Source organism: Metopolophium dirhodum, chromosome 1 (assembly GCF_019925205.1).
Source record: "Metopolophium dirhodum isolate CAU chromosome 1, ASM1992520v1, whole genome shotgun sequence".
Lineage (NCBI taxonomy): Eukaryota > Metazoa > Arthropoda > Insecta > Hemiptera > Aphididae > Metopolophium > Metopolophium dirhodum.
The window spans coordinates 124,612,932-124,685,020 of NC_083560.1; the positions used below are offsets into that span (position 1 = coordinate 124,612,932).

At 28.5% G+C, this 72,089-nt stretch overlaps 3 protein-coding genes across 3 annotated transcripts; 2 read left to right on the top strand and 1 right to left on the bottom strand.

Moving 5' to 3' along the window:
* The first annotated feature begins 2,102 nt into the window (after window positions 1-2,102).
* LOC132936731 (uncharacterized) lies at window positions 2,103-11,300 on the top strand. The gene is made up of 3 exons (XM_061003485.1): window positions 2,103-2,834; window positions 8,262-8,393; window positions 10,883-11,300. Exons 1-3 carry the CDS (start codon window positions 2,538-2,540, stop codon window positions 10,967-10,969), a joined length of 516 nt encoding a protein of 171 aa, XP_060859468.1. The 5' UTR covers window positions 2,103-2,537; the 3' UTR covers window positions 10,970-11,300.
* A 7,611-nt stretch (window positions 11,301-18,911) lies between these two features.
* Window positions 18,912-22,383, bottom strand: LOC132953625 (zinc finger protein 493-like). Its single transcript, XM_061026001.1, has 3 exons — window positions 22,325-22,383; window positions 21,634-21,708; window positions 18,912-20,058 (listed from the first exon to the last, which is right to left on the bottom strand). The coding sequence occupies exons 1-3, from the start codon at window positions 22,381-22,383 to the stop codon at window positions 18,912-18,914; spliced, it is 1,281 nt and encodes a 426-aa protein (XP_060881984.1).
* A 17,404-nt stretch (window positions 22,384-39,787) lies between these two features.
* LOC132935165 (L-threonine ammonia-lyase) lies at window positions 39,788-52,790 on the top strand. The gene is made up of 9 exons (XM_061001633.1): window positions 39,788-40,151; window positions 43,309-43,431; window positions 43,525-43,595; window positions 44,646-44,933; window positions 45,298-45,460; window positions 47,483-47,638; window positions 49,907-50,043; window positions 51,329-51,554; window positions 52,511-52,790. Exons 1-9 carry the CDS (start codon window positions 40,116-40,118, stop codon window positions 52,625-52,627), a joined length of 1,317 nt encoding a protein of 438 aa, XP_060857616.1. The 5' UTR covers window positions 39,788-40,115; the 3' UTR covers window positions 52,628-52,790.
* The last annotated feature ends 19,299 nt before the right edge of the window (window positions 52,791-72,089 follow it).

The following is a 72,089-nucleotide window of genomic DNA, read 5'->3' on the forward strand; positions in this document are numbered from 1 at the left end:
GAGTTAAAAAAAATCATTGACTTGCCCAGCCTTGCAAAAAATTGACTCAACGTTTACAAAATGTCCTAATAATAATTACTATTATAAATAGTACAATAATTCAAAAAAATTGTCTAAAATTGCATAAAATTGAAAGGATGGTTTATTAAAGCTAATAAACATGGAATAATCAAGAATAAAATATTCAGATTTTTTTTAAGGAAAATTATTCTTTGTTTTAAAGGCGCATTAAATATTTTGCGAGCGTGGCGACGTCACCACGTCAACAATCGATTTCATTAGATGTTTTACATGGAAAATGCAAGATTAAAGTTTCATATTTAGGTTATTTGATGTATACAACGAATCATTTGTAGTTGTAAATCAATGTTTTCGGAGATTCAGGAAAAAAATACAATTTGTATTTATATTCCGTACGTCATAATAATAATGCTAATATTATAATATTATAACTTATAAGTAAGTTATAACGGTGGCAATCGTCGATTAAAAGATCACGAACAATTATGACTGTAAACTGCAGATTGTAATATTACATATCAAAAAAACCAAGGCATACGAGATTTTTGTATTTCCCCTGTCTGCCTGTCTAGGTAGAAATATTATTCAACATGTAACGGTATCGGTACGCGGTGACATGTAGGTATATTGGTATATACAGTATATCCGGGTGATCTGGTAATGGGTATATCCGAATTTGTTCCCGAGTTGTTCCGAAGGGTATATCCGAATATTTTGTTCCTAAATTATTTTCGGAGCAATTTATATTTTCCTTCCCATTCTACACAGACTATCATATCATATCATATCATATCATATCATATCTACACTATCATATGTTATGTAGGTGTGGTTAAAAATTGTGTTTTTCGTTTTAAAATATGTTAGGTATAATTTATTTTATTTTTTTATTATATATTTAATTAATTTTATATTGTTTTAAACATTTTATTTTATTTAGATAAAAATCTAACCGACGTTAATAATTATGAATTCTAATCTACTTATTTAATTGTTTTTTTATATTTTTTAATTTATCTTTTTATGTATATGTTTCTTTTATTTTATAATATTTTATGTATAGGTTCTGTTGTTTTTCCATACCTCATACTTTTACATAATATTATGTTTCAATTTGAATTACATTTAAAACATCGATAAATATTGAAAAATGTTGCAAAATAGAAACTACTGTAGAGTTTTGCTGTGAAATCATTTGTAGCAATTAGTTGCTTAAACTACTAGTATATATATCGCGTACATTGTTGACGGAAATGAGCTGTCTTTATCAATATAGTTTTCTAATATATTATAATAAAATAATCCTACAATCTCATAAATCATAATTAATTGGTTTTATTGACAGTAGACATCAAACTGTTAGAAATAGTAAACTTCTTCAGGCGACAATAAGGTTAAACCAAAATTTTTTTAATTTTCGTCCTATTTCGAAGTTATTTTTAAATATCTTGAAAAGTCATTATTGTATCGTCCTCCGCCAAATGATTGGGCCTAGTGAAACTGATAACCTTTTAATTGAGCTTATAGCTTACCTTATAGGCCGTACTTATAACCTCCTAATACGAAAAATATTTTTTCACTGTACACAAAAATTCCATATCCTAAAAATTTTAAACGAAAAATATGTTAACACCACTTCCAACGCACACTCTACCCATACGCTCATTGGCGGATTAGTGAATGCAGTATCTAACGAGTAACGGCTGTAAGGTAATCGTCCGTATCACACCTATTTCATAACGGATTTTTTTATTATCTAAATGACTATTTATTAGTTTATTACATTATATACACCCGTACATATTATTATAACCACGGTAAGTACCTAGGTACCTATGTAATATGCATATTAGATAATAATAACATTATTATTATTAGATCGCATTTCGCGTCATTCGAAAGTCTTAATCGACAACCTGCAATTCGGACGAGTGCCGCCTAGAATACCGGAGAACAATAATTCGGATGTCATTATTTTTAGGTGTGGGGACCAAATCGGATGCGGCCAATAATAATATTATATTATTATTATTATCATGTCGTTTATATATACGCGATGCAGTTTTGTCTTTGACGCGGTGAAATCGATCGTCAAACCGCCGACGACAGTTATTCAGTATACCGCAGTAATAACAGCCGTGGTAGTAGTAGTAGTACTATGGTAGTAGTAGTAGAAGCAGTACTGTTACACTCTACTTTCACTGGCGCAACACCAAAACGGGTATCACGACGATAGCTTTCGACCGACCGTCCGCGACTCGGGCCAGTGTGATAAACTCGCGAGCGGGCACGTCGCAAATACATATTTTTTTCCCTCGATATTCGCGCGGGCGTCGTTTTCCCATCGCGTCTTCGTCTTTGGAAAAATCGAATCGGAACACGTCCGCATAACATATAACTACCGCGGTCCATAACGTCAGAAACCGCGGTGACCGGAAGTCGCCGATTTCAATAATATTATTATTGTACGCAGCGCGAAAACCACCGACTGCAGCCAGATCTCCACCGCCGGTGTCATGAATACGACCACTGCGACCTTCGTCTGGATCGCCCTGTGTTGCTGCTCGTCGATCGCCATTCCGGTGCCCGACCGACGACTTCGGCAGACCGACCGCGTCGCCGCCGATCCTGCGGCGCCCGACCGCGTCGCTGCCGATGCGTCCGACCAACCGTTCGATCCGACGCTGGACGCCTTAGCGGACGCCAAGTACGACGAACCCACCGCCGACGACGAGAACAAAAACGGCGGCACCGAGGACAGGGAGAAGCGGCAGTTGTCCTTCGTCCAGGGCAAGCTGTTGAATTTTTTGAAAGTACGGCGCGCGCGTAATATTATTATTATTATTATTATTGTTATCGTCATCGAACGGCATGGGTGAATGGGTGATAATGGGTTCTTACGACTCGAGTTTTGATTGGACGCGCGTGATTTACCCGATCCCGATGTACCGATAATACGTATTTATATACTTAGGTATTTATGCCGTTACAAGCACACGTCATATGATTATTATAATTATCACAACTTAATAATTATTACGTGTTTCCGACCGCGCGAACCACTTCCCTCTCTATAATATAATCCTTTTTTTCCTATCGTATATCCTGTAGCTGGGCAGCGATTACGACTGTTGGGGGGGGGGGTATACATTCATTTAAGTTTGAATGGATTACATAGCACACATTTGTCTACGCAACCAATGCATATAAACGTGGAGAGGACACGGCTGTAGAAGGGAAGTGGTTCAAGTCCACAGCATCCGACTATGGACATATTATTTAATAACATAATAATGTAATAATCTACCTGGACTAACAACCATAGATTATACAGTGAACGTCACGTTTCTGTTTCGATTTCGACATTTTGACCCATTCCCGATAAATTTATTATGACGTACCTATTAAAGTAAAATTTAATGCTATATATTAAGTAGATTTCTAATAACTATTGTCACGATCTAATATCTAGTTATAGTATCAAAATCAAAATAGTGATGCGATTATATTCGAACCATCATCTACCTAAATAATACCGTGACTACGGTTTTTTGATACGTCATATCTGAAATGTACCTATAACGTACATATTATTATACGTATGGATTATAGTGCAACAGTTGATATTTTGCGACAGTTTCGAATATTTTAATCACATGCACGAAGACAATAATTGACAACTAAAGTTTTGTTACCACCATCAGCGTCATCACATCATATAATATTATACCTATAACGACTAACACATTAATACCTATATATAATATATATATATATATATATATATCGCATACTTAAACTATTTTCATAGTTTAATAGAAATACAGGGTTTATCATGAATGCAGATTCTGACTAAATTACGTACAGTATTGGCCGACATTTTTTTAGGACCGAAATTGTCTATATTATGTTGCTGTGTAATAATATATAGGTAAAAAGGATCAGTGTCCTTATTAATTCATATACTTTTACACTTAGACACTCATTATAATATTATATTGGTAAATATTGTAGTGTAGTTATTTTTTGAAATTTCTTAGCAGTGATCATAATGTATAATCACCGCATCGATAGTTAGTTGTTGATAACTATAGTAAAACTAAGTACTTCAGAAGTGTCTATATCAATTTGCATTCAGTTTAAAATCTATATTTTATAGGATTAGGTAACAATTAAATGTGTATTTTTTAAAGTGATTTGGCCGAAAACACACATTATTATTGTAAAACCAATATACATGGCTAGTGTTTCACGCAACATTTAAAAACAGGTCGAGTATAGATATATTTTACTTTCTATACGGCATTGAAACCTTCTATAATTACTTATATGTTATCAGCATTCGTCTGATTTTCGATATAACTATTGTATGATTTTTATCACACGTGTTTCAACATTTATGTAATATAATATGGCCGCTCGATAGACTGACAGACGATGAAAATGAATTAGGTAACCAAGTGAGGTGTATATTTTTAACTACTTTGCACACCTCCGTGGAAGCGTTTGAATCAATTTAACACATTTTTGTTTAATTTTTATCATGTTTATCATAATTTATAAGCCCTAGGCCATCATAGAAATGTATAATATAACTTACAAATGTATAATTATTTTTAACATTCTATTACCAATTTTATACTCATATATTCAAGCCTGGGCAAGTTAATGATAATTTTTAATTGAGTAAACTTAAGTTGACAGAAACCCTTTTAAAAAGTTTAAAGTTAATAGTTATCATAATTTTTTTTTAACTTAGTTAAGTGAAATTAAGTTATATGGAAACTTACAATTAACTTATTAACTTAAGTTATTCATTTTTTAATAAATAAATAGCCAGTAATATGGTTTAAAATAATAAAAAATAAATGTTTACGCAATACGTATCATCAATAATAATTGTATTATATTTATTATTTAATTATTTATAAATTAACTTAACTTGGATTTGATTAAAAGTAACACGTTATTTATTAAGTTGATATCAATAAAAATTAGTTGAATTAAAATTAAGCTAATTATTAATGAATATTAAGTAGTAAAAAGTTAAGTTCAAAAGTTAAAATTAACTTAACTTTAACGTTTTAACTCGCTTATGCCCAGGCTTGCATATATTATTATAAAATGCATTATAATATAACACAAATAATGTATGAATCGATATGCCACAGCTGATACTTAGGACTTAATTAAAAAAAAACGAATTAGGTAGGTACTTTATACTTTGTTAAAATATGTTTACTTAATACTAATTATCATAATATCCAGTGCCACCGATGAATGGCTTCTTCCATAATAAGTTTTACTTGTGTATATTTTATCCTTTTCACATTTAATTGTTCTTTACAAAATACATTGTAAATAATAACATCATTTATCAAGAGTTTTGGCAACCGCTGAAATAATATTCAGTTGATCAAGTACACTGATAAATTACCCGGTGTTGGTATGACAACATGATTTATATGACGTGTAATAATTGCATTGTCGCCTATTGGTTTTTAAAATAAACCTATAAACACATATTCACATAATATGACATACACCAATAACATATTATGTCTCCGGTAGATAATATACAAATTATTACTGTAATAGGCAAATCATATAGTTTTGTAGTTGCGTAACAAATGTTTACAATGGCATAAATAATAATAATAATAATAACAGTATAATATATGTCTGCGTATACCTAAGTGTATAATATCATAATTATTATGATTGTATTTGCAGAAGTGTCTATATCAACTTTCTCGCGCAGAAACTGGTAAACGCGTATTTCGCAATTATATAATAAAAACAATAATACCTACTTATTGCATTTGCAGAAAAATTTAAAATATTATAAAAACAACATAATATAATATGACAAAAGTACTTAATTTTATGCGGTAATCGTAGACGTGTAATACTGATATAAAATAATAAATTATCGAGTGATAAATAATGATGTCTTTAAATTGTAACAACGTCATAAGCATATTATAATAACGGAAATGAAAAATAAATTACAATAATTTGAGCTTACAATAATTATTATAGTGAATAATAAATCACTTATCGACAGGAAACGTGATATATTTTTTTCAACAATATATTATCATGCTCGATTAGAGAAGGCTGTGCAGAGCTCCAATGAAAGAGACAAATATAATGTTCGTTATTATTTCGTTACAAAAGTCAATTACCCTCATAGACTCATCACCACCCACATGGCGTTGTCACAATTCAAATAAGATATAGTAATAAGATTGTTTAATACAACGAATTATAAAATCCGAATTAGACTCAACTAAACAAGAAGGTTCGCTGTCCAACTAACAGAATAAATTATTTACACGTTCTGAATAACGAAGATATTAAGACAACTAAAAAATGTTAAATTGATAATAAATTATGGATACCTAACAGTTGGTAGGTAGCCAATCAATTATGCCGAAGTATGATTCGGTTTACGATAACGGAACAAAACTAAAAACGATCATTATATCAATCAGTATTTTGTTTAATAATGGATTAATAAATTGGTTATAGTAATATTGTTTTCACTATTATATTCATGTAACACGTTTCTCTAGTTATTTTTATGTTGTAATACGCAGCGAGTAGGTAAATAGTAAATACAATTTGTTATTATACAGATTCTTCCAATGAATAACACTACAACAGACATTGGTTGTTGTGCACAAAACTGGTTGCGAATTCACATATTTTTAATACATAATTCATAAATCTATTTTTAATAGTAGGTACCTAAATATTTATCTTTTACAGTAGAACACGAAAATGTTGCAATTAAATTATATAACGTATTTAGTAATTACTTCATTCAATGCAATAATTTTGGACTAACTTTTGTACATTTATGATCGTAGTGATTCGAACTATCAACTGAATATTTATATTTGCACTATATAATTGTTTCGTTATAATCTGTAGGTACTCTAGGTATTTAATTAAAAGTGTACAATCATAAATTAATATTAATTTTTAAAACTGAAAGATAACTTTACTGAGAGTGCTGTATAAAATAATACGTTAATCATATCATTATAATAGACAGTATCAAAATTATCACAGTTACTCATCTTCTAAACATTTTTCCCTCAGTATATCACCGTAAACACACACTGTAGTTATTACAAAAATAAAATTAGTGAACAAAAAATAAGATAAAAAATAAAAATATACACCGGTACCTATAATAATAATAATAATAATAATATTAACAATAATAAATAATATTACAATAATTATGATTAACGATTAAATTAAGCAATAAATAATATGTACCTGTGTAAGACTTTCAAAATGTAATTACCTACTTATCTGTATAATATGTACTAATGTACATAACATAATATACATAATATTACATAACTACATAAATATTTACCATACTAAGTATAATATTTATTGATATATTGAGTCGACGACTATCGAGAATTAATTACAATATTATCTTTAGAAGAAGTTTTACCCATATTATGCATATAATAAATTCCTCGTCAAATTTAATATATTTATGTACGTCACGTGTGTAAAACGAAGTAGGGAATGTTGTCGTTGTACTACGTTATTATTATGAAATCAAAGGCGTGATAGGTATACCAAACGGCAACCAATTATATATTTAACAATTAATGATTTCAAATATATTATATAATATAAAACTCGATTTCGAGTATTGTGTTAATCAGACTATTATTAGGTACCGATGATAACGTATACACTGTGCACGTTATAGCTATAATTGCCAAAAGAACGGCGCATAGTTTAGTGTGCTCGATTAATATAACATAATAAGCACATAATTAGCAATAATCGTCGACACTATTGTAAACCATTTGTGAAGGGCAGATTACTCAGATTATAAATGGAGGTAATAAAATGAAGGTCCCACAAATAAAAAAAAATAATCGTAATAATTATCAGATGATTGATAAATGTAATATAAAAATATGATATTATAATTAGTCTAATATTGCCATAACATAATTTTTGTATTATTATTATTTAGTGCTAGTTAGGGTTTTCATGACTTTTACGTATTTATTCCTTTTAGTTGGCGAATAGTAACACACATTAAATACCAAATCATTTATACGTACGATGTATAAATGTACGCATGTTTTGGAATTTTCAAACATTTTTTAGCTACAAATTCATTATTTTTGTTTTTTATGTTACTTATATCCTATTCCTCTATTCACGAGTTTTTCTATAATATTATGTTATAGCCGTTACCGGTGGTCGATGTGACTAAAGAAGATGAGAAATACGGCAACGACGGTGACAAGTTTAACAGGATCGGAAGAGGTTTTATCGGCGGCGTGGAATCCGTGTCCAATATGCTGACCTCGGCGCTTTCGGTAAATACGACTTGTGGCCTTGTACTCTTAAGAAAGATACGTTATCCGTTTAAAAGCGTTTAAATATATTGATTTAATTTAATGGGAAATGTTTGAGAAGAAAGATACACACGATAATATGTAAATATAAAAAACTTCAATATGCCTACTCAAGTTGTCGTCGTTTTTTGATTTCACTTAAAATTAATGGGTTTGTTTGATTTTAGTAAACATTAGGGATACACCCTTTTAATTGTGAAATAAAAAAATCTTGAAAATGTGCTCGTATACACAATATTATCGTATGAATGTTTAATGTCAACGACCGATCGATTTCAAACAAAAGCTATTCAATTAACACTGAGCCGTGAATATTATAATTTATTTTCCTCGGCAATGACCATTTTTCAGAGCACGTTTTTCTTTGTATATGATTTTTGAACATTAAAACAGTGTACTGGAGAGTGGTAATTTTTTGTGTTATTTAAACACCCAACAAATAGTTAAATTATACATTTTGATCTTAGACACTTATTTTAAATATTTTTGGAAGTAAAAGCATACCTTTGAATAATACATTCGAGTAAAATGTTGTTTAAAATGTGTAGGTACGCAAATGTATGCAGCTAAAAATATATTTTTAACCAGCCTAATAAATCGCTTATTAGCGGTAATAATAGTAACTAAAATAAATATATAAAATCAGTTAGTTTTCAAAAAAAAAAATGATTTAGAGAAGCAAATATTATTGCCTGGGGGTAAACACGATGGGATGACTCATTGGAGGTTACCTATATCACTTATAATTTCGATATGGATCAATGAATTGGATTTAATAGTATATATAATATAATAACGTTTTATACACCTAATTATGAAGTCGTAATAACATAAATTATTTTAAAACTATTAGAGGGATTTTCTTTAAAATTACTATCGACGAGGAGAAGGATTTCACATTAATATTTGGTTTCATGAAATTGGTTTTCATAATATTTAAGATGGTAACCTTAAAAAAAAAAAATATGGACGCAACAAAATCACTTTTTCTTCGTGTCTAATAAACAGATAGGACTACCTACCTACTGTTTATTGTTACTTTTTTCTAATCATTTACCCTTCCATTTAAAAAAAAAATATATATATCGAGTGTGTACCACGATTTCAATAGCACCAAGTGTGGTGGTTTATGCATTTCGTCATTTACTAATTAAAGGTGATTTATGCTTGAAAGTAACGGTGTATTTTATAATTTGAAAAAAGATAATAATATGACTTTCATAAATTAAATTTAGGTCAAGATTAGTTGATTAATTTACCACGTGTCAAATTTGATGTTCCATCACTCGTATATTATGTTCTATAACATTCAATATTATAAATAATTTATAACTGGCATTAGTATTTTTAATGATGACTTATTTTTAACACACATTTTCTGATATTAAACTAAAACACTTGTCGTCAACATTGGGCTTGGCTAAAAAAAATCCAATTCACTTATATGTACAACTCATGTGCCTATACAGTATACCTGCTATCTATATGTATATTATAACATCTAAATAAATTCTTAATTAATCTTATACACAATAGCTGTGCAATATGACGTATAATATAAATACTACATAATATCAATCAAATATAATATATTTAATGCAGAATTTCCGATTTAAATTTTTTGAAGTTAGGAAAACCGTAATAAATTCCATGAAAAAATCTACCAATAAACTGGAGAGTCTTTGGCGTTGTAGAACTGTTGATCCGTCATGGTTCCAACAATAATATTACAATAATAACTATTCCTATTTTAATACATGTGATTTTACATTTTATAGTAGGCGCCTATTCTTATTAGAATATTATTTGTACTCTTAAATTTTACTGATAGAAGATTGTATGATCATTTTTATTATAATTACAAAATGTAAATTTGTTATCATTGTTGTCACGATCATTTATATCAATATTAAATTATGTTCATAAATTATCCTCCACCCACGCCTTAGACAAAGAGTTCAAATTTTAACTATCAGTACAAAATTACATAAAATCAATGCGTATTCGGATTTTTGTTAATTTTGGAGTTTTGTAAAAATAAATTGTTTGTGTTGTATGGGTTTTGATTGTTGGTCTTTGGTTAAATCGGGTGCAGAGCTCTGTTTCATACTTTAAATTATAGTTAAGTACATACTTAAGTAATAATTATAATTTATAATACAATATTCACCTGTCTGACTGTCTATTATTTATATATTAAATATATATATATTTACCTTATATTTCTAAATGGTTAGTCTTTTGAATTTCTCACTGTTTATTATCTTGGAGTGTCTAAAATACCAATTCAAGGTGCATTTGTGATATCTTTACTATACTTTGTAAGATACTTTCCTTTTTTTATATACTGTATTAGGTACTTATAACTACATTTTGAAAAATTTAAATATGCAATAATCTACAGCTTAAATATTAATAAAATGTAATATTTTATACTTCTTTATTTTCAGTTTCCAGTGGATACCGCGAAAAAATTATCCAGGTCAGCTACCGAAATGTTAAACAATTTAGGTGGAAGATTAATAGGACTACAATGATAACGTAAATTTGTTATAAACAGTATCTATACAATAAATGTGTAATATTGTATTTAGTATTAACTCTTAAGATATGTTATGACGTGTGTACTAAATAATTTTTAATTGTTTAAAACAAATTATTCACCATATATAGACATATAGTAATAATTAAGATAAATAATTTTTGATGATAGAGATTAATGTTGTTTAGCGATCCATAATATAGTTTTTGTACATACCATTTTTATTTTTATTTTTTTTTTTATTTTACACATTTTTAGGAACATATTTCATAAATGTTGTAATCCACTTCGTTAAAAAAAAATAAAATAAAACTTAATATGTATAAGCTGTATATTTTTTCAATACATTCTGCATTGTAACAATTGTATAATATTATTGTACAACCTAACATTTCTTTTAATACGAGATGTTTAAATCAAGACAAATGTTGTATTAGAAATAGATTATTAAATTTGGAGAAACTTTTAATATTATAAGTACTAATCACATTTCCATATTAAGAATTAAGATTTATATTTTCAAGTAAAGTCATTCATCGTGAAATCGGTGATTTTTCCTATTGATTTGGCTGAGTTATGAAATCTTTAAAAGATATGTTGTAGGTAGGTACATAGTTACTTACTTTTTAGTGCATATTTTGATATTTTGTGACAAATCGCGGGTACTTTGATAAATGTATTGATAAAATATTTGACCACCATTATAGGAAGAGTGTTTAAGTTCCCACATGGAACATAGAATGCCACACCATAATTATGTTTTATGTGCAACTGTTAAAGTTCCCAAATAAGCAACACATAGATACCTATGTTAGTTCCTACAACGTTAAAATTTAAAATTTCAATTATTACATAAAATCATACTAGTGTCCTTCGCATTTTATAAAGGCTGATCACTGAACATAATATATTGATAATTATATATTTTTGTGTTTGAAATTTGTTTGTTTTTGTGTGCGTAATTTTAGCTAAAATTATAAATTAAATATATTGTATACTTACCTATTGCATAAATACATTTTTTATATTTAGTTATACATCAATTAATACGAAAAATAAAAAATACATTAACGTCTGAAGAAAATAAATAAAAAAAATACTACATAAAAAATTAACAGTAATTTTTAGCAATCATAGCTTTTTTTTTATGGACTTTGAATAGGATTAATTTGCCGTAGACACTATTGTTTTGTTTTTAATTTTTATCAGTAAAAATATTATTGGTAACAGACATTTTTTTTCTATCTTGTGTAAATTTAAAATACTTACTCATATTTTGGTATCGGCTACAATATTGTACGTACTATGTACTTGTACGTATACTATCCTACAATGTAGTAACCCACAGAATTAAAACCTTAGTCTGAATAAAGTGTGAAGGAAATTTGCTTGATTTTCAATATTAACTACGCTGTGAAGGGATCAACGATATTTGGTTTTAACTTTTATCTTCTGTGTATTAACTTGTAATGTCCCTCATTGTCAAGGTGAATTAAGTGGAAACTTATGGTATTAAAATGTAATAAAAAGTGTAATTTTATCTTTACAGAACAAATGTTACGGTTGAAACAACAACAGATTTTTATTTTATTCCTGCAATATTTTATGATTTTAATTTAAAGATAATATGTATGTTGTTAAAAGATTTATTATGATTTTACTTTTTAACAATAAAAATGGGAAAGCGTTTAATTAATAAATTTTATTTTTTAGATTAAAAAAAAAAATTTTTATGAAATTATAGCTCAAAATAATTTGTAAATTTTCGTCATTTTTACGTATTTAGTCAATATTTGAACTTTAAATGCCTATAAAAATAATATAGTAATAATATATTATATTTTCAAGATTTTTTACCAACAAATAAAATTTTATTGACATTCATAGAAATAAAAACTAAAAAAAAAAGAAACTGAAAATGTCCGTAAACAGTTTAAAACTAATCAAAATTTTTTATGAAAATTGTATTGTGTATAAAAAATACTAATATAAACAACTAGTAAAAATTGCTTATATCTAAGCTCATTTGTTTTAGAGTTACGCCAAAATCTAAAAATCGTTTTTGTGAAAAACCTATTTTGCGTAAAAATGATCGATTTTCCTTAATTATTATTTAATTTATATTTTGTGGTTTACTTTTTGAATTTATATACGAGTTTAAAATTTAATAAGACTGTAAGTATAAATAATTATGATTTTATATACCTATTCAAATTAATATTATAAATCATAACATTAGAATCGACGTAGTTGATAAAAAAACGGTTCCATTAAATACTTACTTTTATCTTTAAAAGTGCATTAAATTATTTAAAATATTTTTTTTATTTCGATATAATAATATGGAAGACACATTCTGAATAAACATGATTGCTATAATTGTAATTAATTATTTTAAATAAAATTGTAATCGTTCAGGAATACAACGCATCATTGGAAAATAGTATCTATTCCCTACTTCATTAATTTATATTTGTATTATACTTATGTTTAGTTGCCTTGAGACATAAGAAATTCAGAAATCTGTATTGGTGATTTGATACTATGTAAATAATTAGTACATAATAAACCCAATTTTTTTTTAAATGGTACATCAAACTATAATTTATTTTAAAGGTCATTTTATTTAAATACGAATACGATAATATTTAATCACCAACAGCCATCTATAAATACGATTTTCTTATCAAATGATTTTAATGGGAACATTATTGTATTTATAACATTGAATATAATTATTTTTTGTGTATATTATGTATTGTGCAATACATAATATTATATCATAGGAAAAACTAGAGTAGGTTATTATAGATAGTTACTCTATTATATTATTCATGAAATAAAAAAATCAGGTGATGTAGCTCTACTGTATAGTAGGTTTTTAGTATACCAATTGACTGTTACTAAAACAATATAAAAAATTTCTACTTGAATGAAAACACAGAATAACTAATAACGACGGGCCCATATGAGATTTGAGATGATTCAATATACGTCATATACAAACACATTAGGGATATAATGAATCATTCCTTATACACCACACACGCGACATATGCAACACATAAATAGTAATCCACAGCCTTCCGATCAGAAGCTCTGTAAATACAATACAATCAACTATCGGTGGCACCTTTGTCACACCGTATATTATAAAATCATGAACGCATTGTAACTCAAAAGTCATATCATATTACACTTTAGCCAGTAAGACCCTTTCAACAACCCTCCGATAAGACGTTCGATCAAAACAGCACAATAAGGTTAGGTACCTAACTCCTCAAACCGCACAAAATAAAATTATGAACACACCATAACTCATCAATACTTTAACATTACGACACACATCAAAGAAGAAAGAAGTCCGCCAAATGTATCTGGATACATTAATCTAATAAAATAGATTATATTCATAATTCAAATTGAAATACATTGATATAGAATATGAAAAATGTACGACAGTCAAAACATAACAAATTTAGAGGAGAATTCAAATCTGCTTTCAAAATTTAAATCGGAACATCCTACTGAGCGTAGTAATTGAAGTCACTGGCAGTATTTTTTTGAAAAGAAAATGTTTGTAATTTATAAAGTAATAAGTTGTGACATGTGCATGCGCGTAGGTAAAATTACAGACGTATTATGATGCTCCTATACAACGTGAACGGTACCACGAATTATTACATACACTAATGTTCATTTACTTTCCATACATTCACCACACAGACCTATTTAACTTTAAATGTAAAATGCCTAGTTTTTACTCCTTAGAATGGATTTCCAGCCACCTTAAGAGATGAGTTCACAGACTTTATGTCTAAGTAAGGTGAATTCAAAAAGACAATTTTTTGTGAAAATTACGACTACATTGAACATAATTCTGGTAACGAATATGATGGCGATGATGAAGAAAAATGTTCCCATACTCAGCTGACAACAAATACTGTGTATACACTATAGTTTGCATTTTCAATTTCTTAGCAAAGTATAATAATTTATACACCAACGCTTATCCTGGTATCTACAACTGCTACAAATTACTACTTACTCTGTCAGTCACTCAGGTAAGCTGTGAACGTGGATTTTCAAAATAAAAATAAATAAAAAAATATTTAAGGAGCACCTTGTCAATAGAAAAAGAATTGTTGGTTGGAATTGACTCTGATCAAATTATTAATGAAGTGGCTTCTAAAAGCAGAGTTAACAAAATTATTAATGTATTGAAAATATGATAAAATTGTAAATGATTAACACAAGTTGATTTATATGATTTGAATTAGTTCTTATAACAACATTTTGTATGTAAGTAAATTTGTTAGGTTAAATATGTAATGCGAGCGAAGCGTTCAAATATTTTTTCTGTTGGGGGGCCCAAACAACTTCCCTGTAACAAAAATACTACCTATCCATCCCTGCACATACGCTGGTCAATTAACATACAAATCTACTTCATAGTTGAACTAGTATACGCACATAACTTAAACCTAATTCGCTTACATTTTAGAGCTTTTAACGTATGCAACTTAATTAAATAATTAAACATTACTTACCTTGATTTATACGGCTGTAAGTAGTCAAGTTATTTGCATTCGTGTGTATACTGCTTGAATAAATTGATAATAATAATTTAGTGATGCCAGCCGATACAATACTAAATTTCTTAAATAAGGCCTGTATTTACTGTATACATTAATATACATAATATAACATAATTTTTAATGACTTTTACTGAGTAATTAATTTTTAATTTTCCATTTATTACAAAAAGTACCTAAATTTGTAATTTTTAAAAATAAATTAGTACTTACTTAAAATAATTATTAAATATTGTTATTATAATAATATAATATATTTTACTTCTTTTTATCATTTTATATACAATTAAAAACCTATTCTGTGAAGTTGGAGTTTAAACTAGCATACACTGTCATCATTTAATGACATGTTTTCAACATTATCACTAAAATTTAATTTAACGCCTTTTATTAGGTGAAATCAGAAACAGATGTTTAATGACAATGTTTATGCTTATTGCTAAACCAGGGTTAATATTTACAATTATTTATATAAATTATTCAAATTTAAGTATCTATGTCGTTATTTTTTTTATTCATGTAAGTATGCAATTTAAAATTAATTATTTTTTATGAAAAAAATGTTATTCATTTTGTGTTGGATAAAATATAATTTAAATCAATTATCCACTCTCAAATGTATTTATTGTTGATTATTTTTATAACATAATGATCGCAAATCATAATATACCTTTTTAAATACAATTTGTTATGAATGGGTAATATATTAATTTATTAATAAAAACTGTTTTATTTGATATTATACAGATTCAGTCAAATTCTAACAGTAAAACTATCAATGAAAACGTCAAAAAATATATAAAATATGCATACTCGTTCAAGCTCCATTTGATATTATAAAACTGTTTCCCTCCTACATGCTAATGGCCATAGTTGCCAATGCTTAAGCTTTAGGTCATGAGGTAAAATTTTAGAGAAGTGAATGAATTAAAAATCAAAATTACTTGAAAGTAAGCTTATTAAAATGTTTAAGTTTTTTTATTTTATTCCTAGGTTATATAAAAATATTAAACACATTAAAATGTGATAAAGCCACTGATGATGCTAAAAGTTATCTCAGTCAGGCTCCTTTCAATATTTATAAATTAAATATGGAGTACAATTATTAATGCAACTGATGATTAATTAATAATTTGTATTAGGTATGTCTTTAAATTTATAAAAAAAGATTTTTAACAATCTATATTTCTTACACAATTTTGAAAAAATAATATGCTTATGTTAATGTAAGGTATACGAATAGGGATGTTATAAAACTATAAAAGAAACTAATGAGTTTATTTATTTAATGTTTAAAAGGTAAATGTAGGTTGTAAGTACCTAGGTATATAATTATTTGTTTTAGATTATAATATTATAAAGGTTTTTTATTGTTTAGTTAAATACTTAATCCAAAAAAGTAATTGTATTAATTATTTTAATTTTAATATCTATTACAATCGTAATTCATAATACTATAATGTATTTATACATAATTATAATATTAAATTTTTTGTAAAATAGTATATACCTAAATCAATTGTTGATGCTTTAGATGATGACAGGTAAAATATATTCCAGTACTAATAACATTAAATTATATGTAGGTATCATTATAATTTATTTTACAGGTCAAAACAGATCATTGCTAATAGGAAAAGCATTTAACCAACATTGTAGAATGCATAATTTTATGTGGCAAACAAGAAACGGGAATATAAAGATTTCCATCCAATTGACTATTTGATTTGTAAATTGATGATCTTATAAGTTTAAATTATATGCTTATTAATTTTTAATATTTTTTATAATATAGGAGTCAGTTAAAATTAAGGGAAATTTTAAAAATAAAATAAAAGCCGACGAATGTATTTGATAATTCCTTGAATCAAACTCACATAATAAATATTTAAGCCCTAATATACAAAAATGAAATAATGAATATAATAAATATCAAATAGTATGCGGTAATAACCTATTATTAAAAAAAATGTTCTAAAAAGTTAATTCATCTAAATGTTTCTTAGTATTGGCTGTACACTCAGATATGTAACCAGAACATTTCTATTGGGGGGCCAACAATTTTAAGCCCTTTTTTCATTTTCCATAATTTGTTTTCTATGAGAAACTTGTAGAGCCTTTAGAAGGCTTCTATCTTCATACTCCCACAGCCCTTTAGGCAGAATCCCATAACAAGGATCTTAATAATTTAAAATTTTTCTTTGGTTGGTTAAAAAAATAATTTTTATAGTATTTAACTAATCAAAAATAATTTTTAAGTAATTTTAAGTTAATTTTAATCATACGGGGAAGAACTGATATTGTCAGTGTCAGTAGCATCAGATTGAGTATTACAATTTTTTTTGTTGGCATTTTGGGCAAGTAAAATAGTGATTAATATGTTTCATTGTAATGTATTAAAACAGTCATCGTTCAAGTGTCATGCAAATAAGCAAATGTATACCTTATTGCAAGTAACATTAAATTTGAATATTTCTATATTGACAACACGTCAGTACATAATCGACTAATCGCTAAACAATAGGTACCTCTATCTGATGCATAAGGCTGAGTCGACAGCAATCTATTTTTGTCCATGATACCTACCTATTTTCTACCACGAATAGACCCAATATTTAACTTTAAGATTTCGTTTTCTATAAATATAAAATGTAATATAATATAATATCTATGTATAAGTTATTTAATAATCAAAATCATAATAAATTATATTATCGAATAGTTTTCACTTATCACAATAGATCAATTTAATGTGCATAAACTAGAAGTAACAGCATGTTTTTGATACTTAAAAATAATTTAAATCAAAATCATAATAAATTATATTATCGAATAGTTTTCACTTATCACAATAGATCAATTTAATGTGCATAAACTAGAAGTAACAGCATGTTTTTGATACTTAAAAATAATTTGAACATGAATTTGTAGGGGGGGGGGGCCTAAACTTGTTAAATTTAAGGAGGATGTGACTGTGTACACTGCCCTGTAAATAATATTTTTAATCTGTATTTATGTACCTACAAATACTGAAACTACTTATACTGAATAATAATTATTTACCCATGACAGATTAAATGGATTGACCATGTTGTATTGTTGTCGGTATACCGTGTTATGTATTTAACTTCTGAAGAGGTAATTGAGAAGTTGAGACAAAATCCCAGGAAATTAGATACTGTTCTATGATAAAAATAAATCTTTGTTAAACAACATAATATTTTGATGTATTGATGTATGCATGTATATAATTTATTAATGTTAACACATCCATTGAAAATAGCTATATGTATGTGTTTTTATGAATGTTATTTCTGAATACGTTTGAGCCCAGATTTAATATTATGTCCTTTTTTTGATATGGAACATGCTATTTTGATGTTGTTTTAAATATGCTGGACGTTTAAACGTTTTATCACATGCATCACATTTATATTGCCTTTCTTCACTATGTAAAACTTTATGTTTTGAGAAACTTGAGGCATATCTAAATGTTTTATCACATGCATCACATTTATATAACTTTTTTTCACAATTTACAACTATATGTCTTGAGAAACTTGAGGCATATCTAAACGTTTTATCACATGCATCACATTTATATAACTTTTTTTCACAATTTACAACTCTATGTCTTGAGAAACTTGAGGCATTTCTAAACGTTTTATTACATACATTACATCTATATGGAATAACTCTGGCATGTATCATAACATGTGTTTTTAAATTTTTTGAACGTTTAAATGATTTATTACATATAGAACATACATATGGCCTTTCTTTACTATGTATAACTTTATGGTTCTTTAAATTGAATGATAGTTTAAACGTTTCATTACAGACATCACATTTATATGCCCTTTCTTCGCTATGAATAACTTTATGGTTCTTTAAATGATATAATTTTTTAAACATTTGATCACAGACATCGCATTTATATTTCCTTTCTTCACTATGTATAATTTTATGTTTTTCCAAATCTGATAATGCTTTATACTCTTTTTTACAAATATCACATTCATAACATTTATTTTTTCCATTATGGCACACTGAGACGTGACTTTTCACATTGAAATTTGATCTATTTTCCGAATCTACAGTTCTAATTGATTTGGATGGATGGTTGTCAGTAGTAACCGATGAATCTAATTGATATGCATCAACATAATCTTTTTCTATTTTTATTTCCTTATCAGATGTGTTGAAGATATCTTCAGGCTCACCAACACTTTTAATTAATTCGGAAGTATGGCTGTCAGTAGTAACCGATGAAGCAAATTGATATGCATCAACATAATCTTTTTCTATTTTTATTTCCTTATCAGATGTGTTGAAGATATCTTCAGGCTCACAAACACTTTTAATTAATTCGGAAGTATGGCTGTCAGTAGTAACCGATGAAGCAAATTGATATGCATCGACATAATCTTTTTCTATTTTTATTTCCTTGTCAGATGTGGTGAAGATTTCTTCAGGCTCACTAACAGTTCTACAAAAAAAAAAAAATCTAATATTATTTTCTAAATTAAATAAAGTACAATACAAAAAAAAAATAAAAATTAGATTTATTTTATTTTATTCGCAAAACACACATGTGGACTAAACATCTTTTTGAACTATTTATTAAATAGATACTACATTCATTTACATGAAATATTTATTGTTATAATAAGTTTATTTAAGCAAAGTGTTGTATGTTCAAAAATTATTTCTACCTTTATAAATTATACTTTATATTTAAACACATTTTAATCCTTTATTTAACATTTAGTTCATTTAGTTCCGTTTACTAATTACCTTTGCCATTTAGCCATTTGCCATTTAGAGTTGTGTTTATATTAACATATACAATATGAACAAAGCTTATAAAGCCCGAGATACTATTGATTGTCATGTAACAGAAATTATCTAAAACATTAAAACACACACAGTCAGAATGTCTAAACTCGATAACACTTGTTCATTTAAATTGAACTAGAGAATCATAAGAGCAATTATTAATAAACATACAAGGAAATAAAAATTAAATATATCGTGAATCAAATCTAATCGTTTTTATATAATAATATAAAATAAAATATATAATATCTAATTCAAAATCTTATAGTTAGACATAACGAAACTGGTCGTTATATAAAAATAAGTTATACAAAAAAAAGTAAAACAAAAATAAATTAATAATATTTTTACCAACAACTTGATAAATGAAATAGGTAGTATACTTAATCCAGTTTTCAAAAGCGTTTTTCTACTATAACATAGCCAAAAATGATTTTGCACTTAACAACTTTACTCCCTCTGTATTTATAGTAGAATTACCAAAATTCCACAACCCATAGGGAAGACCATTGTCAGTGATGTAGCGTTTTTATTTTTTTGATAGCATAAATACAATTAAAGTTATCAGTTTGAGATTTTTAGGTTTTTTTTTATTTAGTTATTTAAATATTGATTGGTTAATGTTACTAAAAAAATGTAAAATGCTTCGTCACAGATAAAATTCTTTCTTATGTGTAGTGGAATTTTAGTGATTCTATTACAAATATGATCTATTAAAAATATCTGTAAGACGGAACCAACACATGCGGGTGGCACATCCTCTTAACTTAACTTCACACTACAGTGTTCTATATTAATATAAATTAACAAATTAAAAACATTCCTCCATATTTTGAACTTGAAAATGTTTGTAAACAACTATTTCCATAGGGTTTAAAGGGTTTTATAGATTTCATTAGATACATAATTACAATATTTTTTATGTGAAAGCTGAGGCTTTTACAAAAAATAAATAACTAAATAACTAATATTTTTACATAACTAGGCAGAAAATTAAAACTTGTAAATTATTATGTTAGGTACTTTTGGGATAAAAAGATAAATAGAACACTATATGAATGTATGTTACAATATTATTATTTATTAATTGTTAAAAAATATCAATCTCTTTATAAGTAAAAAAACACATAGTTAAAATATGGTATCAAGGCAAAAATAGTATCATTAGTCATTACATCATTTCAATTACACTATGATACTTATTATATTATAATATAATTCTTACCTTTCTAAACTATCTTTATTTTGGTCTGCTTCTTGTTTTATGGATCTAGTAAGTAGAATCGTCGTATAAGGATCCCTAAAATAAATTGCAAAAACATTAACTTACTATCAATATGGAAAAAAAAACTTATGAATCATTACGAATTGTACCTTTTTTTGGGTGGGGGGGGGGGGGTAGAATACTATAGGAATGTACGTTGTAATATTATTATTTATTAATTATTAAAAAATATCCATCTGTTTATAGGTAAAAAAACACATTGTTAAAATATGGTATCAAGACAAAAATAGTATCATTAGTCATTACAATTCAATTACACTATGATACATATAAGGTATATTATAATATAATTATTCTCACCTTTCTAAATTATCTTTATTTTGGTCTGATTTTTGTTTTATAGATCTAGTAAGTAAAGAGTGTAGAATCGACGTATAAGGATACCGAAAGTAAATTTCAAAAACATTAATTCATTATTATAACTATTGATTTTAAATGCTAGTATTTATAATCAATGTTATTAGTTATTAGTTATTACATAGGTAACTACTGAAATTCAAATTAGATGCAATATAAAAATTATATGATTCATTAATGATAAAAACACCTAGTTTTAGAAAATAAAATTCTTTCAAAACATAGGTTTAAATAACATTTTGTTATGTTACATTAATAATTTAGTTTTACTCACCCAGAGTTCATCCCAGAGTTGATTCCAGAATCAATAGCAGTTGTTGTTGACGGTTCCATACTGAATTATATGTCCTGAAAAAGTGAAAAATATTAATCACCTTCATTAGGGTCTCGGATGAATATATTTAAGAGTGGTTATTAGCTTTTAGTACTGTCATTGAGCTGGTTGTTTAAACTATATAGCTTAAGTTTTGGTATGAAAAACATACCTATGTGGTTTCAGATGTACAAATTACATAATATGGGATAACACCATAACTCTTAAAGTCATAACGATAATATTGTTGTTGTACATAGACGCATACAAATATTTGTATAATGTATATATTGTACCTATGCAGAATATTACATATACCCAGTGTTATAAAAAAATACTTTTTAAAAGTATTTAAGTAATTACTCAAATATTACCAAAATAAAGTATTGAAAATACCACCCAATTACTATAATTTATTGTATTCACTATTCACATAAAATAAAACAAATCATTTCATAAATTAGTAAAAAAATCATCATAATATTACCTTTATGGTCAATGGTTATACCTATTATAGCTATTTACATATTAGCGCAAATCATGATGCCAGACCTTTTTTATTTTAGATGCAACATAAAAATGTCAACAGATGATGTGACAAAAACCAAAACTAAAAGAACAATTAGTGATTGTGTTGAAGAAGATACTAACGAGTGCTCAAATTTAGCAAAACAAAACCCATCTAAAGTTCCTACTATATTTGATTTTTCTAGAAAATGTACTTCGATATCTCAAAGTAAGGCAGATTTTAGTATTATATTTTACCTTTATTTACTGTAATATACTTGGTGCTTGGTACCTACTATCGTAGTACTAATAGTAGAAAAGTGGCTGCCAAGTTATTATAGATGCAGGTCGCAGACACTTTATTTGATGTTGAAGTCGTGGTTGATGAATAAATAAAAGACAGATGTTGTTTATCGTGAATTTTATTATATTGTTCGATAATTTTCTAAGTCCAAAATAATGTTGTACAAAGTGGCGTGAATGTGCTTGCACTAATGGGTGGTAGTACACGTCTGAAAACAGGCCGATTCGGGCTCCCTTTTATATGAAGTTCCCCGTACCCCTTGCCTATAGATACTGTATCTCGGCTCACGGATGTGATTTGTGTGACCATCGTTCCAGCCCACGCATCTTATGACTTCCCAGTATAATTCTGCGTATTCAATTGAAATAATCATTCTACTCTTTTATATTTTTATATTGAATATCGTCGCGTACAGCGTTGTAATAAAAATAATCATTCTACTATTTTATATTTTTATATTTGAACATTGTCGTATACAGGGCTTCCCGAGTAATTATATTATTCAGTGAGCCTGTCTTCTTATGCTAAACAGTAGGAAATCCTATTTCCGTTTCTAATATCCGATTTATGCCGAATTACAGTATAGCTATTACAGATTTATGTTCCATGTTGCCTTATGCTAAACAGTAGGAAATCCTATTTCCGTTTCTAATATCCGATTTATACCGAATTACAGTATAGCTAAATTACAGTATAGTATAATTATATACCTGTGGAATCTGTTTTATTGTTAAGTAGTAACTTGCTTACTACATTACCTATGTCTTAATATTGGCTGTAGCTGGCTAGATTTAGCTAAAGTTGGCTAAAATATTGTTACAACTGCTGTAAAGATGAGTTTTAATTATTTAAATTTTTTTATTTTAGATGAGTTGAACTTGTTGATACAAAATCTAGTTGTCAATGCTGCATTACCTTTTAGTTTAGTAGAGCATGACGATTTTTAAAAAAATAGTTACATCTGGATACAATGGTTGTCATGTGTTATCAAGAAAAACTCTAATGAAAAATATAACAAGTCAACATAACAGACTCATACAGACTATAAAAGAGAGATTTTCCAAAGCTGAATACTTAACTACAACAGCAAATTGTTAGTCTATTTTTAAAAGGTATGCCATTAAAATAAATAAGTATTTATTATAAATGTATGTATTAAAAGTTATTTTTGTAGGTCATATTTAGGTATGACATGCCATTGGATTGATCCAAAAACTCATGAGAGAGGATCATGTTTGTTGGCCATTAAAAGAATGCAGGGTAGTCATACAGATTTTCACTGGCAGACTATAAAAAACAAAGTAGACTAACGTTTTCAAAATGTCAAGCTATTCGGAACAAGCAGAACCGTTCCAGTCAATTGGATTATTTAAAAACACCAAATAAACTCGTTGGAATTCTTGGTTAGATTCTACTAAATTCCTTATTTTACTTACTCATTTTAAATTAAGTCCTTCTAAATTTTATAAAGTATGTGACGGTCTTACAGTTAATTGTTTTTCAAAAACTGACATAGATTTTTTGGATAAGTATTTATTGGTAATGGAACCACTATGCGTGTGTCTAGACATATTGCAAGGGGAAAAGCATATGTATTTTGGTTTTTTATTGCCATCCATCTCATCACTTATACAAAAATATGACCATATTTCTAAAAAGAAATTAATATTTTGTGATTTTTTTAGTTATTTTGCTTAATTATAGCGTCGATAAACGTATCGAACGATTTTTGATTGATCCATTTTTATTATCCGCTGCACTTTCTCATCCTTATTTTAAAACTGCCTGTCTTAATAATGATGACACAAAAGATGGAACTTTATTATTTTTTAAACAATCGTGTTTGGAAATGTTTGAACAATAAAATATTATAGAATCTGAATTATCAGAGAGTGATGATACAAATAATTTTTTCATTTGGTCAAAAACCAAATTAAAATTAACTCTCCCTTTAGAACAGGAATTATCCAATTTTTAACCAAAAATCCAATCAAAAATTTAGATTCCTTGATTGAAACACCAACAATTTGAAAAGTTCAATATACCACTGCCAAGCAGTGCTTTTGTAGAACGTGTCTTTAGTATTGGCAGTGCTGTGTTGACTGAAAAAAAGGGGGGGAAATGAGTGATAAAAACTTTGAGAACATATTAATGTTAAAATGTAACAAACATGTTATGTAATGTGTCATTATTGTAATGAGTAATGTTTTATTTAAATAAATACTTTTTACATTCCTAACTTAGTGTTGTTTTTAAATTTGCTCTTGTCTCTCTTAATAAAAGCTGATATATATTGGTAAAAACTAAAAACTAATCTAGTATCTTGGATTGTAAATTAATTACAATATTTATTCAATTATAAATAATCAGTGACATAATAAGCATACACAATATATTTTAACATTAACTATAATTTCCAAAACGCAAGTATTATTGTATTAATATATACAAATTTTTTTAAGTATTTTAAATACTTTTATAGTATTCCAAAGAAAATTAATGATCGGACTATTATTATAGCATATTATTAATAAAATAAATCACAGAGATGTCAATATTATGCTATGCTATTGAATGCGAATACATTGCAATTTCTACTGTGTTTTGTATATAAAATATGGACACTAGCGGTACAAATGCAATGTTACATATTATTGATTTGAAACTTGTTTCTGTAAGAAAATATTGCACAGTGGGAGGGGCGAAAAAATATTTTACCTCTGGGTGACTGGGTACTTTAATGAGTAACTACGGCACTACGCCACTTTTACCATCCCCCCCCCCCCCCCCCCGAAATCAGATAATATCACTGATTGTGTGTGTGTGTGTGGGTGTATGTATGAGCGTGTGTTAGTATGTGTTTATGTTATGTTATGTTTTGGATAGGCCTAAATGGCGAATGCCTGATCCATGATATAAACCACATGAGACATGACATGATAGTAAAAGACCAAAGTCGTCTAAAGTTCTAATTAAAACTTGTTATTTATAATTTATGGTTTGATCGATTATTTTCCGAATTTCATAATATAACGATGGAATATAATATAAAATCGTACCTATTTAGTCGTAAGAACAATCTATAGAGGAGTACTATAATGCTAATCGTAAATTAAGTAAGCGTTATGTGTACTTACCTTGTAAAAATGTAATCCAATATGCGTAGTACGAATAGAGTGACGCGTAAGCGGTAAAAGACAGACGCTCTGACAATCAGACGAAAAACTACGACGCGTTGGTGGTGGTCTTCACTCTATACGCGTTCTTGACCGCTAAAATATCTACATCACCCCCGGTCCGTCTTTCCCACCCCCTACACATATTTTGATCGTCACCGGTCCTAACGGCTGTAGCGTTACCTGCCATTCTATACATATATAGCGTACACCCCAGAAGAATGTTTTTGTTATCGAGAAACACAATGCTGTGTGGGTCATTTGTGCTGGGAATCACACCTACACGGCTATACGTATGTATGGGACGACCATCGTACTATACCGTACGGGGCTGTGAGAGTAGCGCCTTAGTAGAAGGGGAGCTATTTGTCTGGGTCGAATCCAGCGCTCGCTAACGCGGTTATACGAAACCCACCGATCTATCTCGAACGAGAGCAGCCGGCGGGGGACCGCCAGCCTGGCGCCTGGGCGCCCTGACGAAACCCGTCGGAAGGATGTGACCGCGTCGTAAAAAGGCGTGAAGCAGCCGCCCTCGCGACATATGGCTAAAGGTGTAAAAACCCCCGAGGGAATGGTCTTATACTCCCCGTCACACAGTGGTTAGTAATATACCGTACGGCGTATTTACGGACCGTATCTGAATTCGGCCAAACAGGTATGCACATTACCCAATGCGCATGCGCTTGGCACAAGTGTCAATTAGATATGAGAATAATAAATTGGACTTGTATCAAGATGTCTAAAAACTATTAACAAACGGTTTATTTTTTTAACAATCTTTGTAAAGTTAATACATTCTTCATACTGTCAATAATATTCAATAATATGGCTGTGAGAGTAGCGCCTTAGTAGAAGGGGAGCTATTTGTCTGGGTCGAATCCAGCGCTCGCTAACGCGGTTATACGAAACCCACCGATCTATCTCGAACGAGAGCAGCCGGCGGGGGACCGCCAGCCTGGCGCCTGGGCGCCCTGACGAAACCCGTCGGAAGGATGTGACCGCGTCGTAAAAAGGCGTGAAGCAGCCGCCCTCGCGACATATGGCTAAAGGTGTAAAAACCCCCGAGGGAATGGTCTTATACTCCCCGTCACACAGTGGTTAGTAATATACCGTACGGCGTATTTACGGACCGTATCTGAATTCGGCCAAACAGGTATGCACATTACCCAATGCGCATGCGCTTGGCACAAGTGTCAATTAGATATGAGAATAATAAATTGGACTTGTATCAAGATGTCTAAAACTATTAACAAACGGTTTATTTTTTTAACAATCTTTGTAAAGTTAATACATTCTTCATACTGTCAATAATATTCAATAATATTCAATAATATTCAATAATATTCAATAATAATAATAAGAAAAGTACCTACAATCAATAAATATGCATCCGTACTGTAGCATCCAAAATTCCAAGTGATATAAATATAGTTATAAATAATAATATTACTATGCGGATTCAGAGTTGGTTTTTAAGGTGTTTTTTCAAACTGCGTTTTTATTTTTTAATGCCCACTACTTCAAAATCGACTTTACATCGCCTTGAACCCTCGCTGCGCATTAAATAGGTACAGTGTACACCCCCGATTAACTTTTTTTTTTTTGATAAAAATTCAGGAAAAACAAACTATTTACGTATAGGTGTTAAGGTTTGTATTAGGTACGGGGGTGGTGGGCACTGGAATGCTGGATAACCTTGGTGGCGGCGTCGGCGGCAGTGTTGTAGACTATACGATATTTTGATTGACCTGGCCGAACTCACGCACGCGACATTGGACGAATCGCGGGAAAAAAAGTCCCGATAAAAATTAATGAAAATTATCAACATTGAAATATAAATATGTTAAAATTGTATTGAAAAATACATTAAAGTTACATAAAAAATGTTAATTACTTACTTAAATCACATATAAAATATAATACAATTTAATTTAATACAAGTCTATAATACATTCCTTTTTCTAAGACGGTTGCGAGAATAAAATGAAATGTGCAGTCCGAAATTTTACAAATTACAGAGCCTGCGGCATATGTCTTGTAATGATATGCTCACACACCCATTATAATAAACTAAAAATTTACAGAATAATAAACAACGGCCAGACTGTCGCTTGTAGAAATCGGTCGCATCAAATAAAACCATTGACAACGACAACTAAGATATCGACACGCACTCATAACAATATTACGTAGGATGTGTGTGACCTTATTTTATGTTGACGCCAAAGAATAATCTAGTTCCCAGGCCCACGATAATTTAGTTACAAAGCCACCCACCACTCTCTGGTTAGCATCCTCGCGTCCGTCCCTTAAATCAGTGCATGAGCACCAACCACCAGAGTAACAACCTCTCAAGTACCAAAGAAACCGATTTCAACGAGCGACAACTGGACTTCTTATGCAAGCAATAATCAGTGCGTTCGTTAATTTATTCAATTTGTGTATTTGAAGTAGTACTTTATTTTATCTAAAACCTAAAACTCCTACAATATTGTCTACGAACAACTGCGAATCAGGTAAGGCATTCGATATAATATTTTATGTTGATTGCAGTTCAATACATTCTATGTGCTTTTTTCCATAAAATCATATTGTACGGTGCATTTGATCTAATTCTCGAATACACGATCTCGAGAGCCCTCCGAACACCTGGAGGAAGGTAATAGCGTAATTATACTATTCTAACTTGTACTATTTTAATATAACAGGAGTCGTATTTATATTTATTTATATTTTATCTTATTTCTACGTTATTACAGTCTACATCTAATACTATAATATCGCAAGAAAAACAGCTGATCTATAGGGAATTCATGGAGGATCTCATGGTGGAAAAAATTAAACACCGCTCCGTTTCCCCAGTCCGCCGGACCGATCCCGTCGATTCCCTATAGCGCGGCCAATCGCGTACCTTCGCAGCGGCGGCGGCGGTCGGTTTTTAAACGTTTTCGAAAAATGTTACGCTTTTTACGATGTTTTTCGACTTTTAGACATTTTCACATATAGTTCGTTTCTTTTAAAAGCCGCGTGGTTTGTACGCGATATCGGTCCATAGCCATCGCAATCGACGCCAGCGTAGGTCGTTATTATCGCTTTTCGTTTCGTCTTTTCAATTGCCGTTTGTGCTCTATTTGTTAAGTTTATTTCTTTTGAACCCCGTGAATATGCGGTTTGTACACTTAAAAATTCGCGTTCACGAAATGTCAGTCGGTCTTCGTTCCAACGCACAAGTGCACAATAAATATATACTGTTTTTTTTGTTTTGTTTTTGATTCAATAAATATTGCATTATGTGATTGTAGACGTATTATTCGGTCCTTAATAACGTAGCTGGTATACAATTAAATGTATTATTCAAGCATACATAATAACGGTCAGATATGTGAATAAAATACAATTAAAGTTTAAACAGTGTGTAGAATTATGATACATATAATTATATACGATTACATCGATGTATATCGAATATATTGGTTTACGTCGCTCCGTAAACACACAGCTTAATTGTTGAAGTTTTGACCGTGATGTGTATCACAAACTGTAGCTCGATAGGTTAGGCGTAGGTTCCCCCCAAACATAGGATGATAGGTAGGTCCGGGTTCGAAACCGTCGTAGCTCTGTTCGGGCGGCAACCGCGACTGTACCGTGTATTCTAATGCACGGCCGCCCGTAAATTGACTTTTTTGCATTTTTTTTCACGTTATATTTCATAAATAATATAATAATATACATGTTAATTTTACATTATATGACTGTATATTATATATTATGTACCTATATGTTATTTAAATTATTAGGAATTCAACACATATTATTTTCTTTAAATTGTCATTGTTATTATATCATACTAATTATACTAATAACCATACTTATTTTTCGTAAGTTATTTCGAATGTTGTGTGATTGGGTTTTTGGAAAATACTATTTTTTCTATTCACTTATAGCAGCTAGACATACTAGACTTATTTTCTGCAGCACATTGTTCGCTATCCGACTAAGTCGACTAAGTCGGATAGCCAACCTAGCTGACGAACTTTAAAGTTAATAGATTTTGACTTGATATGACTGACTTTCTAGACACTCCAACACGGTTTCGACTTTACACTTTTTACATAAGAAAAAGCACCGGACATGTGACGGCACATACCTACCATTCTATCCGCAGTAGACGGATTGCTCATTTTGATTTCGTCTTAGACGGTACTGACTGACTTGCTTAACACTTAAATATGCAGGTTTTTACATTTTTTTTTTTTGATATAATTATATATACATTACAGGTACATGTTTATATGTATTGTATTGGTTAATATAGTATTATGTAATATGTATATATTATTTTTTTTATGAATTATAATCAATAGGTACAATATATTATAATTGTTTGTATTTAATTGTATAGTTATAGTTTGTATTTTTCGTAAATTATTTCATAAGTTGTGTAATAGGGTTTTCACTTATAGGCGCCCAACGTCGGGTCTGCAATCCACCGCAGGTGGATTGCCTACTTGATATGCTGTAGCACATTGTCCGCGATCCGACGAATTCGGATTGCCTACCTAGGTGGCTAATTGGATGTTAATCGATTTTGACTTGAGATGACTGACTTGCTAGACAATCCAACTCGGGTTTTGACTTTACACTTTTTACATAAGAAAGAGCACCGGACATGCGACGGCACATACCACTCTATCCGCCGCAGGTGGATTGCTTATTATTGTTTTGTCTTAGATGGGTAATGACTGATTTGCTGGTCACTCTAACATGCAGATTTTCGAATTAACATTTTCTTACACGTATGAAAAAAGCATCGGACATACGCTGGGGATAGTATCATCATTGAATTGCCGGTTTTCATGGGCCATGGGAGATTTCTAGACACTGAATCTTGACTTTCAAACGTTCCCACCTTCGAAACGAGACCGCCAAAGAGCCAGGCCATATCAGAAATTCTTATCACCTTCTAATGAATAAGTGCGACATTTATAATTCGAATGTGTCTCCAAAATCGGTACTCACTTACAACTAACACGGTCAAGGGGACCAACTATTGTTTCGATTATTCACCTATCTACGCAACTAACGGGGTCCGCAATCCACCGCAGGTGGATTGCATACCTGATGATATACGCTTCGCATATAGTCCGCGATCCGACGCAGTCGGATCGCCTACCTATGTGATTTTATGACTGATAGCTAGACAATAAAATAAACCTATCGACTCTACACTTTTTAACAATTTTAACAACCAAAAGCAGCGGAGAAACGGGAGATGATCCTGGAGATCGTATCTAGCCTATCCATTTACAACGTTCGTGACGCATTGCTAGACGCTCAAACTTTTAAACATTCCCGCCAAAGTGCCAAGCCTTATCTCCAATCCATATCAGTAATCCTTATCACAAATCCTAAACTTTCGTCTTACAGCCTTTGCGACTTTTATATTCCAAAATTGGTACCCACTCTCAGCGAGTCCAACTTTCCCAGAGTTTCACTTAGAGCTATTTTTATATAAAAGCAACATGACATAACATAAGTTGGAAATACTTAGGTTGGGAACACTAATAAATTTGCCAAAAACCAGGGCTCGCATTTAAAAAAATTTCCGTTTAATGTTATTTACAATTAAAGCATTACACAGTTTTTGCGTTTATCGTTATTTAGAATAGTGTTAATACCTATTACCTAAATTAAAAAATAATAACTAATGCGGGTAGCTGATGGGAATATAATTTGATAAATTCTTAGATTATTTGCTGAGACAAAAATAAATCGCATGAAATAAATATATCTAGGAAACCAAATTAAACATTTAAATATTTTAAATTATCTCGTTTTGCGTTATTTTTCGTTGAATGATATTCTATAAATTGCGTTTTGAGTTATGTTTTGTTTAATAATATTATATTATATATTTTGTTAATCGTTATATTTTGTTTTGCGGTATTTAATTACTTTTGATTATCGCCTTCTGTCATAATTATGTTTACAAATTTCAATCGTTTTTCGTCAAATATAACGTAAATATAAATAATAATCATAACGTTATTATAACGTTTGCAAGCCCTGACGAGAACTAGTATATTTTGCTGAGGTATGTTATTTTTTATTATTACGAAGTTACGGTATAAATGGTAATAACGAAGATACTGGTAGTAAACCAATACCGGTATCAAAAATTTGAATACCACCAGCCCTAATTTAACCTTATATTGTACTAATGCTTAATATCCTAAAATACACTTAATAATATACACTGATACACTAATAACGACTTAGAGATTTTAGTTTTTGAATGATTTTATTAGATTCTGAGCGGAAGCGATGAATGTATAGATTTTACAATGATCTGTGTTTTTTATTCATTTATTTTTTTTTTTGTCTGTTAGGACCACCTTTTAGGACAGTAAAAGTGCTTAGATTTTCTACAACAGTATCTTTTCTGATAGTTTAGTGAATCTAATTGGTACTTTGGTTGGTCAAAACTTCAAAAGTAAAAATTTTCCAGTAGTTTTAAAAAAATGTTTGCGGCTATTTTTACGCAAAATTGATTTTTGACAAAATAGATTTTGGTTTTTGGTGTAACTCTAAAATAAACGACCGTAGATACATGACATTTTGAATGAATGTTTGTATGAGCATTTCCTATACACCATAACATTTTCAAAATATTTTAACTTGATTCAAACTATTTACTATTTTGAGCTGTTTAATGTAATTTTCAGTTTCCAATTTTTTTAGTTTTTTATTCTATAAATATCAATTAAATTTTATTTGTTGGCTAAAATTAAAAGAAAAGTTTAAAAGAAGGCTCCTAATATTATATTGTTTTAATAATATATAAAAAATATTAAAAATCCATGGTCACAATTCTTTTTTATAAACATTTAATGTTCAAATATTTACGAACATTTCTAAATAATTATGAGGAAGTCAGCGCACTATTTGTTTTCTCTCTCTGGCCCACGACAAAAACGCATTTGCGCAGAATCGTTTTTTCTATGTTTTTACTTATCTTAGAATAAAATCACCTATTACAAAAAATATAGAAAATAATATTTTTAAGGGAATAACAATAATATTGTTACAAAACATCATTTAAATTTACAACATTTTTTTGTTTATTTTGAAAGTCTAATAAAAAGTCAAATAGCAATAAAATATAAAATCGATGTCATTCCGTCTAAAATATTACTCTCTATTTTTTTTTGTTATAGGTGATTTTACTCTAAGATTACTTAAAAGCATAGAAAAAACGATTTTGCGCAAATGCGTTTTGTCTATGTTACGCGTCGGAGGGTGGTGAGGTCAGAGAGAAAACAAATAGTGCGCTGACACCTCTTATGAAGAGAAGTTAGAAATTCATACAATTTTCTTTTTAAATATAAGATTTGAAAAAGTAATACAAGATTTCTCATAATTTTGACTACCTTTATCAAAAAAAAAAAGTCTACAAGCAAGTCAAATTTAATTTTTATGAGAGTTTGAAGTTCATATTACTACAACATTGGATATTCACTCGATTTTTCATGTCATTTTTTATTTATTTTGTTGTAATTTAAAATTAACAATTATTGTAGAAGCATGAAAATTTCAGTGAATGTTTATTTTGTCAATTCCTATACTTAATATAATTTTCAAAATATTTTGACTTGACTCGTTTTGAGCTGTTTACGGACAATTTCAATTATTTTTTTCTATGATTTTCTATGAATTTTTTTCTACGATCAAGTTTTATTTGTTTGGCCAAAAACCATGAAATATCAGTACAAGGCTTTATATATATTTTTACAACAGCAGTTGAAAAATATTAAAATTACATATACCTACACAATTTTTTTTTAGCATCAATTTTAGAGTTTGAATTTTGACGAAATTTATCAAATTGAGAATTTACGAATTATTTAGTAGTTAAATATTTATAAAATGTTCAACTTTTATAGCTAAGGATTAAAAATGTAAAACAAAGTTTCACGTAAGTAGTTAATTCTGTTACCAAAAAATCTAAAAACACATAAACATAGTTTATTTTTATAGTTATTTTAAGTTCAAATGTGGACAAAATTACATATTAAAAAACCTAGAATAACTATTTTAGTTATTTTGCTGTAATTGTATAATATTAATTCAACTTACCGGCTATCGTATTAATAATAAGTAATAACAATATAAATATAATATAACATATCCTTATCCACACTGACAAACCGTCACCGTTCAGAACCATTTTTTGTATATAATGATGTATGTAATAAGGTACGCATATCATTGAATTCAAATTTAATACCATCCATTATATAATGATTCACCTGTGACCAAGGCTGGGCATTAACGAGTTAAAAAGTTAAAGTTAAGTTAAAAAGTTAATATTATATTAACTTTTTAACTTATAACTAGTTACTTTTAGCTTTTCATTAACTTAACTGTTACTTACTAAATTTCTTTTTTAATCAACGTGAAATTAACGAGTTAATTTTCCATTTCAAGAAGTAAGTTAAGTTAATTTATTTTGTTTTTAGTTTTATTATATTTCACTATTTCAGTCTATTTCGTTTTGATGTCAAAAAATATTGACCGTGAATTGTTTAAAGTGAAAAATGTATATCATTCGAATCTAACTAATATGGAAATACTGTATAAAGTATAAACACTATAGTCTATAATTTAGTTTTTGTTTGGAAAAAAATTAAGTAGTCTAGCGTTGTATAAACAAATTAACTTTTCTTTAACTTAATAAAAAGTTAACAAAAAGTGTGTATTAACTTTTAATTTAACCGAGTTAATCTATAGTTAAATTATCTTTTAGCTTTTAACTTTTTGTTATTGGTGCATATTAGCTTAATTTAACTGAGTTAAAAAAAATTATTAACTTGCCCAGCCTTGCCTGTGACATATTATACAGCAGAGCGACATCCACCTACCCACTTTTTTATTATTGACACTAAAATAAAGTTTAAAAATATATTTAATATCTATTTTGAATTGGATATTATGACGTTATCTACCAATAATTATTAGTATTAGAGTATAGGTACTAGGTTTGAACAATTTTAAAAGAAAATGCATGATTGTCAATATTTTATCAACTATAAGCCAAAAAAAAAGCAATTTCTATTAAAAATTAAATATAAAAAACTAGAATAATATTGGATAGGAAAGTCTCCAAATTGAAGTTAGAATAAAAATACAAAATACTGTAGAAACATTTTTAACCTACGTTTGTAAACTAAAAACAACATCATTGTTTTTAAAGGCCTACTGTATTTAAAAAACTAGATTGATAATCATAAATTAATATCTTACGGAAATTTAATTTATAAAAATTAAAACAATAATATAAATTATAGTTTTCTATATAATTTTTAAATGTTTGATACGATAACCTCACAAAGTGTTGAAAAAAGCCAAGAACACACAAATTTATTTCCTTACTTATTTGGATTTTGTTCAGAGAGATGATAATTTCAATGATAAGCATTTAAGTACTATAAATATTTATAGCAACAATTTCCAAGGCTATAAACTAATTAAAACCAAAACTTGTTTTATAAAATAAATTTAAATATAATAATATTATACAATAGGTATTTAAATATTATTTAGAAGACTACATTTTTTATGTTTAAATATAGGGGAACACGGGGCAAAACCGACTGAAAAAATGAATATTTTCACAATAATTCAGGATCTTAAAATAAACTTGATCTATTTGCACAGTTGTATTAAGTAACTTCTTGTTTACAATATTGAATTACAATACAGTGAATATCATTCATATTTATTTTTTAACAAGCCATTAACTATTTATAACATTTTATCGGTTTTGCCCCAGTATCGGGGAATTTCGTTAAAACAAAAAAGTCACGTGTTTCTTTATTTTTAACAAGCAATTTTTTATAACGTTTTCAACACGCAGTTTACCCCCTTAACATAGACTAGATTCAAACTAGACGAGTATGATAATTGTAGTATAGTTCTATCATTGTTAAATCTTAAATTCAAAGTATGTAATTATACTAATAATTAACTTTAAAATGTTTGTAATTGAATAACAATTCAAACCAAAACGTTGCAGTTGATGTTAACAGTGATAACAACATGTTTCATGATAAGGAATGAAATAAATTTAAAACTGATAATTTTCATCCATAGAATAATACGAAATAAGCAATATCGGTTTTGCCCCAGTATCGGTTTTACCCCGTGTTCCCGTAATGACAATTCAAATGTTGTTCCCAACCGTTCTAAAATACGAATTATTTTTCATAAATACTACTAAAAAGTCAGATAATATGATTTTCAACGTTTAATAGTCTCATGTATAGCGATATTCTTATTTTGTTGTAATTCAAAAACGAATAGCTGCATGTAGATACTATACAGTACGTCATCATAACGATAATTATATTTGATTTATTAAAACGAAATAATAATCACCTAATGTGTGCGTGTTACGAATAATATTATTATATTTCGTCGTATGCGATCGAATATTATCTATGATAATAAAATAGCCATAACTAGTGTGTCTTGATCGCTGCGAAGTCCGACCTTTGGGTCGAACATATTATTAATATATTTTGATTAAACGAATGACCGCTCAGTAATAATTATTAATGCTTGTTAAACTGGCGAAACGTGTTTACATATTATTATAATGAATTAATATTAAACTATAATACGCGTATTTTAATATCGTCGACTTGGTAAACGTAAAAACCGTCAGAAATCAGTAAGGCCAACAGATTGATAAGACAGTTGTTGTTGATTTTATCGACACGCAAAAAATGTGCCTTGACCTTTAGAATTATTTCGAATCGCTAGTTTTATTTTGCTCCACTCAAAACGACTACTCGTCGTTCTTAAGATAACTAGGTAGGTACCTACTGTAAATATTATTGTAGAAAAATGCCCACAAACACATTATTATTATGGGCTAATTAGGTTAATATGCGTTATATTATTCCCGCAAGCAAGTCGCCATTATATATAAAAAAAAAAATGTACCATCGTAAACATTGCAATAAAAATCGTATTACTTAATACTTAAATACTTCTTAATACTTAAGTTATTATAAGTTTTGCACATACGACACACCTATGTACCTAGGTATATCTATATAATATATTATATTATGCGTTGTCTATATATATTATTATATACCTATACTTGTGCGTGTTTTCTTATTTTTATTTCCGTTTAGATAAACAAAGGTACCTATTTACGTTATAATAATAATAGGTATTATATTGTAATCGCGTATAAGTGTATAAAACACACACACAAACAAACACACACACACACACACACACACACACACACACACACACACACACACACACACACACACACACACACATACACATGTATACATTTATATATATATATAATATATACGGAGTGTCCACCGTGTTCGGTTTCGTGCAAACTGTAAACAAGTTCTACAACTTGGATATCGAGGTATTCGTGTAACAAAAAACACGGTTAGGCGTAACTAAGACTACTTTCTTTAAAAGAGGAGGAGGGAGTTGTAGCCCTCAAGTTTTTTATTAGGTAGGTATTAATAATAGCTAATTATGAGAAACAGTCTTATTGAGTTCATAGGTGTAAGGCAATCAAATATATTAGGGGGGTGGGGCTGAAGCCCTACTATAAATTTTCAATGTAGTGTCTCGTGGGGGACTCTGCCCTCATATCCCCCTTTTTCCAATTTATGTTTAAGCAATACGTTTAAAAAAAATTCATGGTTTAATATTTTTAAATTGCTATAATATTAGAAGGTGACAAAATAATTTTAAAATTTTACCGTACATGTACGTATAGAAAATGCTAATATAAGCATTTGGTTAAATGTCAAGTATTTACGGTTATTTGTTTTTGAATTACAACAAAGTATCAAAAATTGGTTGAGGTGAAATAGTTAATGTGAGTGTGAATAACCAATGTCAATAACATTTGAACTTCTAACGCTTATAAAAAAATAATGTGGTTTTTTCCGGAAATTTGTTTTTGTAATAACTAGAAAAACTTATGAGGAATCTTGTATTAAATTTTTAAATTTTAGATAGGTATAAAAAGAAAACATTTTGTGAATTTTTAACTCAAAATAATATGCAAATTATCGTGACTTTTATGAATTTTGTCAAAATTATATTTTTAAACGCTTATAAAAAAATATTGTGACTGCATTTTCGATATTTATTAAATTTTATAATATTATGAATAACTTATGTGCAACTTTGTGTACAAATTTCTAACTTTTTTACCAAATGAAAATATCAACATATAAAGTAGAAAAAATGTAATTATAATATGTCTAAAATAGCTCAAAAAGCATAAATAAATTTAGTGATATTTTTCAAGTAGGTATTAACGGTTATTTGATATTAAGTAACCTACCTACAACAAAAGAATAATATTGATTTTTCAAAAACTGATATTGCGTAAAAATTCCCGTTTTACCTTATTTTTTTCCCCCGATTATTATTAAGAAAAGTACTGATTATTTTCAATTTGTATCTCTCAAAAGCACCAACTCACTCTGCTCGGAATCTAAAATTATATTATTAATATTATTTTATTATGTTCTGATGTGAAACACAATTGTGATCAATAATTACAAAAGTGATAATATTAGTAATTATGATATTGCCATGGTTTTACAATTACTTGAACGAAATACACAACAATAAGTCTGGGGGGGAGGGGGTTAATATTAAAACTTGGGGACTTGGGGAGCTGAGAGGCCTCCTCTCCGAGCCATCTAGATACTCCTATGACAGAGTTGCAGCTTACTCTTAGTTAATTGTATGCCTCGCCGAAGAAAACATTGTTCGTGACTATTAATTATTATCAAATATAATATAATATTGACTATGCTAAATAAAAATTTTTGGGAGTCTTAGACAGGTCGACTCGTTAAACGTGAAAAGTTATATCCATATTTTGTCTGTCGTAGCAAGTCGAATAGCTATTTTGAAAACAGTAATTTGATTCGCTTAGGTTTTTTTTGAATTCGTCTTGTAGGGGTGCTCCAAACCCTGCCAAATTTCACCCATGTAACACGAACATTTTGGTTTATCTTCAACGCGAGTTTACTAGATTAGGTTAACAGAGAAAAACACTATCAACTGCAGTGATTTGTCGGTCTGTTTTATGTATATAAAACAAAAATGATCGACCTCTGAACTATCACGGTATGAAACATTCTGTATACGGTTCCCGCACAACAAGGTCCGTATGTAGATTTGAGTGTTATAAATTATTATAATAATCGAACGTAATCGCGATTTACAGTAATAGGCGATCATTAGCGCGTCAAGAAATATTGCCCCGTTATCGAGACCAATAACACAACGGTTTCAATTGGCCGACACGAAATAATCGATGTGATGCACTACGTATATCATATTATTGACGGGCCCCGACTATAAAACGCTGTTAAACGTCGGCTGATAACCACGAAACGCCGGCTAGAGCAAACTTTGGCATCGCAGTTACACATCTCGTATACGTTTATTAACATATCATCATTAATAATTATTAACGTGCCAGATCGACTTTGTCTGTGAACCGTGTGACACGTTGTGCAGGCGAGGAGGACACCTGTTGTACCACTATCGGTTTTACCACCCACACACACCGACTATACTCGTTTATCACCGCGTTTGCAATAAACGTGTGCAATTATTGCACTGCAATAACTATATAATTGCACTTTAATATCATATTTAATATAATATAGGCACCGAGAGACACGCAATAATGGTCGCTGAAAACGAAAACAATGACAATGTGATCGTAAGTACACACAAGTATATAATATAATAATATATAAGTAATATATAGAGTAACGCGGTGTTGCGATAGGATAATACTATTATTGGAGACTCGCTGTAATAAATTCGCTCAATTACCGCGGTGCGAATGAATATTATTGTTGAACCACGAACACGACGTAATATTATTATGATATACGACAAACTAAAATATAATTTTAATTGTTTCTCTATAAACGCGTAAGGCAATCAAATCAAAATATTGATTTGCATTAAGGTGAGTGTAGAGCATAATATTATAATAATAGTTACGTCGATATAAGCGACCCTAACATAATATATTAGTGTAGGTATTTGCCTTTTGGCGCTTGAGACAATGCGGAGATATCAATGCGGTTTACAAAACATGATGATATTAGTTAACTCTAATACATTCATTTCGGGCAATTATTATACTTTCACACACTTGTTTGGGTGGTTCATGGTGAAGATAACTTAACGTCAAAAGACGTATCTTTTGTATAATTTATTCCACAGTTCAAAACAGATTTGAATTAGCAAACAATTTTGTTTATTACAAGTTTTTAATTTTTTGAAGTTTTCTAGACTCTTTTCTTAATAAAATTATATTAAATAAAATCACAAAATAATTAATATAACTCGGATAAATATTAAAGTAAACGATAAAAAAAAAGAAAATTACTGATGAAAACATTATAATTTTAAACGAAATTTTTTTTAAAATTAGCTTACATTATTATTCGATAAATATATCGATCAAACAATAAAACATTTTAAGTGAATTAAAAAAAAAAGCGAGATAAGTGCATGGGTGCATGTGTGTGAGGAAGTTATACATAATGAAAGGCACTGATGGTAATTTACTACGCACATAACCTGATTGTTCGAAAATAAGAACGTAGTATATTCGTATTGCCTACATCTAACTATTATCCTTACAAATTTATAGTAGTGTTGGGTAACGACGTTATGTTACACGACTTACCTTTTCCGCGGTGGCTCGATCGAATGTCTGTTTCTTGGTACTGTGTGGTGCTTAAATCGCGGCAACTCTAGTCTGCATTTGTGCTTATGCCAAAAATTGTGCCTATGTATTTTTAATATTTTTCAACTACTATTGTAAAAATATATATGGAGCCTTGTATTCAATTTTCACGTTTTTTGGCCGAACAAATAAAACTTGATTGATATTCATAGAAAAAAAAAAACATTGAACATTTGGTAATGCGTTACTCAAAGACTAACCCGCATACGATCTGGTCGTCCGTTAAAAAAGCGTTTATTCAGCAGATTCCTTAGATCATTCTTATGGAGAAGGGAGTCCTACTCGCCTGTTGTCACACACGTATCAGTTTACAATAATATGTTTAATTATTTTACAGCTAAATACATTAATAAATAATAATATATAGAATAATGTTACCGACAGTGTTCAGTGGTTCTTAACAGTATGTTACTTTTAAAAACTATTTAAGCATCCTCGCTCATTACTTGGAGATACAAGCAATTGGAATTACATATCTTGTTAGGTTAGGTTAGTTTCAAACAAAACTGTAATGAAATAACTTCACTTTTCAATAAGAGAAGTAACTATTTTAATTTCACGTTACGAAAAAAAAAAAAAACAGCACATGGATTTTTCTTTAATGTGTACAAAGTATTAACAGTTGTCAATCAACTACTAACGTATGTAGAATAATGTATATGTATAATAGTGTTAATATGAACAAGAATCAAGATGTTAAAAGAAAAAAGGTGGGCAAGTGGGTGTCACACTGCTGCACAGAAGATAACAAGTGGGTCACTATAATGGATTGTGTTTTTGAAGAAAGTAATATTAATTTTAATACAAATCGAACTTAAAATGCTTATAAAATTGTGCCTTTGTATTTTTCATATTTTTCATCTGCTATTGTAACAATATATCTGGAGCCTTGTATTCAATTTTCACGCATGTTTACCCAACAAATAAAATTTAATTGACATATATAAAAAAAAAAAAACTAAAAAAATTGAAATTTGAATTGTCCGTAACCAGCTCAAAACGAGCCAAAAGTCAAAATATTTTGAAAATTTTATCAAGTATAGGAATTAATAAAATAAACATTCAGTTAAATTTTCATGTTTCTATAGTTATTCGTTTTTGAATTAAAACAAAATAAAAAAATCACCACATGAGAATCGAGTGAATATCCAATATTATAAAAATATGAATTCAAACGCTCATAAAAGCTTAACATGACATACTTGTAAAGATTTTTCTTTTTATAAAGGTGGACAAACTTACGAGAAAATCTTGTACTACATTTTCAAATCTTAGATTCGAAATGAAAAATGTTTATGTATTTCTAACTCAAAATAATATCTATAAAAAAAAATCATATTATAAAAATAAAACCGTGACCATGGATTTTTAATATTTTTCAAATGTCACTGTAACAATACATTAGGAGCCTTGTATTAAATTTCCAAGTTATTTAACCCAACAAATAAAATTTTATTGACATTCATAGAAAAAAAAAACTAAAAAAGTTGGAAACTGAAAATGCCCGTGAACAGTTCAAAACAAGTCTAAATATTTTTAAAATTTTATCATTTATAGGAAATTCTAATATAAACAACTAGTAAACATTTCATGTACCTACGGTAATTTTTTTGAGAGTTACATCAAAAACCAAAATCGATTTTGTCGAAAACCAATTTATTTGGATTAAATATTTATAATACTTAATCTATGTTTGTAACAGTATTATTTATTAAGTATTTGCGTATTTTTTTTTTTAGACCTTATTGTCAGCATACAGTCATAGTGTTATTTTAGTATAATATTTAATGTAAAATAAAAAGTTGTTCTAATTAAATCAGTGTAACATACAAACCATAATACTAAACGTATATTATATGATACAGTTTCAACGAATTTAGATAAAATGCATAGCTAGGTAATAGATATTTCAATTCAAAAGAGATGAAAAAAATATTATACTTACAATCTTTATAACAATACGTATATATGTATGTTGTATATTATATAATATTAATTGATTTTTATAATGAAAATAAATTTACATACTACTGTATGCATAATTAAATAACTTTAAAACGTTCTATGAACTATTAACTAAATAGTTTATTCTTTGTTATCGTGTGAAATATAGAATGAAGAAATGGAAGTCGAAGATCCTTTCTGTCTGGAATCAAGTCCCCTAAAATTGACATTTGAGGATATAACGTCTGCCGCTTACAAGATAAAAGATGGTGTAATCAAGACAGCGTGTACCGTGAGCATTTTGTATTATTTTATTGTTTTAAGTAGATATTTTATTTGATTTGACTATATTAATATTTAATAATTGTTCATTATTCGCGTGCAGAAATCGCATTTGTCCAGTCTTGTCAACATGGAACTTTATTTGAAAAAGGACTTTGTGCAGTACACCGGAAGGTATTATTAACAGATTATTTAAATCGAATGCAATAAACGTCTATTTAAATATATAAGGGCGTTTATATAATATACATAATATATACATAATATATAAATATTCAGTAGGTATATTACAGGTTATTCAGGTTATTTAGGTTTATTTTCAGTACCTATTACCTATATCTATAGTTATACTATTTGGTGAATGAAATACCTATCCTAGAAAACAATGACACTTCTAAAATATTGTGAAAACATTACCATTAATTCGAAATTTCGTCTTGGAATTGGCGAGGTCTAAACTCGGGCACTTTTAAATCGATTCTTGGGAGAAAAATCCCTCATGTATCACAAAAACTCGACAATAGCATATTATGTATGCATATTTTAATATATGATGTAATAACGTAAAAATACGATAAATATAAAAACGACTCCTGTCGATAGTTATATTAAAATCGAATGTTAAAATAGTAAAATTACGCTATTACCTTCCTCCAGGTGTTCGGAGGGCTCTCGAGATAACATAATTGTATGTAAAAAGCACATAATTTAATTAAATAACTGCAATCAATATAAAATATTATATTAAATGCCTTACCTGATTCGCAGTTGCTTGTGGATTATGTTGTAGGAGTTTTAGGTAACACAAAGTAATAATTAAAAATACACAAATCGAAATAATAAACACACTGATTATTGTACAAGGAGTCCAGTTATCGATCGTAGAATTCGGTATTTTTTGAGGATGTTACTCAGTCGGTTGATGCTCATGCACTAATTTAAGGGACAACACGGATATGCCGACCAGAAAGTGGTAGGCGGTTTTATCAAAGGTTTTTGTACTTCCCCGAACTAGATTTCTCTTCGGCGGCAAAGATTTTTTTTTTAAATTCCTTCTCTCTGGCAGCGTATAAGAAGTCCGCACGCCCTGCGCTACACGGGGCGTAATTACGTGCCGATTTCTTAATTCATGATCGCATAATATAGATCATACATTATAAGTACGTTATAAGTTTTGCTTTTTGAGTAATTACTAAAAATCGAAAATATTGTCGTGTATTGCAGCTTCAAGGAACGTGGAGCGTGCTATGCTCTGATGATGTTGTCCGACGAGCACAAGCGAAACGGCGTGATATCTGCGTCTTTGGGTAACCACGCACAGGCTCTATGTTACCATGGTAAGCGGCTAGGCGTGCCGGTGACGGTGGTTATGCCCACGGTTGCTCCGATAATAAAAATCGAGGCCTGCAGAAATTTTGGCGCAACCGTCATCATTAAGGGCATCAACATGAAGGAGTCCAAGCATATAGCTCTCCAGCTATCCAAAGAGAAAGACATCATTTACATCAATGGGTACAGAGGATATTATGCTAATTTAGTAATGCTACAGCACCATATCATAATATGAATTTAAATATTTAATTTAACCACGCATTAGACATTTAAATCAAAATATTATATCGTAATAAATTATATCGTGTCAGGTTTCCGCCGCCGTCGCGTCAGATTGTTATATTATTATTCAATTTCTCGTTTTAGTCGGCCACTCACCCCCAAATAATACTTACATATTTCTTCATATTTGTGTTTTTAACGATTTTCATTTTTCCCCATCAGAGTTCAATATTTGAGTATTAAATAAGTCTGAGATTACTTACTTTCTACAGTAATCAATAAATATTAACATAATATAAAATATTTTGTATTTTCCATACAGGTACGATCACCCTCACATAATGGCCGGCCAAGGTACAGTGGGGCTTGAAATATTAGAAGACGTTCCGGACGCCGATGCGATCGTCGTTCCTGTCGGTGGTGGTGGTCTGCTGGCTGGAGTGTCATTGGCTGTCAAAACACTGAAAAAAGACTGCAAAATTATCGTGAGTATAATATTATGATTTTCACAGCACCGCGAAATAATGTCTGAAAAACAAAATTGTATTAAGTATTAAAATGGTTTGATGTATACCTTTACAACCTGTACATATTGTATTTTTCTCCAATGAGGATTTTATTATGTCTTTTTATATTTTTTTGTCAACAAAACTTGGAATAAATGTCAACATATAGTTCCATATTATTATGGAATCTTAATAAATAGAAAATGTTCTCTAAATTAAAATAATTTGGAGATATTGTGATTTTTCGATTTTTATAATAAAATTTAAATGTGTTTAATTTCTATATAATATTATACAGGGTGATTCTTTTATCACAAAACACTCATTATTTCAAAAAGTATTAATGTTTTTAAAAATATTTTTTTGTATAGTTTCAAGTTGTTAAAAAACTGTTTTTATTAAAAAATTATATTTTTTATACTTATAATTTTTTAAATTTTTTTACTTTTTGAATGAAAAGATAGAGTTTTCATTTCATATTTCAAAGCAGATAATTTTTAGGATTTTGATTCATATAAATCGAATTTAGGCCGAGTAGTTTATGAGTTATAAGTATTTAAAGTTTAGATGGGCAGAGTGCAGTGGTACGGGGTTATCCCGCAAAATGTTTGTCCACTATTGCGCTTTTCTAAACTTTAAATACATATAACTCATAAACTACTCGTCATAAATTTGATTTTTATGTATTTTAATTATATATTTCAAAATACATTGAAAAATATTCTGTTTTTGAATATGAAATTAAAACTCTATATTGTTGTCTTTCAAAAATGTAAAAATACTTAAAAAAATACAAAGATAAAAAATATGATTTTTTAATAAAAACGTTGTTTTTTAATAACTCGAAACTATGTAAAAAAATATTTTCAAAAACATTGATACTTTTTGAAATAATACGTGTTTCATGATAAAAGAATCTCCTTGTATAATAATATGTTTTTAAATGCATTCAAATATAACTATACTAATTTATAGGTATAACACGGCGTATTGAGTAGGCAATTTAGCTACACAACTACAGCCATTCGCCATACGTAGCGAGAAAAACATTTGATGTACTTTCTATATCTAAGATTATTATGATATTATTTTGGTGACTTGTCGGTATATGCCAAATGACAAGTAAATGTACATTATTATGTAACATGTTTAAGTCTATTCTGGACATTTTATATTCCATATGAATTTGTGTGTATTTAATCAGTAGATTTCTGAGGCACATTATGTCAATGAATATATTTATTGAAATGACATAAAAGTATAATACCACCTGAAAAAAACTGCTTGCCATTAGTAAGACGGATTTTAACTTGGTAAAATTTTTTTCATACACATGTGCTATATTTGAAACAATTTTTACTATTCATAAAATGATTTATGTTATATGTGTATAACAAAAAATGCTAATAAATAAGTTGAATAAAAAATTTGAAAAATTTTAATAATTAAAACATAGTCTATTTTGTTAATGAATCTGTAGAACCCGTTAACAAAATTAAAACCAGTCAAACCAAAATATAATTTATCCGTATTTTAATATCTTACATATTATTATATGGTTTATTGAAAAACGTTAAAGTATATTCGTACGTATCCGAATACGGTGACATGTAACCTAGGCATTTGTAAAAATACATTAATTAAATTTTTTTGAATTTTGATTAGACCGTTTAAATTTAAAATTAAATTTATATTATAGATATTATAATATTATAATATTATTATTATTATTTATATTATTATTATATATATACAATTGAATAGTTGAGGTCCCGAATAATTACAAAATATTATCATTCGAATTTTGATTTTAATGCATCAACAAATGAGCGTGGCTTGTGAATCACTTTATATAATATTACTTTTTATATGTATTGTATAAAGCGCCATTATGATAGTAATATGTTATACTTTTAATATATTATTATTATTGAGAAACAACATGCGACTTTGGTTATTTGAATGTTATCAGAATATAATTCCATATTTTATTGTTTTCAGGGCGTTGAATCCGACCGCGTGCCGAGTTTCACTAAAGCCATGGAACACGGTAGTCCGATTACCGTCGATGGCAAAAGCACGCTGGCCGATGGCTTGGCCGTGCCTAGAGTCGGGTGCAACGCGTTTGCCACGGCCGCAGGTTTGGTCGATAAAATGGTAAGTGTGCGTCGTCCAAATCGGTTTTGTTCAGGCTAAGGTCCTGGCTATAATTATATATCCAATCACTTTCTCCGAGCACAACAACACACAAACATTAAAAATATAAAAATTTGAGAAAATTATTGCATTAGAGCTAGGTCCAAGGTCTGATCCAGGGTTGTACTTGAACCCATTCGACCCATTATTATGAAAAACACCAGTACTATACAATTATTAGCTACCTTAACTTGTAGAACTTCATTATTGACTTTTGGCTACTCATGAATCACCATAATCAATAGGAAGGTGGTGATGAATGTTTTTAAAATATTAATTTATTTGAGGTAATATTAGTAGTATTAATTGTTCTTTATTTGTATTGTACTTTAAATCATAAATCATAGGTAAAATTTAGAGTATAAATGTGAATAAAGTGATGGATAGATGGATTTTTTCACTTGGGTACATAATAATTTAAGGAATAATGAGTTATTTAATAAGTAGGTAACTCATGCTTAGTAGATATATTTACAACTATTTATTCTTTGGTTATACTTAAACCTTAATGATGATTGAGTCATTGTTTTGGGTTATTGGCAACGGCCATACTTTTTTTTTTTTTTACAAATTTTCATGTTGTAACAAATTTAAAATTTAAATTATTTTCTGACTTTTATTTTAGATCTTAAACATAGCGATGAATTTGTTGATTTTACAATGAAGTATGTTTTTTGTCTGTCATCAACTTTTGGGATATTTTTTGATAAGAAAGTGAATTCTTAGTGGAGTATTAAAGAGGTCAAAATTGATTTAATTTTTTTTTAACTAATAACTGTAGATTTTCACCAAATATTAATACAATCATATAATAATATCATACGTGATACAATTTTCTTTAATTCTCTAATAAGTAATCAACTGTTATAGCAGTATAATATTGCTTCATTCTCATCACATTGTAATTTTGGACGATAGTACTGTCATAATATTTCAAATATGGTCAAAACATGGAAATTCATTACACTACACGTGGCTTGGCTCGTGTGCTGTCGTTCAACTTGAGCCACTAAAGTTGGTTTGGTATTATTTATTGAGTACCTATCATAGTTGTGATGTGGGAATGGTTATACTTGGCACAGCGTGAGGTGCGCCGAGCGGCTCGTGTTCCCACAACGCTGTTCTTTGGTAGTACCGAGAGTCACGGGCCACGAACCGAGAGCCGAGCCGAGCTGTTTCGTTAGGATTCGTTAGTTTTTGTTAGGTTTAGTGAGGTTTAATTCAACCTAACGTCGCTAACGTCATTGGCCTGCAGTAATATTTAGATTTAAATTAATTCGATAACGACAGCGCCATCTAGTGCTGCCAAATTATTTTTAACTCTAACGTGTGCGTTAAGAACTGGCCCTCAGAGCTGTTTAATTTCCTAGTCAGATAGCGCTGTCGTATACGATTTGCAATGATGAAAGGGATGTGAAAAAATTACTTTTGAGGAAAATTTATTGAGGAGTCCCAGCTCAGGCGTACCTTGAGTCCAATTATCCTCAATATTTTCCCACGTGAAATATTTCAACCAGAAAGAAAGGACATTATATCATTGTAAAATGTGCAATATAACTTGAAAAAGTTGTGATAATAAAATAATTGCATCACTGATTTATAATACTATATCATTATATTAATTGTATAATACTATAGATTGTAATGGTATAGTGAGTAGTATCAGCGGGCGAGAGATATGTTTTTAATAGAATTATATATTTTTGTTATTTATAAGCTATAAATAAAATATAAAGAACAATGATCCGGAAAATATGTCATCATTACGCACACCAAAACATGTGTGTATTATAATAGTCACAATATTATTGTTTTTTTCTTGTGATATCGACGACGTTGCTGCAACTTTTCACGGATTACTTCGGAAACATCGCCATCGTTTATTAATTAATTAATGACCTACAACAATTTACGAAACCTCAGGAAACCGGAGACAACTTCCATAGCTATCGCTAGTGTATATGTGTAGACTCCGCCACTCCTGGTGGCATGATAGTCTACATTTAGTTTTTACAACTGGTTTGGTCGATAAGGGACAGACAGGGCATGCCCCACCTTATTTCTGTATTGTAGTCACAATCTTTCTATATCTTTTTATCGTGTATGGGGACCACAAAGTCTTAGCTAGAATATCCCACCCACTAACATTTGATCCGACACAGTGAAACAACGGATAACTGTGTATTTAAACTCGCATGTATTGATAGCGTCGAAACTATCTTTGTCTAGATTGTTGTTACGGAGGAATGGATATCGATGGCAATTCTACGACTCGTCGAGTCGGAGAAGTGCGTAGTGGAAGGCGCCGGAGCCATTGGACTAGCAGCCGTGTTGTCTGGTACTTTGGATGAGTTTGCGGGAAAAAAGTGAGTGGGTAGTATAATAATCGTAGTCAAATCGCTGATTTTAATGTGATAGAATATTAGTCGTTCCCAGGCCTCTACCCTTATCACGATTTATGGACCGCAAACCTCTCTAGAAGATTTTTGAATTAAAAATGGACGTATAATAATATTGATATGTTTTATAGCCAATTAATATATACTAGGTACGGAAGTGGTATTGTTTTAAAAATAAAACAATATAACATATTTTGTGGGGGGGGGGCATTAAATAAGCTATTAATAATAATAAATTATCAATACGGAAAATTAATTGGCTCTAAAAACTATAATAATATTATATTAAATGTATTATAAAATAAAAGTAAATTAAATTAATAAATACTAATAATGATTAAATATGTTTAAGAGGACGATGCCCACACACATAAATTGTGGATGAAAACCATGGCATGGGAAAAAGAATCTTACAGAGTACAATCAAAGTTGATAAGCTAAATGTACATGATCCAAAGATTTATTTAGTCGAAAACTTTTGCTACTTAAATATTCATTATAACATTGAAGCATTTTTTTGGCTATAAAGTGTCTCCTGCTACATAAAAACACACACACAATTTTAAGATCAATCTAAGAGCTATTAAAGTTTGAAAAAACTAAGAATGATGGCTATTATCATTATAATTTTTTTTTTGTACGACTAATACATAATAATATAATATATATATTAGTTGTACAAAAAAAAATATTTTGATATAATCAAAAAAAATTAAAACTCAGATATTCAATCATTGATAAAAAAGTTGTCAAGTTATGTTATTATTTTTTGCTCAGTAATAAATCGAGAAAGTTTATTTTCATAAATTAAAATAATATATAATTATATTATTATTATGCTGTAATTGCAATAATACGTTATTCCTAATATTATTAACTTTTATTACCACACACACACTTACCTTATTTTGCCTTTAGCTCATGTTGAAATTTGGGCCTCAGTGACGGCCTGACATTAATAAAATGTTGAATGTGATAGGCTTATGATGTAAATAATATTATGAACGTTGGCTTTGCTTGACAGGTAATCTAATCTGGTGGTGGTGATTATTCTTCCTTTTTAAATCTGTTTAAATGGTTTTTAAGTAGCGCAAAACCATGCCGTTCAGTCGATAATATTATAAATTAATTTTAGGCGAATTAACGTAAATTGTAAATAATGGATTTTAGTTTATTAAATCATGTCATAAAAGTCATCGAACGATTAGAATAATTATTAGCTGTTGTTTTAATATATTGACGTTATTTTCAGAGTCGTTTTGTTGCTGTGCGGTGGCAACATCGATACGTCCATACTGGGAAGGTGTTTGGACAGGGGACTGGCCATCGACGGTAGACTGGTCAAGTTCCACTCGACTTTAAGCGACAGGCCTGGTGGAATTGCGGAATTGTGCAGAATTTTGGCAACAATTGGCGTTTGCGTGAAAGACATCATACACGAAAGGGCTTGGCTGTCGGACGACGTGTTCAGCGTTAGGGTCAGTGTGTGAATTGAACGGTTTTTTTTTTTTAAATTATAATTTAAATCATTAGTTTTTCGATAAAAGTATATATTAATAAAATAAATGGTAAGGCACTTTCAATGATACTATATCATAATGAATTTGGATTTCACTCAAAACTGAATGTAATAATCAGCTGAAAAATACCAGCGTTTCAAAATTTGACTCATCTTGTGATGTGGCCAGTCCGAATGTCGGTCTGGGCTCGCCAACCTAGTAGCTACCCACGTGGTTTTTATGTTTATTATTTATGAGAGCCAAACGCCAAAATGTCGTGATGTTTAAATGTGATTTTATTATTATTTACTTTTTATCATATTATAATATAGAATATTATTGTTAACATTTATATTAAGAGGACGTAACACTGGCATTTGTTGTCTCGGTCTTACAAGTTTAGCTTTGTTAGTTTAAAAATTGGGGAGAATCAAGGTATGAAACTTGATGGTAGGAATATGATCTGTGTTTGTATGTGGGTATTTTACAATAATTCAGTTTTTAAGTGAATTAACAGCATTTTTAATTTACGCTATATTATAATACACTCAAAACTGGCTAAAAAAATCGAACAATCGAAAAAACCCAGATGACCACATACAAACACATATAATGCTCTTACCATCAAATTTATTAATAGGTTGATTCACTATAATTATTAAACATACGGTGCTAAACGTGATTCTCTGAGCGTAAATTTCATAGACATATTTGCTATGATACGCACTTGTATGACGGGAACAATAAATGCCCGTCTTAAATTCTTTTAACTTCAAAAATAAAATGGTATCCAGCCAATGAAATCCTATGGTTTTGTGTTTGGCTTCTGAAAAATATTAATTATTAAGGCACAACATTATTTTCAAAGGCGATCTGATTTATACGAGACGTATTAATAAACTGTGACCCGAATGTCGTATGCTTATCTGTTACAGGTCAAAGTGGTATGCGAGACTAGAGACTTGAGACACGCCCGTCTGCTGCAGGAGGTGATATCGAAAAACTACAGTTCTTCCGTGTTCGGCGACATACCCTTACCCAAAATTCTTTGAATAAAGCATTTACGTTTTTATTTTTTTCATTAGGGTTTGATATTTCATTATAATATATTATTACTTAACACTAGCGCGCGTTACTACTATAATTGACATAAACTATTGAACTATTGACATTATGTCTTATAAATAAATAAACGCTTTATTTTTGTACTGCAAACGAAGTTATTTTATTTTTGTATTTTAACATCAAACACACATAACAATATAATAGTTTAAATTTAAATGTTGACTTAATAGTCGCACAAAAATCACAACAGTTAAGGACTAAATGTTGTTCGAGTAAATTGACCGATTTGGTAACACACAAAACGCATTTTAAAAAAAATGACAAAACGGAATCGGTTTATCATAGGTACCTATTATTAATATAATATAATAGACTAATAGGATATGAATATAATATTTGTTATAAGTTACTAATATCGTAATATATAATATAGTTAACACATAACAGAAAATGTTTTTAAATGTATCTTAGTAATTAATAATTATATAATTAGAGTATCTTATTATTTAAATAATTTATTAATTTTCAAACAAACAAATTTAAAACTATTTATATAGATAATAATAATAATAATATAGTTATTATAATATAATATGATATACCTAATCAGGGTAACATATTATAATTCATGTAGGAGGTAGTTATGGAATTGTTTTGAACTGGTATTGTTTTTTCTTAATAGAAGGATTAAAAAACAGCGGTGCAGAATCGATATAATATCTGGTTAAAGCATTATACACATAACCCTGTACCAGGTAACTGTGAATCTTTTTTGTAACATTTTTGATTGAAACAATGAAAATTATTATTTTTATAATTTCGGATGGTTTTATAAATTCTTTAGACCAACAAACAAAATTAATAAAGCCGTTTAATATTCTTTAAAAATATTCATAAATAATGTTCAGAGGTATAACTGTATATTATAATAACAATTTTTATAAATATTCATAATATAAATTCACAACAACATTAAAATCAACAACAAATTTAATACTAATATTATAAATTAATATATTCTATGTATATTATATTATAGAGTATATTATTTTTTGTAGGTAATTTAATATAATCTAATATTTTAAAAATAGTGTTCCTATTATAATATATTAAGGTAGGTACTCATTAAGTCTTTACATCGTCGATAACAGAAATAATAATATTATTTTATAACTATAACTATAATAATTATTCTAGTCTATTTTAAATTATAATGGTTTTAAATTCCAACAAAATTTCTTCTTTATCCATTACATCTATTTTCCAGTCTTTTGTATTCCACATTATATATATGAAGAAAATTTCATATTTATTACACTCAATTAATTTACTCATTACCAATTATTATAATCCATATAATATAATCCTATTTTTAGCACCTCAATCAAAACCAACTCTGACAAGTCTGCCGTTTATATACATTTTTATAACCCTAAAACCTAGAAATACAACTGTAATTATATATTTTCCATCATTCGAAATCTAATCTCTAAAATAAATTATAAATTATGATAAATATCTAATTTTATATGGATAAATGTAAAATATTATATAACTCTTGAATAATACTAATCTAATATTCGATACACATATTATCATAACTATAATCATCTAAAGCCTACAGAAAATTGATTTCATACAACGTTTTAAATTTTTTTTTGTTTTGCAAATAATACAAACATCATGGCGATTTTACAGAAAATATAATTTTAAAAGTATTATTGCTTATAAGGATTAAAAGTACTATAATATAATTATCTACAAAAAATGTTTTTTATTATTATTTATTGTCAGTTGTATAAAAATGATAGGGTAAATTCAAGAAAATGAAATTTCGGAATGGACAATTTCTACTAAAACCGAAGAGATTACAACCCCTTCGACCACCGAATAAGTCGAAATGATCGACGTCATATCGGGTATCTACTTACAAACTATTTGGTGTTCCTTAACTTACTTGAGAGTTTTCAACTTCCAATATTAACGGAAAACTGAACAAAAACGTATAAATAATAATTTCACATCACGCTAAATACTAATACTTCTATTAAAACTCCAATGTTCGACTCCCTTTTCAACACTCATTCGAACTATCACTGTACAAACTCTTTGAAAAAAAAATTATAGACGTGTAGTACCTACCCCTTAACTATATTATGAAATTATATATTAGTTTCTCTACTGAAAACAAACATTTAGAGTACCTATAGGTAGAGTTTCTAAAGTTAGAACAATTATATTTACATTTATTTTTATATTATATATTTGTTAGAATTGTCTTAACACACTTAGAGCAAAATTACTTAAAATTATGGTTAGAATAATTATATTGTTTTTGATTTAATAACACAATAATATAAGTAATACTTAAATAATGACAGATCATTTTTTGCCATTGGAAAAATGTAATATGTTTAAGTGGCTAAGGTCTAATAGTCGTCAATTTGTAATTTTCATTCATCGTTATTTATTGTACCTATCCGTATATTTTTAAATACCCAGATAAATATTTGTTTATATTTTTCAAAGCTCATATTACCGCAAATGTGGTACCTACGAGTAATTATTTTTACCACGGGTGGGGGAATATGTGAAATGTATAATAATTAATAATACATTGTTATAATATATACGTCCCATTATTATTATTATTATACTTAAAATGATGATTGAATTGTGAGCGTTTGATAATATTATAATGTTTCGTCCGTTGTTTTGAGCGATTTTTTTGAACTGTAGGTATGTAGATCAATTTTCCAAACTATATAAGTGGAATGTTCTATGACACTAGCTTGAAAATTGAAAAACTTATTACAATATTTTGTGTCTATTGATTTGCTGAAAATCTTTTGGTTTGAGCGATTTTATTGTCGACCCTGTTTTTAGGTATGTTTGTATAATTTATAATTGATTTATGTATTTGTATGGACGGATGATGGACAAGGCAAACTTAATCGTTAGATTTCAAATGAAAACCAACCTTTTTATAATATATTATTAAAGAGATGATTTTTTTTTTTTGAAAATGTTGATGTATGTACCTACCTCAAACAAGTAGTTTCTGAGCTATTAATCATTTAGTACTAAGGTCTAAGAGTAAGTATATGTAATATACCTAATAATATTTAACATTAGTTTATTGAAATGTTATAGTTTTTAACTATTCTCTAATATTATAATAATTCCTAAACTAAAATGTAATATATATATACAATATACATATATATATATATATAATACATAAAATCCAAATGCCACTCACTCACTCACTCATTCACTCATTCATCGCTACCTTTTAAACACTACAAAACGGATGTACTTGAAGTTTGGAATAGTGGTTCCTCTAATCCATTTTCTGGGTCATGAACCCCTTTGAAATATAAAGTATAAACAAGGACCACCCTCCCACCACTAAAAAAAAATAATATAATTTTATTTTTATTATTTTTAATGACAACATTAAGAGTTAATACATTATGAAACTATTGTGACTAAACTTTTGTGACCATTGTAGAAAATTCATAGTATCCATGGTATAATAATATTATATCTTCATTTTTATTTTAATCCTTAATACATAATGTTTGATAATTCAAATACTACTCATTTGAATTTCATTCTAGATGGTCAAAATGTTTTTAAAAATCATCTTATTAACAATTTACACTGAAATATGGTGATTCTTATTTGAAAATCAACAAGTTTGTGTCACCATATAGAATATTACTTAAATGGTATAAAAATCCAAGTATTTAAAAACATAGGTAGTTTTAATGTGTACTTAAAATTTCAATAATTCATAATAAAATTTGAATTAATTTAGTATAAAGGGATAAAATAGAGGGGTTGGTTAATCACCTTGTAGACGATTGAGCATCATATAATAGCCGTATGGGACAATGGGCAAGTAAAAGCTTTTAATTTAGAGATGTCGTGCTGTCAGAACGAATATACATTGAGTTGTCGTGCTTTAAATTATGCATATATATTATATATTTTATGAAACTTTAAATTTTTTCTGAATAGTTTTTGTTTTTTTCGTTATATCTATAAGGGCATTTTTATAAAATCAACTTACAAACGCAATAAGTATTTGAAAAAAAATATTTTCATTTTTATAATCGTGCAAACAATATATTCACGGAGTGGTTCGTACACCAATAAATAATTTTGATAATAATATATATTTTAATGTTTTAAAGGTTTTATATTTGATTTTGAAATTTTATAGAACTCCTATATGAAATTCAACTAAAATGTTGGCAATATAAATACATGTAAAATGTAAACATACAATGCTGCAGTAACGCAACCGGGCTAAGGAATATATTTTATGTTAGTTATTATTATTGAAGTATTTTTCTAGTTATACTAAGAGGCCCAAGGTACACTGTAATGAACCTGTAACTTGCTGAAAAATGATGGAAAAATGATGACATTTGCAAAAAATTTTAATTATATTATATTGAACCATATTATGAAGAAAAACAATTTTATCCCCAACATTTATTTGGGTCTGAAAGGGTTAATGGCCAATAAAACTTTATTATATTCAAATATAGCTTGAGAGGTTGAGCTGGTACAGATTCGGGTATCCTTCCCACCTGTCTTGGTCACACTACTGTAATTTTATTATGTGTCTTTAGGTATGTAGGTATTTAATATATTATAGATTAAAATTAGTAGGTATAAGCATTATATAGTACGGAACCATCGATGCTGATCGGATTTGTTCGGTGACACCTCGCAGTTGCACGACGGTGATTTATTGGAAGTTGAAGTGTGACATTACATATTGAATTCAGAAGCTATATTTTTTGCAGATAAATGTGTTTTTGGTTTTCTTGGTTTGAATGGTGATGGCCCGTTTAAAAAACATGCGTGGTGATTATTTTTATATTATATTGAAATGAATACTGTTTCTACATTAACCAAAAACACAAACATTAAAATATAATTAATTTGTACCTTAACTCTACTATATCATAGTTTTATAATTTTATTACATAAACTTGATATTCTAAATTCTGGAATATGATAATATAATAATATAATACATTTATGTAACATAACGAATGCCTCCAGAATTTAAAACTCCCTAACAGTGTCATAGTTACTACTTATTACTACTATCAAGGCTGGGCAAGTTAATGATTTTTTTAAACTCAGTTAAGTTAATATGCACCAACAACAAAAAGTTAAAAGTTAAAAGTTAATTTAACTATAGGTTAACTCAGTTAAGTTAAAAGTTAATACACATTTTTTGTTAACTTTTTATTAAGTTAAAAAATAGTTAATTTGTTTATACAACGCTAACGTACTTAATTTTTTTCCAACCCAAAACTAAATTATAGGATATAGTGTTATTACTTCATACAGATTTCCATATAAGTAAGATTCGAATGATATAAATTTTTAACTTTAAACAATTTACAATACATATTTTTTGACATGAAAACGAAATAGATTGAAATAATGAAATATTATAAAATTAAAAACAAAATAAATTAACTTAACTTACTTCTTAAAATGAAAAATTGACTCGTTAATTTCACGTTAATTAAGAAAGAAATTTAATAAGTTAACAGTTAAGTTAATGAAAAGCCAAAAGTAATTAGTTAAGTTAAAAAGTTAAAATAAAATTAACTTTTTAACTTAACTTTAACTTTTTAACTCGTTAATGCCCAGCCTTGACTACTATAACTACTTATTAGTTATACTATGATCTGATGATACAACTTACAAAAATGATTGGAGAATAAGCTTGAATACTGTTGTGAGCATATATTTCCGAATTGAAATTCTATGAGAATGAGCATTGTTATTGTAATGCTGAAAAATAATAAAATAATAAATTAAGTATTTTAGTCACAATTTAATTGAATTAAACCGATTTATGTTTGAACACTATACAGCGGTAATGGACCCGAATTTTAGTGGGAACTTTCAAAATTTTACCCAACTTTATCTAACAAAATACAATTTACCGTAAAATGTGATTAAACATTACACCCAATTTTCACGTTTTTTTTTATCACTGAATTAAAATAAATTTTAAATAACTTTTTTAACATTAATTTTTCATTATTAAACATTTCCACCATAACAATCATTCAAATTAATTATTATTTTTATTTTTATTTTAGAAATCAAATGTCACAAATTATTTTAAATGCATAATTGTTTCAAATGTAATTTATTGAAAATGCGATTTGTTACAGTAGGTATTTTATTATGAGTTTTGAAATCGTAAATTATTCGAATATTTTTGTCAAGTTAGTCTTTCACATTATATTAGTACTATTAAACTAGACAGTGTCAACAATTTTCTGTATTTTATTAGGCCATTACTAGATTTTCTTAGGGCTCCTAAACTTTGAAAATCCACAAACAAACACGCTGGTGAAATCTTTGAGTTTGCTCCAAAAAATTATCCGATTCCAAGAAAAATGTTTTGAGTTATTCAGATGAATTTATTAGATTTAACTAGGGAATTTTTGAATTTTGTTTGAGTGAAAAACTGATTATAAACACAAAAACAAGCTTGATGTTATTCAGGTACTATTATGTAAATTCTCTCTTAAACCATGAAAACCATTGGTGTAAATATGTAAAATTACGCATATATTTTGTTTTCAATTTTCTGTTTATAGTTGTTCACTCCAGTTGGCACCGGAGTGTTTGAGTGTTGATTTTCGAAGTTTTGGTGATCTAGAAAAATATAAAATTCCCTAGCAAACTAGCTAATTTCTTTAAATAATTCAACACAACATATTTTTTGGAATCAGACAGTCTGCCGGTGCTGACGCCGTATTTGAAACCTCGAAAGTGACAGGAGTACAAGTAAAATAATAAATGGCTTACTGAAATCTAACAAATGTTTGACATCAACTTGAAGTGTCCTTGATTAGATATTGGCTTAACATAAATTATACGCACAACTTACTGTAAACGATATGAACTTACCATAACTTGGGTAATGTATGAAAATATATTAGGTTCCAAATATCTTCTACCGTTAGTTCCATCGAAGTCAAACATCTTTGCCCAGTCATTTGTAGTGTTCAATAAGTAAAATGATTTCTCAATGGGATCGAATATTATGAGATTCGATGTATACACATTTCTATTCTTTAAGACGTAAGAAATAACGTAGTTACACTTATATTTATACACAACCGTTTTGTCCATGTCCTGGACAACATAAAACAGAAACCTGAAAATAAATTAAAATAGTAATTTCATTAAGATAAGTTGTTATACACGTATTAATAGATCATTGCTTTCGATCTTCAACGAATGGTCCAACTTGTAATCAGTACGATTCGTTTTATGAACATTATTTGTGTTATTGGTTTTTTTTTGGCTGACATTTTTCGGTGCTGATAAAAAAGCAAGGGCGACATTCATTCTATTTGGAATCTATAACACGCATTGTAATTTATAACAGACAGCGTCGATCGATGTGTTATTTTTCGATGGTTTTCGATATTATAACCACGATAAAAATAAATAAACAAAACCCTGGTGGAATAATAAACACCGTTCATTTTTTTAAATAAAATTGGACACTTATTGGGAAATCCAGATCCGTTTGGTACAGTTTTTGGAATGCAAAAATAATTTTAATAATAATCATAGCGCTTAAAGTACAAATGTTAAACTAAATTCCATGTACTAGATGTAGTTGCGTTTTTATCAGTATATAGTGACTTAATAAATACATTTCAAACTGTATTAAACTGTATTAAAAATATTAAAACAAAATAGGTACCTATGGAATGAATTCTTCTTAGCTTTTACTTTTACTCATTTAAATAAAAACAGAATATGTTAATTGAAGTCGTCATATAAGAAACTAATAAATATAAAAACAAAATTAATATTTTCAATCACAGAGTTAATCATTTATTATTTAATAACGATAAACAACAAATATGTAACTATCGTATCATATATTATCTCAGTAGGAAGGAAATCAGTAGCACAATAAATAACAATTATCTTTGACTTATATTGTAAGCCAGCTTGATCAGATATAAACAGTAAAATCTAATTTCAATAGGAATTTATCAATTATCTCATAATGTCAAGTTAATCGTGTTGATTTTTCTGAATAATGTTGAATTATTTTTTACAAACGTCCTAGTACAAAATATCAAGATGACCACTGCTCTTTATATAGTTTTAATTGCATGGCTCACCTCGCACCACCGTTTTACGCCTATGACTCGGTACGTCCTTGTACTTACACTCTTGCATTCATCTACGCATACCTATAATGTTTTTAATAGTTATCCTAAGATATTAATAATCTAATAATAAACATAAGAAAAAAAAATTATAGGCCCGTAGCTACAATGTTGATAGTTAGTTTTGATCTATAATAATATTATTTGTTTTGAGTTTATTAAATTAATTATATTGTTTTTACTCGTTTTTCACGAATTGTCAACCGAAAAAAAACCAAACAATATCAAACTAGTGAGATTTGTCCCGATGTCATATCGGCAAAGAATAATAATACCTAGGTACATACCGGATGTGTTTCGTACTCGGATCGTAGTATAACTTGGTTTGGATTTTCGAGTTGATGTTCCACTTTATTTCTTTCTGCAGTTCATCGTGTTCTAGGAAGTCGCTCATATTATTTTGTTTCACTAATTTGTGTTTGCTCATCGAGTGATTATCCCAGAGGTACGAGAAAGTGCTTAACAGGACGGGAAGAAGGAAGCACAGATGGCTTTTCGGGATATATTTCGGACATGTCACGTTCAAGGTGCGCCATTTTACGTGTGACCAATTGTGCTGCTCACGGAACACCGCGGGAAGTTTCATGTTCTTAAGCGCCTGCTGCATCAAAACAAAATGCGATGTAAAATATAAAAATGTGCTCGGCCAGTCGTGATAGGTATACCTAACATGAAGGCACACAGTGACATGCAAGGCTGGGCATTAACGAGTTAAAAAGTTAAAGTTAAGTTAAAAAGTTAATTTAATTTTAACTTTTTAACTTAACTAGTTACTTTTGGCTTTTCATTAACTTAACTGTTAACTTACTAAATTTCTTTCCTAATTAACGAGAAATTAACGAGTTAATTTTCCATTTTAAGAAGTAAGTCAAGTTATTTTATTTTGTTTAGAATTTTATTATATTGCATTATTTCAGTCTATTTCGTTTTCATGTAAAAAAATATGTATCGTAAATTGTTTAAAATTAAAAATTAAAATCATTTGAATCTAACTTATATGGAAATATTGTATGAAGTATAAACACTATATATCCTATAATTTAGTTTTGGGTTGGAAAAAATTAAGTACGCTAGCGTTGTATAAACAAATTAACTTTTCTTTAACTTAATAAAAAGTTAACAAAAAGTGTGTAATTACTTTTAATTTAACTGAGTTAACTTATAGTTGAATTAATTTTTAACTTTTAACATTTTGTATTGGTGCATATTAACTTAACTTAACTGAGTTAAAAAAAATCATTAACTTGCCCAGCCTTGGTGACGTGTACCTAATCAACATTATGCTAAACTGGATGCAGTATTCTGCTTATATATTATTAAATTATTTTTTGATTTAATATGTTTTATATAGGTAATTAAAATAATAATAATAAAACAAAATGGTGTTTTTAAATTTGTTGATTGATAATAACATGAGGAAATTTTGAATGAATTCTTAAAAATGTATCCACCAACAACAATATTCTATAATTTAAAAGTTATTGTCATTGATTTTAAATCGATGTTATATTGTTTACTTAAATCCCAATACAAAAATAAGTGATTTGATTCCAATTCAACAAATTAATAACCTACAACTTTTGTATTTATCTTTACTCTGCAGCACGAATTTTTCATACTTTATGTTATATAAGTTCTCTATTGAGTTCAATTTAGCTAAAAAAAAAAAAGATGCGAATAGAGGAACAAAATTTTGCTCATTTTTGAACCAAATTTCAGAAATGTTTTGTTATTACCTTGGTTCTTCAGCACGTTTGTTTTTTATTCGTAATTGTAAATATAGTACCCAATCGAACACGATATACTTTACCTATCCAAAAAGTTATACTTACTTCGCCGTCTTTATGGTATGATATCGACAGTAAATGATTGGGCACAAAAGATCGATTGAAATGTTGCAACTGGCGGTTTTCCCAGAAAAAATTGTGTTCCACGTCATCGGCAGCAAAGGAGAAGCAAACGGGAAAATTTGGGTCGTAAGAATCACTTTTCGTTATGATTTCGTGATTATTTCCATTGTAGTCAGATGTGTGAATGACTTGGTGGTCAGTCCAATATAACATCCGCTTGGTTGGGTCTATTCCCAATGTCTCCGGGTAGGCCAAATCGTATATTCCTTTAGTAATTTCCACCCTGCGAGGTACGTTACCAATTTTAGAAACGAATACAATAATAATGTTGTGGGCATCAAATTATAAAATATTTATAAAAAAAAGTAAATAGCTTGGATCAAGGTGTGGCTGTTGCTACATCGTGATGTCGTAATGGGAGTTTTAAGATCATATAGTTTGCAGCAGTACAAAAAAAAATCAAGGACCTAATAACGTATCTTTTACGTCGTGTTGAGATTGATATAGATTGATGATAGTCCAACAGTTATGTAAGAGGGTGTTAAGAAATTAAAATATTTATGGTTAGTTACTGTTGAACATACACAGAATGAAAAAACTAAGGTGAAATTAACAGAATACTTTTGTTAAATGTTAACCAACATAAGTTTGTTAAGTTTATTATATATTTGTTGTTAAAACAGAATTTTTATTGAATTATTTATATTTTTATTAAATTAACAACTAAGCTTTTATTAAATTAATCACGCCTTATCGAATTAACAAAAAACCTTTTGTTAATGTTCTGAGCATATAATTAAATACAATTTATTATTTTAACAATCATATGTTTGATTTAATATTTATTTTTTTTAAACCAAATAAACGAATTTATTAAATTAACAAATTATATTGTTAATTTAAAGTAACCGCATTGTCATCTATATTTGAATTATTACCAATTTAAAAATAGATATAAATTACTGGAAATCCCATTTTTTTCAAATGTTAACAATCAATTTATTAATTCAACAAAAGCTTCATTAAATTAATAATATTTTTTTTCCGAGCGCATGCGCCAGACTTCCTGACTTCGACGTTATCGTACTTTGTTCAACAATTGTATACAGTATAGTTTTTATTTTTTACTTATATCGTGTGAGAACTGTGCGTTGTTTTTTGTAATAAACATTTAGTTTCAATCGTGAACAAATCCAACGGTAAGTATTATATTGTATTACATAATATTATATTAACAAAATGAAATGCTTCATTTGTAAATTAAATGTACAATCATTGCCATCGCTCGTTTACCATTATAAGATTATACACGTGTTAGGGCCATTTAATTCATACACTTGCGTAGAGGACGATTGTTCAAAATCTTTTCAAAATCTGAGTAGTTTAAAAAAACACATGCTTAACAAGCACGTGAACCCTGTGGAAGATAACTTGCCTGAAACTACACATTTGCATAGTGGTATTTTGACAGATAGTAATAGTTACAACAGTAATAATTCTGTTAATAATGATGCCAGTAATATTTTATTTGATCAACATAAACGAGCCAAACCAAACGAGGATATCTTTGACACAAACAATTGCATTAAAGAACTACATTTGGGGGCAGTAAAATTTTGTTTGACATTGCATAACAATAATAATTTTTGTAAAAGTGATGTTCAAAACATTCAAAGTAATATTGAAAATAACATTTTAAATCCTATTACAAACTTATTAAAGGGTGTTATTCAAAAGAAAATAAAAGAACCATTACTATCTAAATTTACCAAAGTTGTATTAGGGATATCAGATCTTTTTAAGTTTTGTAAAACTGAACATTTGTTAAATAACTGGCTTAAAAGCAATGAACTCATAAGTGACGAATACAAACAGTTTACTATTAACAATGAAGTAAACTTAATTTCTAATAATGGACTAACAGTATATGATGAAGTACTTACTAAGGGAGTTATAATGCCTTTTAAGCAGGGCTTGAAATCGATTTCAAAATCGATTTTAAATATCGATAAAAATCGTTAAAAATTTTTTAAAAAATCGAAAGTAATATCGAAATCATTAATGCTGGTTAATGATTTCCAAAATTTATATTAAAATTGAAAAAAGTTGAAATCGATAATTTATATCAATATCGAAATCATATCATAATTATATCGATTTTAAAGAAGTTACAAAAAACATTTAATTTAAAATTAAAAAGTATACAGGCATACAGCCATCAGGTCTATTTATATTTTATATTGTTAATAGGCACACGCATTGATATATTGGGTTATAAGTTATAGCATTGACTATTATATACTTACATAATGACCATATTGCGTATTATGCACAATAGTAATAACTAATTAATAGTAATAATTAATAACTTGTGTCTAATATTTTGTTTTCTTGAAAGTTAAAATAGAATCTTTACAATATAGTGTACCTACATATTATAGGATAAAAGGAATCAGCGTTCGACAGGCGATAGTTGTTGTTATTGCAAGTTTTATTTCCATACACACATTTAACTTATTATTAAGTAAAATGCTTGGAAAAATAATTTTTCCATTATCGTACATTATTTATTCCGTATATAGATATTTTGTATTATGGAGGTAAGATAATAATATCTTAGTGCGTGGCGCGTATGTTGTTAAGTTTAAACCAATAACCTAAAATACTAAAATAGTTTTAATAATTTAATTTGCTACGCGTCGTCAATCTCAATCATTACATTTTGTCGATTTGACTGTTCAGTTTGCTGAAGCTTGCCGTGTATGCCGCTCATGCCCGGTTATTAGTTATCACGTTGTAAAATTGTCATATTATATAATTTTAAATGGGTAGACCTCAAACTAATCCCGTGAAAAAATTATTTTTTTCTTACAATATTGACAAAAATGAGTCCGTATGTAAGATTGAAGGTAAAATTGAAAAAGCATAACAATCTATTGGGTAATATCTTTAATTTTGGTGGCTCTTAAGTGTTTTGTTATTAAAAAAGTCTAAACACTAGGTAAACGTTAGATCTTGGGCATTATTATTTAAATTTTAAATGGTTGCGACCAGGCCCGTATTAACAAATATTGCCGCCAGGGGCTAACCTTCATTTTACATTTTTGACCATTTCAATATTTTGCCGCCCCTAAACCTAATTTTTATACTGCCGCCAGGGGCAATTGCTCCTCCGAGCCCTCCCTTAAATACGGGCCTGGTTGCGACAGAAATTTAATTGATAAAGTTAATCAATATCAGAATCTAAAATCTAATCTAAATTTCACATTGATTGAAATGTAAAAGTAATAAAGAATAATCAAAAATGTATAGTTAAAGTTCATAAATTTCAGTGACATTGAAATAATAATAGTATAAATTTGATATTTAAATTTTAAAATGTAATCTAAAATTGAAAAAAAGAAAATTATATTTAAAATCAAAATCATAATATAATGAAATCGATATATTATTTTTAAATCAAAATCAAAAAATACTAAAATTGATATATTATTTTTAAATTGAAATCGAAAAAAACTAAAATCGATAAATTATTTTTAAATTTAAATCAAAAAGAACTAAAATCGATAAGCAAAATTGAAATTAAAATCGAAAAATTTTATTTCGATTTCAAGCCCTGCTTTTAAGTTTCAAATAAAAACATATTTTGAGCAAAATAATAACTTAAATACTGCAATTAATAACAACTAACTTACAAACTACACAACAAACTTATAAGTGATCCTGAATCAAACACCTGCTCCATAACTAACTTTATTCAAGGTTCGTTATGGAAAGAAAAAATAATTACATTTAAAAATAAAATTGTTATGCCTTTTTTTATGTACATTGATGATGTAGAACTTAACAATCCATTAGGCTCCAAATCCATGTGTCATTCATTATCAGCGGTGTAAGCCAGGCGAAATGTATCAGAGAACGATAATGGCTTTAAAATAAGAGTGTATGTATCAGTATAATATGTTAGGACATATTATTCCCTTATATTATACACATGTAAGTTGATAACGAAATGTTTATGTTTTTTTTTATATTTTGTTCCCACTTAACAAGATATTAAAGTCGTTAGTTGTTTTACAGTAGGTATTTGTGTGTAAAAATTTACTTATGAAAATAAGTATATAAAAAAACATTTTAATGTGTATGTGGGAAAAGAGACAGGTATTAAAAAAAATAAAAAACATTACATCTCTGAACCTTAAGAATTAGATTTCATACATTATACGTTTTGAAGTATAGACAGTTTTTGGAGAGAACGTTCAAACCATCTATAACCAATTTTATGACAGCCTTGATGTCTAACATACCTGTTGCGTCCATCAAAATTGACGCGTTCGATACTTCCTCTTCCTATGATCTCAAAGTTGCACCAAAACAGTAAGCCAAGAGTGGAATCGATAACCATTGACCTAGGTATGTCTAAAAACTTTGCCAAAATGATAATTTTATTGGTTTTAGTGTCGTATGCTTCGATTGTGCCTCGATTACCATCACTCCAAAAAACCTGTAAAAAACGAAAAATTGAAACTTTGTATACATTTGTAATTTTTATTGAAAAAATAATATTATTACTTTATGATTGGAATCATCGACCAATACACATTCTGGTGGATCTTTGAAAATAACAATAAATATACTAGAGAATTCTAATGCAGCTGTTTTTATTTTTTGAACTCTTTTTGAATCTTCAATGTTAAACATGTAAACAGACAATTATACGATATATAATTTAATATTTATAATGTATGAATCATTGATCGGTAATTATAAGAGGAAAAAATTAACTTTAATTGGTTAAATTACAAGTTAATGTTTACCAAATAATATATACTTATAGCTCTATCATTTTAAATTAAATATGAACTCAGCTTAAAAAAAAACTAGTTCGTTTTTTAAGTACCTATGACCTGTGTGAGAAAATTATTAGGTCAATAATGATTTATCAACTTTAAAATTATTTAAATAATAATTGGTCCAGTTTGTTAAATATGCATTCTACTAACTAATAAGTACTATTAATTCTTTCTTATTAAGCACTGTAGTGATTTAGGCAATTCTTTGTTTAACCGACTAACTTATCAAATAAAGAAACATTTATATTATATTCTTTACTGTTATTTGAAATAATTGACTACAGTGAAATAAACGAAAATAATATCAAAGTTAGAAACATTCTAAGTAACATAATCATTATTATAATTTCAGTATTAACCTGGATAAACGATGGTGAAAACCATATTCAATGTTGGAGGTAATGACGTATTGGCTATTACACTTGTTTTGGCCTGAAACATTAATATTAAATATTAATATTGTAAACACAGATAATTATAATAAATAATGTTACAGATAAATTTAAAAGATGAATTGTAAATTGTATAAAACGTAATAAAATATAAAAATGCAATTTAAATGAATTATAGGAACAGTTTGTTTTCGTAAACATATTCAAGCTCAGTTAAATACGAAATAAAATTGTTAACTATTTTTGAAACACCCTCGTCACAAATTTTTGGTAAATCTATTAACCAAATTTTAACTAAATTGGATAGTTATAGACACTTGTAGAAAAACTGAAATATCAAATACTTTTCAGAAACTTTTATGTTACATCCACTTATTGCTTTTCAAACACTTTTGTACTACAAATGTAATTTGGAATTGTTTCAATCGTTTGAAAGATGATTTCCCAAAACTAATGACAATTTTAAAAGTTGTTTTTATGGGTTTCCTGCTCGTTAACATCCTCACATCCTAAAATATGGACATTCATCGATTGTTTAAAAAAAAAGGAAATATTAAGAAAAAATTAAAAAGCTTATAGAAAAAGATGTACAAAAAAAAAAACAAATACATTAAGACAGCAAAAATAATCATACACGTATCTGAAGATTTTGAAACCATCCTGCCGATCAATACTTACAACTCATAAGTGGTATATTCCACAATTTAAATTTTTATATATTGATCGAATACAACTTTAACTTCACCTAAGAGCATTAGTTTTGACTTATTTTATATAATGTCTCAATGCAATAAATTATATTGTGTTTTGGTCTTTTTATTAAGATTGGGAGTTTGTGAAGATATATTTTACTCTGCATAAGAGTAGGTTGCCAGACCTTTGTTTCTCATTAGATAATCGCGAATTGAGCTAATATGGCTGATTGTCAATAAATTGATTGTTTCTCTTTTTTAGATTTTCCAGTAAAACGCCATGATATTATAAATAAATATTTTATTTTTAATATAAATTGTATTGATAAAGCGTATTTAAGCAATAATAATCATAATATAAAAAATGAAATTTTTCAACAACTTAGAATATTATTTTGGAAGAATTAAAATTAAATATTTGATTAATTTAGTATATTTTTAAAAATTTGATGCAAACTAACTTGGCTTGCGCTAAAATTACCTATGTGCTGTATTATCATTAGCTAAAATTCCATATGCACTGAATTATCACGCCCGCTTGAAGCAAGACAAATATGGCCAAATTTAAGTCTGATCCATCTATCTATCTTATCTGCCACAGAAGTTTTAATTTTACAAAATAAATCAAAACATATTGGAAGTCAACGACCCTTTTAATCCAAGTACATTTCGTAATTTTAACTTCATTTTTGTTAAATTTTTAATGATGATATTTTCATATTGTATTCTTTACAAGGAAAGAAATCGAAATATAATTTTTTGAAACTGTTAAACGTCTAAAAATATATTAAAGTGTTCAGATGCATTCAGAGTTCAAACAAAACATAAAAAAAAAGGCCAATATGATCCCTTGGCCAATATCATTCTAAGTTTAGAATATTAAACAATTGTATTCTTCAGCAGAAAATATCAAACACATTTTGTAACAAAATAAGTAAGTAATTTAATAATATTATTTTTGATTTGTATTATAATGTTGTATTTATAGCCATTGTGTTACCCTATATTCCTGACAAGTATAAACAGTACATAATAGTACGACTTTTCGAGTCATTAAATATGAAAATGTAGTACATTTAAAATCAAAATAACAATAATAATGATTAATAACATTACTTTAAATAAATATAAATTGTATGTTTGTATGTAAGATGTATAATGCATAAATGTTCAAATGTTATTGTAGTATTGAGCTAGAGAGGTGCTCAACCATGATATATTATTTCTAGGTAATCGTCATTAATCGTCAATTATTGAAAATCAATTCATTATTTTCAAGCAATGTACACATTATTTTATTTAATATAATATGATATAGGTATTAATCAATAATGCAAATTAATACATTATCTCCAAATTCTTATACTCGTACTACTTTTACGTTTGTTGTATATTAGTGATATTACTATATTATTAAGTACCTACCAATTTTATAACAATTTAAAATTCCTAAATCGAAAATTGTATACAATACAGAAAATAATTTATCCTTAACTTGTGTCCGCAAATTACTTACCACAAAGTGATTTGCCACATGCCATTATCCTCAAACTAAGTTATTATGAGTGAATATTGCGTTTGAATGGAATTTACTGTCGATCGAATCAATAATATTAGTCAACGTCATACACACTTCAAATATATGAGTATATATTAACTGTACATGTCGTAACCATGCAAGTTGTTCAATGTGAAATTGGCATACAACAAAAAACCTATTTCATTTGATTTACATAATATTATGATTTCTGATGACCGTATATTTCATACGTACCCAATAAGTTGAATTAAAATCACAATCCCTAATTTATAATTTTACAAGTGTCAAAATTGCAATTTTTATATCTATCACGTCTGCACCACTAGAATAAAATGAAGAATAAACCGAATATGGTTTATTGGTTTTACAGTGATATGTTTATTAGTATTTGTGTTTGCCATTGCCTTTTGGTTATATATAATTTTGTATAGAAACCAATAGGACTATATTTGTGAAAAGGAGTCGATAAAATAAATTATTAGTAATATTAATATTATAATATACATTAGTTGTTTAGGTAATATTATGCTGGATTTATTGGTGGTACTGAACTTTGACTGTGTCATTCTCAAAACTGTATTTATTTATTATTTATAACATACGTATTTATAAAAAGTTTTAAGATCCATCGAACAATATTTTGTTAAATTACAACAAAATAAATAAAATTGTTATTAGATTCTGAGTGGAGCGATGAATGTATTTATTTTACAATAATGTGTGTTTCTTTTTTAAAAATTTTTTTTGTATCTGTCATCACCTTTTAGGACAGTTAAAGTGCTTGATTTTCTTCAACAGTATCTTTTCTGATATGAAAGTGAATCTAGTTGGTACTTTGGGGGGACAAAAGTAAAAATGTTTCAGTAGTTTACAAAAGCGTCGTGAAAAACAAAAAAAAATTAAGGAAAAACAGGAATTTTTACTCAAAATCGACTTTTGACAAAAAGGATTTTAGTTTTAGTGTAACTCTAAAACAAATTGATGCAGATGCATGAAATTTTGACTGAATTTTAATGCTAAGAATTGAAAATTTAAAACAAGGTTCCACGTAAATAGATTATATATAAATTACTTTATTCACAATAATATTATTATCAAATATACTTAGTAATATTATAGGCTGACTGACCGTTTTCGCTCAGAATCGTTTTTCTTATACAATGATATTATATCATTGAATTCAAATTCAACCCCATCCATTACAGTGACCTACTTGTAACTTACTGTACATCAGAGTGACACCCACGTCTCCACCTTACTTTGTTATTTGAATAACCAATTTCGTCCAAAATTTGAATTTAAAATGTATATAAAATTAAGTTGTGTATGCTCATGCTTTGGACAACTTATATAACCTTGTATTAAATTGTCAAGCCTTAGCTTTTTAGCCTTAGCTAAATTTAAACATTTTTAACAATTAACTTTTATAATCTGAACTTCAAATACATATAAAAATTGTGTTTAATATGTTATATGTATTTTAAATATTTATAAGAAATACTTATTTCGGATTTTGTGTTGCATTTTTAATAGTTCAACCTAGCCTAAACAGTTTTACTAATACTTGTAACACCAAAAAAATTCGAACATTTCAAATGCCTGTTATATAAACCTTAACATTTCTCTAATTATTTTCTCATTATGTGTAGTAAATAGTATGTACATAATATATAAAGGCAAGAAGTGAAATTGCCTTCCCGCACGAGCTACACATACTTTTTTTTGTCACGCATCTGCGTCCATCAATCACGGTAAAGGTATTGTAGGTATATATGCAACAACCAGACTATTCTACAAAAACGATATTTCATGAAAGAAGCGATTTGGTCTTATTCATTTCAAGCGCCATGGAGGTTATAATATGAATATA

Coding starts and splice junctions, on each gene's coding strand:
- LOC132936731 (XM_061003485.1), top strand. CDS start 2,538: ATGAATACGACCACTGCGACCTTCGTCTGGATCGCCCTGTGTTGCTGC. Junction 2,835..8,261: donor AGCTGTTGAATTTTTTGAAA/GTACGGCGCGCG, acceptor ATTATGTTATAG/CCGTTACCGGTGGTCGATGT. Junction 8,394..10,882: donor TGCTGACCTCGGCGCTTTCG/GTAAATACGACT, acceptor CTTTATTTTCAG/TTTCCAGTGGATACCGCGAA.
- LOC132953625 (XM_061026001.1), bottom strand. CDS start 22,383: ATGGAACCGTCAACAACAACTGCTATTGATTCTGGAATCAACTCTGGG. Junction 21,709..22,324: donor AACTCTGGGATGAACTCTGG/GTGAGTAAAACT, acceptor AATTTATTTTAG/GGATCCTTATACGACGATTC. Junction 20,059..21,633: donor AATAAAGATAGTTTAGAAAG/GTAAGAATTATA, acceptor TTTTTTTTGTAG/AACTGTTAGTGAGCCTGAAG.
- LOC132935165 (XM_061001633.1), top strand. CDS start 40,116: ATGGTCGCTGAAAACGAAAACAATGACAATGTGATC. Junction 43,432..43,524: donor TAATCAAGACAGCGTGTACC/GTGAGCATTTTG, acceptor ATTCGCGTGCAG/AAATCGCATTTGTCCAGTCT. Junction 51,555..52,510: donor ACGACGTGTTCAGCGTTAGG/GTCAGTGTGTGA, acceptor TATCTGTTACAG/GTCAAAGTGGTATGCGAGAC.